This window comes from Triticum dicoccoides, chromosome 1A, assembly GCF_002162155.2.
Source record: "Triticum dicoccoides isolate Atlit2015 ecotype Zavitan chromosome 1A, WEW_v2.0, whole genome shotgun sequence".
NCBI classification, from domain to species: domain Eukaryota; kingdom Viridiplantae; phylum Streptophyta; class Magnoliopsida; order Poales; family Poaceae; genus Triticum; species Triticum dicoccoides.
In genome coordinates this window covers 342,044,599-342,116,687 of record NC_041380.1, presented here as the reverse complement: position 1 = coordinate 342,116,687, position 72,089 = coordinate 342,044,599, and the positions used below count along the sequence as shown (strand labels likewise).

At 47.6% G+C, this 72,089-nt stretch overlaps 1 pseudogene; it reads right to left on the bottom strand.

Annotated features, from left to right (window-relative positions):
* Window positions 1-21,550: 21,550 nt before the first annotated feature.
* Window positions 21,551-47,278, bottom strand: LOC119353080 (annotated as a pseudogene).
* Window positions 47,279-72,089: the final 24,811 nt, after the last annotated feature.

The window sequence follows — 72,089 nt, the reverse complement described above, 5'->3', positions numbered from 1 at the left end:
ACTCAACACAAGGCATTGCATGACAAACTAAGCATACTACCAGCAAGAAGGCATGATCAAGAAGCTAAAGATGGCAAGAACAATCTCATAGCATGCATAGATCAACTACAACAACCTTGGCAAAATTGATTAACATGTAAACAATCTGCCAGGAACATTTTATAGCAAAAGTAGAGCAAGAGCATCATGCTAGGGCACTCCACAAATGCAAACAAGGACATGGATGGATAGAGCATAACCATATGTCGAAATCATCCTTACTGAACATACTCAAAAGAAGCATGGATCACTCTGTAGCGACGTGAATACATGGCATAAAAATAACACTAGGGAAATGACTTGGTGAAAATCTAAGTCCCTGAAATCAGCAACATCATGAGAGCTACTTTGCATGCATGTGCTAGTCACCACATTGATCACAAAAATACATGGCATACACTCCTGTAAAGATGGCATGTCATAGCCCAAAACACATGTAGGGCTCATGCCCATATGCAGTACACAATAATCATGGCAAAAATGACATATGCTCAAGATCTGATAAGAAACATGAACTAACATTATGAAGCACTCTTGCAACAGTCATTTGGGAATCAAGATGGACTCAAACAAGCATGATGCAATGGAACAAAATGAAGAGGGCATCCTAACAAACATTTTGATATATGGCACGCTCAAAACGAAGCTACGGTGACAAAGATATGGCATGATGAATAGTGCTAGAAAAATAATGCAAAAATGACTTGGAGAGAAAATCGGGGTCAACCCTAGTGGATCTGGATCTGGGAGCTCGAAGCCCGAGGTTCGCCGGAGAAGAAGCCGCGGTGGCCGGAGTAGAAGGTCGCGGCGTATCCGAGGCAGGGACGTGGCGCGCGGCGTCGGGGAGCTCCGGCGGTGCGAGCGGCGGGCGCGGGCGGCGGCTGGCGGCGTCCTCGGGCGACGGGAGACGGCGGCTTCGACGGCGGCTGGCGAGGGCAGCTGCGGCGGCGCGGGGATGTCGCGGCGTCGCCGGGCGGCGAGGAGGAGGTGTGGGTCGTCGGGCGCAGTGACGACCTCCCGCGGGCGGCGGCGGCGAAGAGGCGGGCCGCGGGGGCCGGCCTCGGGCCCGGGCGGGCCGATGGCACGGGGGTGGCGTGGTGGCCACGTGGCACGAGCGTGTTGGCTGGGGCGTGGCGGCGGACGCGTCCGGCGCCATCCGGACGTGTCCGGCGCGGAGAGAGTGGTGCTAGGGTTTTGGACTGCGCGAAAATTTCGGGAGGGGCACAAATATATAGGTAGAGGGAGCTAGGAGAGTCCAAATGAGGTGCGGTTTTCGGCCACACGATCGTGATCGAACGACCGAGAGGATGGAGGGGTTTTGGATGGGTTTTGGGCCACTTTGGAGGGGTGTTGGGCTGCAACACACACGAGGCCTTTACGGTTCCTCGGTTAACCGTTGGAGTATCAAACAAACTCCAAATGGCACGAAACTTGACAGGCGGTCTACCGGTGGTGTGCGAAGGCCGCTTGGCAAATCTTGGTCCACTCCGAGAATGTTTAACACCCTCTCACGAAAAGAGGCAAAAGGGGGCGCCGAAGGACATAGGAGTGCCGGATCGCAAAACGGACAAAGGGGAAAAAGCTCGGATGCATGAGGCGAACACGTATGCAAATGCGATGTACATGATGACATGATATGAGATGCATGACATGAACAAAATGCAAAACAAAGAAAAACCCAACCACGAGGGAATATCATAACTTAGAGCCCAAAATGGCAAGAGTCGGAGTACAATTATGGTAAGTTACATCCGACGCGTTACAACACTCCACCACTACGAAAGGATCTCGTCCCGAGATCTAGGACTGAAAGAACTCTAGATATTCAGAACAGAGGTGGTCCTCGTGTTCCCAGGTGGCTTCTTGGTCGGAATGATGTGACCACTTCACTTTCAGGAATTTGATAAACTTGTTGCGAGTCTTGTGCTCAGTTTCTTCAAGGATAGCAACGGGATGCTCATGATAAGACAGGTCTTCTTGGAGATCAATCTCTTCAAAGTTGATGGTGCGGTCAGGAGTCTTGAAACACTTGCGAAGCTGAGACACGTGAAACACGTCATGCACGTTTGCAAAGTTAGATGGAAGCTCAAGTTGATAGGCGAGATCGCCTCTTTTGACAATGATCTTGAAAGGACCCACGTATCTAGGGGCAAACTTCCCTTTGATACCGAAGCGACGAGTAACTTTCATTGGAGAGACGCGGAGGTAGACATGGTCTCCGATCTCGAAAGCCAAGTCATGATGCTTGCTATCATAGTAACTCTTCTGGCACGATTGCGTGGCTTTGAGATTTTCACGGATGACTTTGCACATTTCTTCAGCCTCTGTGATCAAGTCATTGCCAAGAAGTTGGCGTTCACCAGTCTCTCACCAATTAAGAGGAGTACGACACTTTCTGCTATAGAGAATCTCGAATGGGGCCTTGCCCGAACTCGCTTGGAAGCTGTTGTTATAGGAGAACTCGGCATATGGAAGACAATCTTCCCACTTCATACCGAGAGAAATGACACAAGCCCTGAGCATATATTCAAGAATTTCATTTACTCGCTTGACTTGTCCACTAGTTTGAGGATGAAAGGCTGTGCTGAACCGAATGTTGGTGCCCATGGCCTTCTGAAAGGAATCCAAGAACTTAGAGGTAAAGATGCTTCCACGATCTGAAGATATAAACTATGGAATTCCATGCAAAAAGACAATCCTGGAGGTATATAGCTCTGCCAACTGAGCTGCTGTGATAGATTCTTTGATAGGAAGAAAATGAGCCACTTTAGTGAGCTTGTCGATGATAACAAAGATAACATTATTTCCACGTTTGGACTTGGGAAATCCAGTCATGAAGTCCATCTCAATATGGTCAAACTTCCATTCTGGAATGTGAAGAGGTTGGAGGAGACCAGCTGGCCGTTGGTGTTCTGCTTTCACTCTCCTGCAGACATCACATTCATTCACGAACTGAGCAATCTCCTCGCTTCATTCGAGTCCACCAATACGACTGCTTGAGGTCATGGTACATCTTTGTACTTCCAGGATGAATAGATAGGAGTGCATTGTGAGCCTCGTTCATAATGACTTTACGAAGGTCACTTTTAGGAACCACAATTCGATCCTCAAAGAATAGAGTATCTTTGTCATCAAGGCGATACACTTGTACTTGAGTTGGCTCTTGGCAATCCCATTCTTCACCTTCTTCACCACTGCATCAAGAAGTTGTGCCTCACGAATTTGATCTTCCAAAGTGGGAGAGACTTGGAGGTTGGCAAGAAATCCTTGAGGAACAACTTGGAGATTAAGTTTGTGGAAAGCTTCACAAAGTTTCAGTTGGAAGGGCTTGAGAATCAAACTGTTGCAGTAAGCCTTCCTGCTCAAAGCGTCTGCAATGACATTGGCCTTGCCTGGAGTATATTCAATACTCGGATTATACTCTTGAATCATTTCGACCCAACGAGTCTGCCTGAGATTGAGGTTGGGATGAGTGAAGATGTACTTGAGACTCTTATGATCAGTGAAGATGTCCACTTTCCTTCCCAACAAGAGATGTCTCCATGTTAAAAGAGCATGGACAACTGCCGCCAACTCGAGGTCATGAGTGGGGTAGTTCTTTTCACTGGGCTTCAACTGGCGAGAGGTATAGGCCACAACTTTCTTCTCTTGCATTAACACAGCACCAAGACCTTGTAGGGAAGCATCACAGAAAACCTCGAATGGTTTGGATTCATCAGGAGGAGTCAGAACTGGAGCTGCGACTAACTTCTCTTTGAGTGTGTTGAAAGCCACATCACATTCAGGCGTCCAGACATACTTCACATGCTTCTGGAGGAGGTTGGAAAGAGGCTTTGCAATCTTAGAGAAATTCTCAACGAATCTTCGACAATAGCTTGCAAGCCCAAAGAAACTGCGGAGCTGCTTCACATTCTGAGGCGGTTCCCAATTCACAATTGCAGACACCTTCTCAGGATTAACAACTATGCCCTTGATGGAGATGATATGCCCAAGGTAGAGAACCTCATCGAGCCAAAACTCGCACTTTGAAAACTTCGCATAGAACTGATGTTCTCTGAGTTTGTCCAGCACCAATCTCAAATGCTTGGCATGATCCTCTTTGTTCTTGGAAAAGACCAAAATATCATCAAGATACACCAAGACAAAGTCATTTGTGTAGGGGTTGAAGATGAAGTTCATCATGCGAGAGAATGTTGGAGGAACGTTTACAAGGCCGGAAGACATGACAGTGTATTCATAGGAACCATAGCTTGTTCTGAATGCTGTCTTGGGGATATCTTGTTCACAAATGCGAATCTGATGGTAGCCCATACGGAGGTCAAGCTTGGAAAATACTTGAGCACCCTTGAGTTGTTCGAAAATCTCATTGAAGTTGGGAAGTGGGTACTTGTTCTTTATGGTCTTCTTGTTCAATGGACGGTAGTCGACACAAAGTTGGTTCGTGCCATCCTTCTTCTTGACAAAAAGAACACCACAACCCCAAGGAGAAGAACTCGGTCGGATCAGACCCATAAGCTCTTGTATATCGAGTTGCTTCTTCAGCTCCTTCAACTCTGCTGGTCCAAGCTAGTAAGGACGTTTGCAAACAGGTTCCGTGCCAGGCTCAAGATCGATGACGAATTCAACTGGCCAGTGAGGAGGCATTCCTGGAAGCTCTTCTGGAAAGATGTCTTGATATTCACAAACGACTGGAATCTGAGAGATGGCATTCAACTCGCCCTTCTCGTTGAGAGAAAACAGTCGAATGGTATCGTCACGAGCTGCATAGATGATCACATCCTCAGACGAGTGTGTCAATTGAATCTGCCTGGCAGCACAATCAAGCTGAGCCTTGTGCTTAGAAAGCTAGTCCATGCCGAGAATTAGATCAATATCTGAGTCACCAAGGACCATTGGAGAAGACAGAAACTTATAGTCACCCATCTTGATAGAAACATTCGGGATCATCGTGGTAGCCCTCAAAGACTTGGCCGGAGAAACCACTCCCATGGGTTTACCCAACATTTCCGAAACAAAGTCATGCTTTGAAACAAATGATCTTGACATGAAACAATGCGATGCACCAGTATAAAAAAGGACTTTTGCAGGAGTAGAGTTAACTGGAAAGTTACCCATGATCACTTCTGAAGAGTCCTCTGCTTGAGCTGCGTTCATCAAGTTGACCTTTGCAAACTTGGGATTATGCTTGACCACTGCATTGCTATCAGATCACACAGGAGGAGGAGGCGGAAGGCGCCTATGGTTGAAGAATTTGTTCGCATAGTGCCCCTTCTACTGACACTTGTTGCACGTAACCTCTGAGAGCGGGCGGTGATACGGAGCACTAAACCTTGGAGCATGAGACAAAGTTTTGTTCTGATAGCCTGGGTTGGGTGGGTGGGAAGATCCATTGCCACCTTTACTCTTCTGCTAGTAAGGCTGACGAAACGGAGGAGGAGGAGGCAACCAGAACTTTTGCTGCTTAGCTGCCACTTGATTCGAAGAAGAAGAAGGAGTTGCATCCCTGACTCTCTTCTTAGATGCATCGCACTTGAGTTGAGCGGCCTCTTGCTTTAGTGCCATGTTGTAGAAATCATCATACTTGGTCAGCTCAAAAAGCACAAGAGCTAGTTGCAGATCTTCTCTGAGACCACCTCTGAACTGATAAATCATGCTCTTCTCGTCAGGGACGTCTTGTTTGGCGAAGCGAGCGAGCCTCTGGAATAGGATGTTGTATTGGTAAACAGACACACTGCCCTGCTTCAGATTGCGGAACTCCTCGCGCTTACTCTCAACAACACTTTGAGGAAAGTGGTGAGCTTTGAAGTCTCGGCGGAAATCATCCCAGGTAATCACACGACCTCCTCTGGAATCTTTGTATTGTTGATACCACTCAGCAACTTGGTCTTTGAGTTAGAACGAAGCAAACTTGACAAAGTCCTCAGGCCTGACGTTGCTACACTCAAAATGTTTGCAGATATCCACAAGCCAATCGTTAGTGTCTGTGGCCTCGACACAGTTACTGAAAGACTTCCGCTGGTTTGCGAGGAACTGGTTGAGGGTAGCAAACTGAACTTGATTGTTGCCATGGCCTTGATTTCCTTGGTTGCGCTCTTGCAACAGTTGCATAAGCATCTGCATGTTGGCGTTGGTAGCGGCCATGAAAGCTTGCCATGCCTCCGGAGGTGGAGGCGGTGGCGGAGGTTCCGGATTCTGACACGTTGGAGGAGCCATCCTGAAGAGGGTGACATCCGTTAGCATCTTGAAAGACATATATTCAAGCTGAATCAAAGGATCGAAATTGCAACATATAGCCTTAACATTCGAACAAGGATGAACGAATGAATTCCGAAGTAAATGATCACACTTCCATAAGTTGAGAAGCCACTTAGATAGAGGTAGATGAATAAAACAACAAGGTACGGATATGAACAAATAATTGGTAAGGATTACCCAATCACAAACCAAATATCTGCGGAAGATATACTAGAGCTACATGAATTCCCACCTATGAAACTCCCGAAACTTTCTGGTTATGCAATCAGGTGTTGGGGATACATGGGAAGCATAATATCTCACCCAAAACTAGCAAATCCTACATCCAAATGTATTCATCCTTCAGCACATAACCAAGAAACCTTTGGAAATCATTTACCTCAACCTTCGAAAAGCATCCGTTATACGAGTTATGGCAATACTCCCGAACTCCCGCCCTAGTACTGGGTGGCATCGAGGTTATCTCGTCAACAACTGCATAAAGGAGATTTTCGATGTCGGCGAACTTAGGTATTCCAGAACTGCAACGATAAAATTGTGATGACAACACCTCGGAGCTCAACTCCCCGGGACACTGCCACAACCCCTAAATGTCAGGAGGCACCAAGAACAATGTTCTTGTCACAATACCATCGGAACGATTCCAAGATACCCGCGTGATCCTAATTTTTTTCATGAAATTTGAGAAGAGAAGAGTCAAAACTCTACATCAGGAAGCCTCACCAGAGCGACGAAGGGACAGAGGAGTAAAAAGAATCCTACTCTCCGATATATATAATCCTATAAGACTCACAACATTTTTCTAGACTCAACAATGCCAGCGATTCGATCAAGCAGGGGGCTCCTAAGTCGGGGAAGGCTCTGATTACCAACTTGTAACACCCACGATGCGGCTATATCTCCCACGTGTCGGAGCACAACTTAGAGGCATAACCGCATTATAGGCATGTCGCAAGAGGGGTAATCTTTACACATCCCATGTACTAAATAAGATAGAGATAAAGAATTGTCTTACAATCGCCACTTCACACAATACATAAATATAGCATTACATCATCTAGAATACAATCAAGGTCTCACTACGGAACCAAAATAAAGACAACCCCAAATGCATAAGATCCCCGATCGCCCCAACTGGGCTCCACTACGGATCGTCTGGAAAGGAAACATAGTAACGTCCTGAATCCTCGTTGAACTCCCACTTGAGTTCGGTCGCATCCCTTGTACTGGCATCATCGGCAGCTGCATCTGGTTTTGGAAGTAATCTGTGAGTCACGGGGACTCAGCAATCTCACACCCTCGCGATCAAGAGTATTTAAGCTTATGGGTAGGAAAGGTAGTGAGGTGGAGCTGCAGCAAGCACTAGCATATATGGTGGCTACCTTACACAAATGAGAGCGAGAAGAGAAGCAAAGCACGGTCGAGAAGCTACAAAGATCAAGAAGTGATCCTGAAACTACTTACGTTCAAGCATAACACGAGACCGTGTTCACTTCCCGGACCCCGCCGAGAAGAGACCATCACGGCTACACACGCTGCTGATTCATTTTAATTAAGTTAAGTGTTAGGTTCTCTACAACCGGATATTAACAAATTCCCATCTGCCCATAACCGTGGACACGGCTTTCGAAACTTCAAAACCCTACAGGGGTGTCCCAACTTAGCCCATCACAAGCTCTCATGGTCAACGAAGGATATTCCTTCTCCCAGGACGACCCGATCAGACTCAGAATCCCGGTTACAAGACATCTCGACAATGGTAAAACAAGACCAGCAAGATCACCCGCTGTGCCGACAAATCCCGATAGGAGCTGCACATATCTCGTTCTCAGGGCACACCGGATAAGCTAAGCGTACGGGAACCAACGTAACCCATGTTGCCAAGGGACGGACCCGCACGGTGCTCTAGTTTGGACCAACACTCAGAGGAGCACTGGTCCGGGGGTTTAAAATAAAGATGACCCTTGAGTCTGCGGAACCCAAGGGAAAAAGTCTTAGGTGGCAAATGGTAAAACCAAGGTCGGCACTTGTTGGAGGAGTTTTATTCAAGGCGAACTATCAAGGGGTTCCCATTATAACCCAACCACGTAAGGAAAGCAAAATCAAGGAACATAACACCGGTATGATGGAAACTAGGGCGGCTAGAGTGGAACAAAACACCAGGCATAAGGACGAGCCTTCCACCCTTTACCAAGTACATAGGTGCATTAAAGTAAACAAGATATAACAATGATATCCTAACAATAATCATGTTTGAACAAGGAACAAACTCCATCTACACCTGCAACTAGCAACGCTATAAGAGGGGTTGAGCAAAGAGGTAACATAGCCAAACAATGGTTTGCTAGGACAAGGTGGGTTAGAGGTTTGACATGGCAATATGGGAGGCATGGTAAAGCATGTGGTAGGTATCGCAGCATAGCAATAGAGCGAGCAACTAGCAAGCAAAGATAGAAGTGATTTTGAGGGTATGGTCATCTTGCCTGCAAAGTTCTCCGAGTTGACGTAAGCTTGATCCTCGCAAGCGTACTCAACGGGTTCCTCGATCACGAACTCGTCTCTCAGCTCTACCCAAGGCAAGAGCACAAGAAAAGGAAACCACAATCAACCATGGTGCAGTGCGCAAGCAACATGATGCAAAACATGACATGACATGCGGGATGTGATATGCAATGCATATGTGTGCTTCGGAAGGGAAAGATTGAATCAGGCCTCAACTTGGCAAACCAAGTGTGCCGCTGGAAAGATGGAATGATTCCGGTCGAAATCGATATAAAGATCGCCGGAATCGGAGACACAGTTTGCAAATGGCAAGCAAAACAAGAATGGCACAATTCTGCGATTTACAGCACGATGCCATCTAAAATGCAACAAGAAACTAAGCTACTACACTACAACATAGCAACAAAGCACATGGAAGTGATCTACTCAAGATGCTTGACAAAAGATGAACACTGAGCTACAGCTAAATCACAAAATAGCAGGTTGAAACAAGCATGGCAAAAGTGCAAAAGATAACAGCACCACAGACTTAGTGAAAATACTAACATGTCAGGAATTAACATCTGGAAGCAATGTTTAGAGCAAGATAAAAACATGCTACGGGATCAGATCATAGAAATACAAGGAATGTAATGAATCTACGCAAAGCATATAACAAAAGTCCCTTACTGACCATAAGCCAGAAGGGCACAGAAAATAAGATGGCACCCATGTAAACATACTCCCTCCTTCCATCTATATAGGGCCTAATGCGTTTTTAAGACATCCTTTGACTATTGACAAGATTAATAATACATGACATGCATAATGTGAAAATTATATCATTGAAAACTCCTTTCACATACGAATTTGACAATGTGCTTTGTGTAAGTTGCATGTCATATATTATTGCTCTAACATTTGGTCAAAGTTAGCCTCGTAAAACGTATTAGGCCCTATATAGATGGAAGGAGGGAGTAGCAAGTTTCATTAATAGATTCAGACTTAGCAGAAAACTGGACATGGCAAAACAGAATTATGAAGGCATGTTTGCGAGCTCGATGCACTCAACACAAGGCATTGCATGACAACTAAGCATACTACCAGCAAGAAGGTATGATCAAGAAGCTAAACATAGCAAGAACAATCTCATAGAATGCATGGATCAACTACAACAACCTTGGCAAAATTGATTAACACGTAAACAATCTTCCAGGAACATTTTATAGCAAAAGTAGAGCAAGATTGAGTCATGCTAGGGAACTTCATAAATGCAAACAAAGACATGGATGGATAGAGCATAACCATATGTCCAAATCATCCTTACTGAACATACTCAAAAGAAGCATGGATCACTCAGTGGGAACATGAATACATGGCATAAAAATAACATCAGGGAAATGACTTAGTGAAAATCTAAGTCCCTGAAATCAGCAACATCACGAGAGCTACTTTGAATGCATGTGCTAGTCACCACATTGATCACAAAAAACATGGCATACACCCCTGTAAAGATGGCAAGGCATAGCCCAAAACACATGCATAGCTCATGCCCATATGCAGCACACAATAATCATGGCAAAAATGACAAATGCTCAAGATCTAATAGGAAACATGAACTAACATTATGAAGCACTCTTGTAACAGTCATTTGGGCATCAAGATGTACTCAAACAATCATGATGCAATGGAACAAAACGAAGAGGACATCCGAACGAACATTTTGTTATATGGCACGCTCAAAACGGAGCTACGGTGATAGAGATATAGCATGATGAATAGTGCTAGAAAAATTATGCAAAAATGACTTAGAGAGAAAATTGGGGTCAACCCTAGTGGATCTGGATCTGGGAGCTCGGAGCCCGAGGTTCGCCCGAGAGGAAGCCGCGGTGGCCGGAGTAGAAGGTCACGACGGATCCGAGGCAGGGAGGTGGCGCGCGGCGGCGGGGAGCTCCGGTGGCGCGAGCGGCGGGCGCAGACCGCGGTTGGCGGTGTCCTTGGGCGATGGGAGACGGCGGCTTCGGCGGCGGCCAGCGAGGGCGGCTGCGGCGCCGTGGGGATGCCGCGGCGTCGCCGGGCGGCGAGGAGGAGGTGCGGCTCGTCGGGCGTGGGGGCGACCTCCCGCGGGCGGCGGCAGCGAAGAGGCAGGCCGCGGATGCCGGCCTCGGGCCCGGGCGGGCCGGTGGCGCGGGGGTGACGCAGTGGCCACGTGGCACGTGCGGGTTGGCTGGGGCGCAGTGGTGGACGCGTCCGGCGCCGTCCGGACGTGTCCGGCATGGAGAGAGTGGTGCTAGGGATTTGGACTGCGCAAAAATTTCGGGAGGGGCACAAATATATAGGTAGAGGGAGCTAGGAGAGTCCAAATGAGGTGCGGTTTTTGGCCACGCGATTGTGATCGAATGACCGAGAGGATGGAGGGGGTTTGGATGGGTTTTGGGCCACTTTGGAGGGGTGTTGGGCTCCAACACACACGAGGCCTTTACGGTTCGTCGGCTAACCGTTAGAGTATCAAACGAACTCCAAATGGCACAAAACTTGACAGGCGGTCTACCGGTGGTGTACAAAGGCCGCTTGGCAAATCTCGGTACACTCCGAGAATGTTTAACACCCGCTCATCAAAAGAGGCAAAAGGGGGCGCCGGAGGACATAGGAGTGCCGAATCACAAAACGGACAACGGGGAAAAAGCTCGGACGCATGAGACAAACACGTATGAAAATGCGATGTACATGATGACATGATATGAGATGCATGACATGAACAAAATGCAAAACAAAGAAAAAACCCAACCACGAGGGAATATCATAACTTAGAGCCGAAAATGGCAAGAGTCGGAGTACAATTATGGTAAGTTACATCCGGGGCGTTACACCAGCTCATGTCATAGGTCTCCGAAGGTGCGTGAAGCCACCATGTGGATGCATAGTTGTGGAAGTTCCTTGTGGCGTACTTCACTTGATCTTCGGGAGGAACTTGATGTAGCTTGAGGTAGTCGTCCATCAAATGCTCCGACTCGAGATACTCCTCGTGTTCTTGAGTCCCATAGAAAGGAATCACATCGTCGAGGTTGAGGTCATGGTAGCTCACGGAAGTCGCGGACTTGAGCTTGGGAAGCTTCTCTTGAGGTGCTTGTGGGCGAAGATGTCGTATGTCTGTAGGCGAAGATGCCTTGAAGTCGCTTGGCGAAGATGCCATGGGAGATGGTGAAGTCGTTGAGTGGTTGTTGGTGTTGATCTCTTGACCTTCACGTCCTTGTTGGTGATGGTGTCGATGCTGATGTGACCTTGCCGGAGATGGTAGCTTGGAAGCATGTGTACTTGAGCGTCTTCTCGAAGATGAGGAAGATCGCTTGATGAGGGCTTTGATCTCCTCCATTTGAGCTTGCGTCTTGGCGTCGGTAGAGTTATTCATGGCATCGAACTCGTCATTGTTGTTGTAGAACGAAGGTGAAATTCCTTGCCTATCCATCACAAGACTCGAGTAGAGGTGAGTAGGAAATGAGATAAACAATACCAAGTAACCTTTTCCCAAAGTTGAGGATGTATCCCGTTTTTCACTCAATGTGAGATGAAAGAATAGTGAAATTGGTACCGGACTTGTTCACTCACACCTACAAACTAAAGCTTATGGAGTAGCTCGGTGAGGATAGTGGCGCAAAAATTTAATGTAAAATGTTAGCAAGAGTCAATAAAGTTTAAAAAGATTCACAAATTCGCAAGTGAAACAAGTAGACCAATAGAAATATGTGGCACACGGAAACACACACACACGGATAGATAAAATGGGGTCGTGCAAACAAGGAATGAGCTCAAAATGTGGAATCCACGGGAAATGTTCTTGTTGCACAACTCTAGAGAGACGCTAGCATGATTGCTCCATAGGCGGATACGACACTTGTGCACAACATATAGGAGACAAAAATGCAACGACTTCTATCCCAAGTATGTTATATATGTATGATGTTCTGGTGGTATGATCCAAGATGATCGGATATGAAAATCTTATATGCAATGTGGTATGATGCTATGGCACTTGATTACAAGCTCTTTGTTCACTCTTTTTCTTTTGCTTAAAAGCTTTATTCTTTTTTTTGTATGGCCACAATGAAAAATGCACAAACTAAGATAGCAATTGGGTATATACGGGAACAAACTTGAGGCACACGAGATGACATGATACCGATATGGTATGGTATGTATGCAATGTATGGTGTATATCACTAATGTGCACAAGTAACATTGCCGGCAATACTCAAATGGCTAGTCTCGATAGGCAAGTAATGCAAAATGGGCTAGGGGTTATCAATGCAATGGCAAGGGAATATACATGAACAGATACCACGATACCAAGATGATATGGAGGTTACTGTCCTTGGCGATGATGAGTGGCGGTGATCTTGATGGAGATACCAAGATGATGGAGACTCCTCCCTAAGTAGCCAAAACACCTTAGGAAACAGAAAAACCGCGAACTCAAAATCTCAAGTGTCAAATGTCAAATGGTGGTAGCGGGAATGCGGCGGTGGTTGCAGAAGCTCAAGGGAATTGCGGAAATGCAATGGCCCTATTTGGATCCTAGAGTTAGTGTTAGTTTGAGTTGTTTTGAGCTCAAATAGCCCAAAAGGATCCAAACAGGTGGGTTAGATTCAGTTAGTTGGCTCTAACCCATGTAGAAAAACTATCCCTGCGTGGAGGTGCTATTTGGGCTAGTTTTGCCAGGGCCCACAAAAGAATAACTAAAAAAATTGCCCTCCCACACCAGATCCCACACCACCTCGCGCGACCCATCTCGTTCCCCACCGCGCCTCCCACCCAAGCGCCGCGCCGCCGGCCCGGGCGCCGCGCTGCCCGCCCAAGCAGCGACCTCCTTCGGCCGTCGCTCGTCCTCCTCCGGCCGCGACCTCCTCCGGACGCCGCGCTTCTCGTCCTCCTCCGGCCGCTGCTCGTCCTCCTCCGGCCGCGACCTCCTCCGGACGCCACGCTTCTCGTCCTCCTCCGGCCGTCGCTCGTCCTCCGGTCGCCGTCAAGGTACATACCACACGCATGCCCGGCCGCCCTCCCTTTATTTGGCTCGATCTGTCGAGTAGGAGTTATAGGAGCCGAATGGAGTGAGCTAGTGACCAACAAGTCGGCAAGAGTAGTTCCGTCCATAGCTAGATTTGTTGGCGGAACATTAGTTCATAGCTAGATTTTGTACTATTTTATGTTAACAGAACTGGCAGTGGTGGTTAAAAGAAAACCACTGATTCATTTTACATAAGAAAGAGAGTCGAATGTGAAGAACATTAACTGAATCAGAGTGTGAAGCTAATGAACTGGATCAGAACACCCTGTTCAGCCTCCTCTCTTGTTGCAGATGTTCTTGTGCAAATTTAGAGCATTAAGAAACGAAGAGCTGATCTATATAGTGTGATCAACTCAATACTTCATCATTAAATAATATTTTGGTACAATTTCATTTTTGTTATGCACTAGCTGTTATAAATAATCAAAGTTAAAAATGTATCTCATAAGTTAACATGGAGAAGATTACTTATTCTGGAGAAGAGCACGACCGCGTGTGCGGTGTTGAGTTCGGCTTGCTTGTAGTACTTCCTGGATGCGCTACTGATTCTTCTCTTCTGGTGTAGGTAGTACAGCTTGGAGCAGAGCACCCGCGATGGACGGAGACGGCTTCGACGTGTGGGGTTCGCAGCCGTCGGCAAGCGGCCCCGCTACCCATGTCGGTCTTGACCTCAACTCGCAAGCGCCAGCGGCGGAGGGGTTCCCGGGGCTTGGGCTCTACGGAGCCTTCCTCCAGAGCGACGATGATGAGCTCCTCCCTGGGCGCGTCAAGGGCTCCGGGCTCCCTCCCTATCGCCCACCCTACGCCCGGCGACTGAACTTCGGCGGCTCCTCGTCGGCAGCAACCGGTCGCGGAGGAGGAAACGGTGGTGTGTTCCTCAATGGGTCATCGTCGGGGGTAAGCGGCGGTGTTCGGCAGCGCGCCAACTCGGCCGCCGTGCCACCCAGCCGCCGTAACCAGCGCACCAGGATGGCATTCAGTGGCGGTGACGTTCGGCAGCGTGCCAACTCGGCCGCCGCGGCACCCAACCGCCGGGCACCGAGGAGTGCCATCCGTGGGCAAGCATCCGGCTCCGGCGGTCCCTTCGCCAATGGTGATGAAGAATTGGAGGATGATGTGGAGGAGTTAGCGAGCTCCGGAGGTCCCCTGGTGAGCCAAACAAATCGAGCCCAATGGAATGATGCTAATAGTGCTTGCTTGTTAGAATTGTGCCTTGAGCAACGTGCAGCAGGAACATATAATGGTGCACAAATGACTGCTGAAGGGTACCAAGCTGTTATCGACGGCTTGTTTGCTAGAAGGGGGTTGGTGTATTCCCGTGTGCAGGTGAAGAACTAGATAGTCGTACTCAAAAACACCCACTCTTTTTGGCGATACATGCAAGTGCACACAGGGTTGGGGAGGAAACCAGATGGAACCATTGATGCCGACTCTGAGTTCTGGATAACACACACAGAGGTACACTTTTACTGTCTATATCAATGTAATATATCTTTAAATATGTTCCACTGCATGTAGAATGTCTTGGGTATGTTAGAGTTTGAGGGGAGTAATATATAGATCCAGGGTATACTCCCTTCATCCATCCAAATTGTATCCTGGGAGTAATATATGTTTAATTGTAACTAATCCTGGGAGTAATATATAGACGTAAGTACTCTATTTCTTGCAACGGAAAGCAATCTGCTACTCTTCCTTTTATGTTGCAATGGAAAGTTCTCACGCTGTAAGCGTTGTCTGTACAGCAACACTGCTGTACAGTATGAGCCAAAGTGATTTTTCTCTTGTTCCGTTCTGTGATTTGATCCAGTTGAGAGTTTTTTTCGTGATAGCACTACTGTAATTTTCTCTCTCTCAGTTGGTTATTGGTTGGTTGAATTGGACTATACACATTATAAATTTCTTCTCTCAATAGCAGTTGCTCACTATAGATTTTTTTTCTTTGGCCCCCCAAACATTTTGGTCTAGCTCCGCCATTGAGCCAGTCTCATATCTTAACTAGTTTTACTTTTTCACTATCCTGCAGAAGAAACCATACCTAAGGAAGTTGCAGTGGGGTCCTCCAGCAAACGAGGAGTTGCTTGATCGACTCTTCAGAGGTTGCACTGTGGATGGGAGCACAGCCTTTGTGCCTGGAGATGATTATGGTCAGAATCAAGTGCAAGACGATGCAGGGGCAGAAGAGGAAGAGGAGGGGTTTCAAGGAACACCTACAAGTACAAGCAACCAAAGGAGCCAGAGGGGCAAGAGGTCATTAAGCACTTCAAGCACTTTGACGAGTCCATTGAAGAAGAGCAAGAGCCCAATGGTGAAGATTGTCAAGGACATAGCCAATACCTACAGGGAGTCTGTCGCAGCCAACACTAAGCAAATGCAGAAACGTGCAAATGAGAAGGCTGCATTTTCTGTGAAGAGGTGTCAGGAGCTGGCATTTGAGTGTGGCGTTGAGCAAACAGTTGAATCTGTCTACGCTATGTCTAAGATGTTCGAAATAGAGTACCAAAGGGAGTTCTTTTGTGGCCTATTAACTCCTGAGCTTAGGTTGGGTTACTTCAAGAAATGGTGCAGGGACAACAATTTGGAGTAGTTCTGAAGTGTGTGTTAAGATGTTGAACCTATTTAAATTGTTGTATGTCGAACCTATCATGTGTTTGTGAGGTGTTGAACTATTATCTGTGTTGAACCTATTTTGTTTTATCTACGGGCTGAATTAATTACATTTGCTTACATTCCTTCAAGTTTTATGATATGTGTTGACAATTTGATACATGTGTTGAAGGAGGAAGAAGATGATGTCCCCATGACCGAGGAAGAAGAATATGATGGAGGTAGCACAAGTGAAGATGAGATCATATCCATGTGCCGCAACAATTTGGTGCAGTCTGAGAATTTAATCTTGCAGTTGGTTCCTATCTTGGGTATGTACTCTGATAACTACTTTGTGAAACTACCTAGGAGGGTCAGTGGATATTCTGGTTTGGATTGGGTGCAGGAGACACTAGCCCGAGATACCCAATGCTATAACATGTTTAGGGTTGAGAGACCTTTGTTTAACCGGCTACATAATACTTTGGTGCAATCATATGGCTTGAAGTCCACTTCAAAAATGACATCTGTAGAGGCTCTAGCTATGTTTTTATGGATTGTTGGATCACCACAGTCAGTTAGACAGGCTGAGAACCGTTTTAGGAGGTCTATGGAGACAGTAAGTAGGACATTTAACAGAGTTTTGACATGCCTCCTCAAGTTAGCACATGACATAATTGTACCCAAGGACCCAACATTTTCAGAGGTGCACCCAAACTTAGAAAATCCAGCATTCTGGCCACACTTCAATGACTGCATAGGAGCTATAGATGGGACACATGTGAATGTTGTGGTGGATAAGAGTAAGAGGGTTCCATACTTGAACAGACACAATGAAACCAGTCAGAATGTGCTTGCTGTTTGTGATTTCGACATGAGATTTACATTTGTGATGTCGGGATGGCCTGGTTCAGCACACGACATGAGAGTTTTCAAAGATGCCATAACTACTCATCGTCACAAATTTCCACATCCACCACCAGGTTTGCTACTTGAACCGTCTTGCACTAATTTTTATCCAATTACACTTGTTCATCTTAGTCTCATTGTGTGCCTTTGACAATATGTAGGAAAATATTATGTGGTTGATGCGGGGTACCCAAACCGTTCGGGCTATCTTTCACCATACAGATGTACAAGGTACCATGTGGAGCAATGGCAAAACGGCCCGCCGCCACAAGGTATGAAAGAAACCTTCAACCATGCACATGCCAAAGTTAGGAATGTCATTGAGCGATCCTTTGGGGTGTTGAAGATGAAATTTAGGATTTTGTTGAACATGCCAAAATTTCCAGAGGACAAGCAAACTAGAATTATTGTTGCTTGTATGGCTCTTCATAATTTCATTCGAGAGAGCAGAATTCCGGATAGGGAATTTGATGCATGTGATGCGGATGAAAACTATAATCCAATGCCTAGTTCTGCTGCATCTGCATGGCCAGAAGACGAACCTCTTGTTGAAGATACCAACATGAATGACTTCCGTGAAGAGTTAGCTCGTGCTCTGTTTCATGGAATGTGATTTTTCTTAAGCTTGATTGAGGACTTGTACGACGTCTCATTTGTATGGAGAAAATAAAATCTTGGGTACTATCTCTCTGGTGCAAATAAGTTACTGCTATATAGTTTTGGTATTCTATTTTGAACACATCTTAGTTTTTACTGTGAGCAATCTCTGTTTATTTGCATGTGTGTTGCTCCTCCGTCCGCTGATTTTTTTGCACAAGATAGTCGTCTCTCATGCAATGTGAATTATTCAGTACAGGCTATTTACATGATTTTTGGATTGAATCCGTCTGTAGTCTATGTTAATAACTGATTATATACTAACTTTGTGCCGTGCTACGATGATTTTTTTAGTGGAAGGATCAGATACTCAAATTTGAGATACATCGTTGCAAACTGACCATAATGTTTTGTATGGACAAAATAAAATTTATCATGTGTTTGATGCTTGATTTGTAAAGATAATTTGTTTATGTCATTTCTGAGCGGGAGGAGGCCACACAAGAGCCGACCACAATAAATCCGGCTGAAAAGAGGGCCAAATGATTGAGAAAGTGCATTTATTGTCAATCTAACCCTCTCATCCAAACACCATCAAAGTTAGAGTTAGTTTAGGGTTAGACACAAGTTACAAACTAACTCTAACCTCTAACTAAGTTAGAGTATCCAAACAGGGCTAATGATGGGTTGTGGAGTACGCAATGCGGAAATGGAGGGTAAGGTGGTGGACTATACATGGTGTCAGAGTTGGAAGCACGGTCCCTAAGTAGCCGAAACACCTTAGGAGACACAACTCACAACACAAACAAAATTGGGTTAAATCGAGGTGGCGAAAGTGTGAGGTGGACAAAACTATGCGGAAGTTATGGTGGTGATGGTGGTTGATGAAGAAGCAACCGTCCCTATGTAGCCTAGACACCTTAGAAGACTCGAATCACTCCTCAAGCAACCACTAATGTGATGGGGAACAAAAATGGTTAGGTTGCGGAAGTCGGTGGTGGTGTAGCGGATGATGTGGTGGAAGCCCTAGCCAAAGATGCCAAAGTTTCAAAAAATTTATGAAGTCAAATAATGTTGGTGGTATTTTTGTGGGAAGGGGGATGTCAAGAGCTTCAAAACGAGCTAAAGAATGTCAAAATCGGAGTTCGAATGAATTAGTTACGGCCGAAACAAGAATCAGCCGAAATCTGAAACTACAAGTTACGGACGTCCGTAAAAGGACGGATGTCCGGGGACCGGACGTCCGGGCGGGCTCAGAAATCCGTAAATTTGGCTCGGATTAGGGGTTCCGGATGTCCGGAAAAGGTCGGATGTCCGGTCGTTCCAGGGGCTCCGGACGTCCGTAAAATGTCGGTCGTCCGGTGGGTCGGGGTCAACGCGAGATGCGAGATCCGGGGCGCGATTTTGGGCGGAATTTGGAGATTTTGGGGTCAAAATTGATGAGATTTCGTGGGTGAAAGATGGGGAAACTTGGGGAGATGCTAGATCCACTTGAAACCAAGCAAATCCATGGATAAAAATCAACAAAACATCATCAAACCAACAAATCACAAAAAAAATTGGGGCTATTTTTGTGGGGAATTTTCGAATTAGGGATAAAAACAACAAAAACTAGGCTAGAAACTATCGTGATCAACGTGGCTCTAGATACCAAGATGATATAGGGTGGAACCCTATTCGGCCGATCTTTCACGAAAGGAGCGGGATCCCTCGAAGAACACTAAGAACACGGGGAAGAACGGAGAGAAAACACAAGGGGAAACACTCAAGAACAAGTCCAATCACACATGCACTAGACAATCAAACACACAAGATCCACAAGGGACATGAACAACAAAGGGAAAGATACAAGGTAAAGTTCATCTCCGTGAGGAGGTCTTGAATCCACGAGGGGATCTTCCCATGAAGGGGTCTTGAATCGAAGGTGGATCTTCTCCGAAGAGGGGCAGCGGTCTCTCTCTTGGAGTAGATCCGTAATGGATGAGCAAAGCTCTATCTCTAAATGAGCTACTACTTTGCTAACCCTAGAAAGCAGGTGGGGGTGGTCTATTTATAGTCTAAGCCATGAAGGGGTAAGTGGGAGAGAGATACAAGGCCAAAGGCCCGGCTGCGCACAGGCAGGTACCGGACGACCGGTGGGGGTCGGACGTCCGGTGGCTCAGGGCGGTCCGGACGTCTGGCGCGCGTTGGACGTCCGCTGATTCTTCTCGGGACAGGTGGTGCCGGACGTCCGGTTGGCGTCGGTTGTCCCGCGTTTTGCTTCATGGTCGGTGGCACCGGATTTCCGGTAAGCGTCGGATGTCCGATGCCTGGGACTTGTCGGACATCCGGTGTTCGTCGGTCGTCTTGCAGCTGTAGAGGGTCGGACGTCCGGTGGCTTCCAGTCGCCCGGTCGCTGTAGACTCTGCAACTCCTTCTTCTTCCATCTTCTCTTCCATGCTTCCCTCGCGGATGGTGTAGATGTTCCTTGGCGCTTGCACTCCTCCTCGTCATCCGTGAAGTTCCGACAATACCTATGCATGCACACGAGAGGGGTGTCAAGTACTATACCATCCTCGAAGGGGTCAAGTGAGCACGTGTAAAGGAGATGATTCACCTTTGCGTATGTGAAGTAGATGTCACACGTGTCACTTACCAAACAGACTCTTGACATGGTGATGCCCGTAGGATGCTCCGCATCACAAGACTTCTCCCATGTCCTCAGGAACAAACGTAACTACACACAAAGCATATTCATGTTCATAATCACAGGGGTATTAATATGCATAATGGATCTGAACATATAATCTTCCACCAAGTAAACCAATTAGCATCAACTACAAGGAGTAATCAACACTACTAGCAACCCACAGGTACCAATCTGAGGTTTGGATACAAAGATTGGATACAAGAGATGAACTAGGGTTTGAGATGAGATGGTGCTGGTGAAGATGTTGATGGAGATTGACCCCCTCCCGATGAGAGAATCGTTGGTAATGACGATGGTGATGATTTCCCCCTCCCGGAGGGAAGTTTCCCTGGCAGAACAGTTCCGCCGGAGCCCTAGATTGGTTCCGCCAAGGTTCCGCCTCGTGGTGGCGGAGTTTCGTCCCGTAAGCTTGCTTATGATTTTTTCTCGGACGGATGTCCTCATATAGCAGAAGATGGGCATCGGAGGGCCACCAGGGGGCCCACGAGGCAGGGGGCGCGCCCCCACCCTCGTGGCTGGTAGGTGGCCCCATTCTGGTACTTCTTGCGCTCAGTCTTTTATATATATTCTGGAAATAACTTCCGTGAAGTTTCAGGACTTTTGGAGCTCTGCAGAATAGGTCTCTAATATTTGCTCTTTTTCCAGCCCAGAATCCCAGCTGCCCGCATTCTCCCTCTTCATGTAAACCTTGTAAAATAAGAGATAATAGGCATAACTATTGTGACATAATGTGTAATAACAACCCATAATGCAATAAATATCGATATAGAAGCATGATGCAAAATGGACGTATCACCGCATGAATTTCGACCACTACACAATATACGTCATGGGAATATTAAAATTAAAACATGCGAAACATAACTGTCATAAGATACAATTTCATCATCACGAATTTGAAATAAAAACATGCAAAGTTCACCCAAAAGGCATCACTTCAAACAGAATGTTGGATCCAAAATCACCACAAACATAGCATGTATATGTTGTGAATCAAGCCAACCCATGGCATGGACCACGACCCCGTTGAGCACTACCACTCAAACGAGGTCCTCGATGAAGAATCAACTCGATCATCCACTCGGTCACCATCACCACCGCCATCCTCTCAGCCACCACCATCAACACCACCACCCCCTAGGCCACCACCATCAACACCATCACCGCCACAGCCCCTAGGCCACCACCATCAACACCATCACCGCCACCACCCCTTTGGCCACCGCCATCACCACCACCATCCTCTCGGCCACCACCATCAACACCACCACCCCCTAGGCCACCACCAACATTCCAAAAAGAGGCTTCCAAGATATCTCCACGAGTGAGCTCCCAATACTTTCTTGCGGTTTCATCCATTGTATTTGGATTCATGAACATGATAGCATGTTCCTCGGTCTTCTTGGCATCATGAATCCTATCCTCATCAAGTGCAAGCCTACGCTCCTCCGCCTTCAACTTTCTCTCTTCAAACACCAACTTGGTCTTCCATTTCTCATCCTCCCACACCTTGAGCTCATTCCACCTCGCCGTCTTATCTTCTTGACGCTCGTCTGACAACACCTTCTTGGTCTCAATCATTGCCACAAGTTCTTCTTTGTAAGTATCACTGAATGCATTTCTCTTTGTTTCTTTTGCAATCTTGTTTCCTTCCTGTCGTGGAATTGTCACGGCAGATGTCCTAGAGCAAGGACTTAGTCGTAGGGCCATCGCACTAGGAAGCTTAAAGGGGTTAATAGGGACAAAGGACACGAGAGGGTTTTATACTAGTTCGGGCCCTTACGATGAAGGTAAAAGCCTACGTCTAGTTGAGATTGGTATTGCTGGGGTTTCGAGCACCAAGAGGCTCAACTCGCCGGCTTGGTTATCGATTTGTTGTTTCTTGCCCTAAGCCGCCACCGGGTCGTCCCCTTATATACATGGGTTGACACCTAGTGGCCTATAGAGTCCCGGCCGGCTCATAGTCGTGTCCGGCTCGGTGACTTCCTTTACATGCCTTTCTTTACTAGTCTTTCCTTACATACGGCGGTTCACAATATCAGGCCTTAAACCGCCTTCAGGCCTTTGGGCCTTCTATAAGATTTAATAAACTATAATGGTGAATGTTTACTGGGCTTCTTGTGTAACCCGCCATTGGGGCTGACCCGGCCCCTCCTGGGCGGGTCATAACTGATAGTAATATCCCCAACATTAGGCCCCAGGTTGACTTTGAACTTCGTTCTTTATCAATCTTCAATACTTAGACAAAAATCCATCTTCTTATCTTCGCTGAAATTTTCTTGTAACCCACCGTGACATCATCTCTTGAAAATGCAAAAAACTTTCATGACGTTTTCTTCCAACGGATCTTTTATCTTTAATGTTTCCTGAGAATCGAGGCGCCTGTATAACTGGATAACCATTATTCGGTTCTCCCTTGATTTTCGTGCCTGTCTATTCGCATCTTTTCCTTATAAATAGGCACGCCTCGGCCTTCTCATTCTCCTCTCTCGCTCCGTCTTCTTCCTCTCGCAAACCCCCTGCTGCTTGAGTTCTACCGCCGCCGCGCCTCATCTCCGTCTCCGTCGACTTTGGCCGCTGCATCAACCTGAACCGATCTAGAGAAACCGCGGCGACCTCCGCAGTAGACCTACAACCGTAAGTTTTCTTTCCTTCGTTTCTCATATCTGCATTAGGGTTTCCAAGCTCCTGCATGTTCTTCATAGTTCATCATAGTTCATCGTAGTTCTTCCACCGCCAGCCTTTTCGGATCAAAAAGTTATATATGTGCTCACGCGGTAGTGTGTTTGTACCTCTTCTTGATCCCCAGATCCCTTTCTCTGATTAAAAAGGCTGCTTCAGAACTTACCGACTCCTCTGTACTGAACTTTTTAGGTCTAGAATTGTTTTCATTTTGAACAACCATTTGATCTGGAATAATACCAAGCAATGTAGGAAACTTGTTTGTCTCAATACTTAGCTGAATTTGCCTTCTTCAAATATCTGTAGTCATGGCGGCTTATCATGCCGGCTTAATTTTCCTTATATGTCATTAGCCCTTAACTAAGCCACCATTAGTTGTTTTGCATCTTCATCACTTAACTGTCAGTCTCACCATTAAACTGAACCAGCATGTTGCTTTTCTTTTCAGTTCCTTGCACATCATGCCATCAAAAACACCAACCATATGTAACTGGGTTCCCTCAACCATAACTGAGGAACGTTTGAAAGTGTTCTTCACCATAGGATTTCTACCAGCAAAAACCATCATGTCTTACCGTGCCCCTGACCTGGAAGAAGAACGGCCCAATCTGAGAGACAGTGAGGTGATCGTTTTTACTGACCACATGAACCGTGGCTTCTCACCGCCCGGCTCAAAGTTCTTCAGAGAGGTCCTCCACTTTTTCAAGCTCCACCCTCAAGATATCGGACCCAACTCCATATCTAACATTTGTAACTTCCAAGTGCTCTATGAGGTATATCTTCAACAAGAGCCGACCGTGGAGTTGTTTAGAGAATACTTTTATCTAAACCGGCAGAACGAGTGCACCAACGGCCTTAGCTTAGAACTTGGAGGCATATCAATTCAGCGCCAGCAGGGTGCCATCTTCCCCCTCATTGTCTTACCAAGTCACCCAAAGGACTGGAACCAAACTTGGTTCTACTGCCGGGACACTTCACCAGCAAACGAGAAGCCACTGTCGGGTTATCGCCCCGATCGTCTTGATTCCAAGTTCGCGCTTCCTGATAAGCTTAGTGTCGCTGAACGCAAGAGGCTGATACCATCCATCAAAAGGATCAATGCTCTGTTGGGGAACGGGTTAACTGGAGTTGATCTGACCCGCTGCTGGATCTCATGGCGGGTCATCCCTTTGAGCCGCCGGTCAAAGCTGATGTATAAGTATGGTGGAGGCCCGGATGACTCTCTTCATCACAGCCCCGTTCAATTGATAGAAGAAGATATTGTCTCAATGTCAACTCTTCTGGTGAACGGGAAATACGAAAATTGTAGTGTCGTCGGGTTAAACCCCTTCTGCCAGCTTAACCCGGTGCCAGAAGTAAGGATGTCGTTATTTCTCTCTTTTGTATTTTCCCAGCCGTATTGTTTTAATACTTTCCTGACTCTTTATCTTGTTTTTACCTGTCTACAGGCCAACTCTGACTTCTACAAAGTTATGTATGACCAGGAGGCTGCCAAGAAAGCGAAACTCGCCCCCATAAACGCCAAGAAAACGACCCGGAGGTGAAAAAAGAAGAAAAAGAGCATTGCTGAAGATTTGATGAAGCTTGATGATACATCTGACTCGGAGGTAGCCCTTGATTCCCTTGGCCATTTTTTTAACAATCTTATTGACACTGATCATTACCTGGATGACACTGGGGCCAGTCAGGCTGTGGAAGCAGAGGTAACTATCATTTCCTCCGACTCAGAGCCCTTGCCAAGACAAAAGTTCAACGAATGATCCGCAAAGTAAGGTTTTCTAACCCTTTAGTCACTTGGATCCCAACTTTCGTTTGAAAAAGCAGCAACATGAAAGCCGCCGTCAAGCTTGGACTGAAGATGAGCCGGCTGTCGTTCTTCAACAAACTCCTCAGAAGCGTTCGAATGAGGTTTACTTCTTTCTGTCTTTAACTCTTTTTAATGGATCCTTCCCCTTGTACTACTTTTAACTCTATTTTACCCTTTCAGGAGGTGTCTCGCTCTTCTGGCGACTCATTATAGATGCAATTTCCGGCCTTCAAGACTGCCCCTGGGTAATGAAAAATCATCATATTTTCCGGTTTGTTCAAATTGTATCTTTATACTGATGATCTTGCAACATTTTTCTTAGTGGCCAAGCTAAACCGGTGGAAGACCCGCCAGTGCTTGCATCTGGCCCGGCCAGGCCACTTCTCCATTAACCGACGCTCCAGCAGACCCGCCTGTTGATATAGAAGCAAATCCTCCTGAGCCGTCGTTTGATGAGACCACTGTGAACCCTTTTGCTATTGGACCATCAAGCTCAGCCAACCTGCCATCACTGTCTGCGCAAGACGTTCAGATCACCGGGAGCCGCTTTATTGAACCAGGGAACCCAACCGTGCTGGCTCGGTGTACTGCAAAACAAGAGGCATTGGAGAGGCAGAAAGTTCATTTTGACGTTGCCAACTATGACCATCTAAATGCCAATGATATTCTATCCGACTATCTCAGCCATGTACACTCCAGTCGTGACACTCAGATTGAAAAGGTCAAACAGCTGCAGTTAAAATACGAGGTACATTCTTCCGGCTTATCTATATTCCTTCAGCCCCCAAGTCTTCAGATTATGAAAGAACCAGAATGACCTGTAGACTTTAAAATATAGGCCGAGACCTTTATCTTTGAAACTTTTCTTGAATTTAATAGAACAAAGCTTCACATGTAGTCCCCAAGGGCCGGTTCATTTTGATCATAAATGAGCCGATACTTTAAATTGTTTGGTATCGTATTCAATGTTGGAAATATGCCCTAGAGGCAATAATAAAATGATTATTATATTTCCTTGTTCATGATAATTGTCTATTATTCATGCTATAATTGTATTATCTGGAAATCGTAATACATGTGTGAATACGTAGACCACAATGTGTCCCTAGTGAGCCTCTAGTTGACTAGCTCGTTGATCAACAGATAGTCATGGTTTCCTGGCTATGGACATGGGGATGTCATTGATAACGAGATCACATCATTAGGAGAATGATGTGATGGACAAGACCCAAACCTAAGCATAGCACAAAGATCGTGTAGTTCGTTTGCTGTAGCTTTTCTGGATGTCAAGTATCATTTCCTTAGACCATGAGATTGTGCAACTCCCGGATACCGTAGGAGTGCCTTGGGTGTGCCAAATGTCACAACGTAACTGGGTGACTATAAAGGTACATTACAGGTATCTTCGAAAGTGTCTGTTGGGTTGGCACGAATCGAGACTGGGATTTGTCACTCCGTATGACGGAGAGGTATCTCTGGGCCCACTTGGTAATGAATCATCATAATGAGCTCAATGTGATCAAGTGGTTGATCACGGGATCATGCATTACGGTACGAGTAAAGTGACTTGCCGGTAACGAGACTGAACAAGGTATTGGGATACCGACGATCGAGTCTCGGGCAAGTAACATACCGATTGACAAAGGGAATTGAGTACGGGATTGATTAGGTCCTCGACATCGTGGTTCATCCGATGAGATCATTGAGGAGCATGTGGGAGCCAACATGGGTATCCAGATCCCGCTGTTGGTTATTGACCAGAGAGTCGTCTCGGTCATGTCTGCTTGTCTCCCGAACCCGTAGGGTCTATACACTTAAGGTTCGGTGACGCTAGGGTTGTATAGATATGAGTATGCAGTAATCGGAAAGTTACTCGGAGTGCCGGATGAGATCCTGGATGTCACGAGGAGTTTCGGAATTGTCCGGAGGTGAAGAATTATATATAGGAAGTGTAGTTTCGGCCATCGGGAAAGTTTCGGGGTCACCGGTATTGTACCGGGACCACCGGATGGGTCCCGGGGGTCCACCGGGTGGGGCCACCCATCCCGGAGGGCCCCATGGGCTGAAGTGGGGAGGGGAACCAGCCCATAGTGGGATGGTGCGCCCCCCCTTGGGCCCCCATGCGCCTAGGGTTGGGAACCCTAGGGGAGGGGGCGCCTCCACTTGCCTTGGGGGGTACTCCACCCCCTTGGCCGCCGCCCCCCTAGGAGATCCCATCTCCTAGGGCCGGCGCACCCCCTAGGGGGCCTATATAAAGGAGGGGGGAGGGAGGGCAGCAACACCTCAAGCCTTGGCGCCTCCCTCTCCCCTGCTACACCTCTCCCTCTCGCAGAACCTCGGCGAAGCCCTGTTGCGATCACTGCTGCATCCACCACCACGCCGTCGTGCTGCTGGATCTTCATCAAACTCTCCTTCCCCCTTGCTGGATCAAGAAGGAGGAGACGTCATCCGCTCCGTACGTGTGTTGAACACGGAGGTGCCGTCTGTTCGGCACTTGGTCATCGGTGATTTGGATCACGGCGAGTACGACTCCATCATCCCCGTTCTCTTGAACGCTTCCGCGCACGATCTACAAGGGTATGTAGATGCACTCTTCTCTCGTTGCTAGTTGACTCCATAGATTGATCTTGGTGAAACATAGGAATTTTTTTTGTTTTCTGCTACGATCCCCAACAGTGGCATCATGAGCTAGGTCTATGCGTAGTTACTATGCACGAGTAGAACACAAAGTAGTTGTGGGCGTCGATATTGTCAATTTGGTAGCCGTTACTAGTCTTATCTTGATTCGGCGGCATCGTGGGATGGAGCGGCCCGGACCAACCTTACACGTACGCTTACGTGAGAACGGTTCCACCGACTGACATGCACTAGTTGCATAAGGTGGATGGCGGGTGTCTGTCTCTCCCACTTTAGTCGGATCAGATTTGATGAACAGGGTCCTTATGAAGGGTAAATAGAAATTTGCAATTCACGTTGTGGTTTTGGCGTAGGTAACAAACGTTCTTGCTAGAAACCTATAGCAGCCACGTAAAAACTTGCAACAACAATTAGAGGACATCTAACTTGTTTTTGCAGCAAGTGTTTTGTGATGTGATATGGCCAAAGGTTGTGATGAATGATGAATGATATATGTGATGTATGAGATTGATCATGTTCTTGTAATAGGAATCACGACTTGCATGTCGATGAGTATGACAACCGGCAGGAGCCATAGGAGTTGTCTTTATTTATTTATGACCTGCGTGTCAACATAAACGTCATGTAATTACTTTACTTTATTGCTAAAGCGTTAGCCATAGTAGTAGAAGTAATAGATGACGAGACAACTTCAAGAAGACACGATGATGGAGATCATGATGATGGAGATCATGGTGTCATGCCGGTGACAAGATGATCATGGAGCCCCAAGATGGAGATCAAAGGAGCTATATGATATTGGCCATATCATGTCACTATTATTTGATTGCATGTGATGTTTATCATGTTTTTGCATCTTGTTTACTTAGAACGACGGTAGTAAATAAGATGATCCCTCATAATAATTTCAAGAAAGGGTTCCCCCTAACTGTGCGCTGTTGCAATAGTTCGTTGTTTCAAAGCACCACGTGATGATCGGGTGTGATAGATTCCAACGTTCACATACAATGGGTGTAAGACAGATTTACACACGCAGTACACTTAGGTTGACTTGACGAGCCTAGCATGTACAGACATGGCCTCGGAACACAGAAGACCGAAAGGTCGAGCATGAGTCGTATAGAAGATACGATCAACATGAAGATGTTCACCGATGTTGACTAGTCCGTCTCACGTGATGATCAGACACGGCCTAGTCAACTCGGATCATGTTATACTTAGATGACTGGAGGGATGTCTATCTAAGTGGGAGTTCATTGAATAATTTGATTAGATGAACTTAATTATCATGAAGTTAGTCTAAAATGTTTACAATATGTCTTGTAGATCAAATGGCCAACGTTGTCCTCAACTTCAACGCGTTCCTAGAGAAAACCAAGCTGAAAGACAATGGCAGCAACTATACGGACTGGGTCCGGAACCTGAGGATCATCCTCATAGCTGCCAAGAAAGATTATGTCCTAGAAGCACTGCTAGGTGACGCACCCGTCCCACAGAACCAAGACGTTATGAACGCTTGGTAGACACGTGCTGATGATTACTCCCTCGTTCAGTGGGGCATGCTTTACAGCTTAGAACCGGGGCTCCAAAAGCGTTTTGAGCGACACGGAGCATATGAGATATTCGAAGAGCTGAAAATGGTTTTCCAAGCTCATGCCCGGGTCGAGAGATATGAAGTCTCCGACAAGTTCTTCAGCTGTAAGATGGAGGAAAATAGTTTTGTCAGTGAGCACATACTCAAAATGTCTGGGTTGCATAACCGCTTGACTCAGCTGGGAGTTAATCTCCCGGATGACACGGTCATTGACAGAATCCTTCAGTCGCCTCCACCAAGCTACAAGAGCTTTGTGATGAACTTCAATATGCAGGGGATTGAAAAGACCATTCCTGAAGTATTTGCAATGCTGAAATCAGCAGATGTAGAAGTCAAAAAGGAACATCAAGTGTTGATGGTGAATAAAACCACTAAGTTCAAGAAAGGCAAGGGTAAGAAGAACTTCAAGAAGGACAGCAAGGGAGTTGCCACGCCCGGTAAGCAAGCTGCCGGGAAGAAGCCAAAGAATGGGCCCAAGTCTGAGACTGAGTGCTTTTATTGCAAGGGAAGTGGTCACTGGAAGCGGAACTGCCCCAAATACTTTGCGGACAAGAAGGCCGGCATCACAAAAGGTATATGTGATATACATGTAATTGATGTGTACCTTACCAGTACTCGTAGTAGCTCCTGGGTATTTGATACTGGTGCGGTTGCTCACATTTGTAACTCAAAGCAGGAGCTGCGGAGTAAGCGGAGACTAGCGAAGGACGAGGTGACGATGCGTGTCGGGAATGGTTCCAAGTTCGATGTGATCGCCGTCGGCACGCTACCTCTACATTTACCTACGGGATTAGTTTTAAACCTCAATAATTGTTATTTAGTGCCAGCTTTGAGAATGAACATTGTGTCAGGATCTCGTTTAATACAAGATGGCTACTCATTTAAATCCGAGAATAATGGTTGTTCTATTTATATGAGAGATATGTTTTATGGTCATGCTCCGATGGTGAATGGTTTATTCTTAATGAATCTCGAGCGTAATGCTACACATATTCATAGTGTGAATACCAAAAGATGTAAGGTTGATAATGATAGTCCCACATACTTGTGGCACTGCCGCCTTGGTCACATAGGTGTCAAATGCATGAAGAAGCTCCATGCAGATGGACTTTTAGAGTCTCTTGATTACGAATCATTTGACACGTGCGAACCAAGCCTCATGGGTAAAATGACCAAGACTCTATTCTCAGGAACAATGGAGCGAGCAACCAACTTACTAGAAATCATACATACTGATGTGTGCGGTCCAATGAGTGTTGAGGATCGCGGTGGCTATCGTTATGTTCTCACCCTCACTGATGACTTGAGTAGATATGGGTATGTCTACTTAATGAAACACAATTCTAAGACCTTTGAAAAGTTCAAGGAATTTCAGAGTGAGGTTGAGAATCAACGTGACAGGAAAATCAAGTTCTTGCGATCAGATCGTGGGGGAGAATACTTGAGTCAAGAATTTGGCACACACTTAAGAAAATGTGGAATAGTTTCACAACTCACGCCGCCTGGAACACCTTAGCGTAATGGTGTGTCCGAACGTCGTAATCGCACTCTATTAGATATGGTGCGATCTATGATGTCTCTTACCGATTTACCGCTATCATTTTGTGGCTATGCTTTAGAGACTGCCACATTCACTTTAAATAGGGCTCCGTCGAAATCCGTTGAGACAACACCGTATGAATTATGGTTTGGGAAGAAACCTAACCTGTCGTTTCTAAAAGTTTGGGGATGCAATGCTTATGTCAAGAAACTTCAACCTGCAAAGCTCGAACCCAAGTCGGAAAAATGCGTCTTCATAGGATACCCTAAAGAAACTGTTGGGTATACCTTCTACCTTAGATCCGAAGGCAAGATCTTTGTTGCCAAGAATGGGTCCTTTCTAGAGAAAGAGTTTCTCTCGAAAGAAATAAGTGGAAGGAAGGTAGAACTTGATGAAGTATTACCTCTTGAACCGGTAAGTGGCGCAGCTCAAGAAAATGTTCCTGAGGTGCCTGCACCGACTAGAGAGGAAGTTGTTGATGATGATCATGAAACTTCAGATCAAGTTGCTACTGAACTTCATAGGTCCACAAGGACATGTTCCGCACCAGAGTGGTACGGCAATCCTGTCTTGGAAATCATGTTGTTAGACAACGGTGAACCTTCGAACTATGAAGAAGCGATGGCGGGCCCGGATTCCGACAAATGGCTGGAAGCCATGAAATCCGAGATAGGATCCATGTATGAAAACAAAGTATGGACTTTAACTGACTTGCCCGTTGATCGGCGAGCCATAGAAAATAAATGGATCTTTAAGAAGAAGACATACGCGGATGGTAATGTGACCATCTATAAAGCTCGGCTTGTCGCTAAGGGTTATCGACAAGTTCAAGGGGTTGACTACGATGAGACTTTCTCACCCGTAGCGAAGCTGAAGTCTGTCCGAATCATGTTAGCAATTGCCGCATTCTATGATTATGAGATATGGCAAATGGAAGTCAAAACGACATTCCTTAATGGTTTCCTTAAGGAAGAATTGTATATGATGCAGCCGGAAGGTTTTGTCAATCCTAAGAATGCTGACAAGGTGTGCAAGCTCCAACGCTCGATTTATGGGCTGGTGCAAGCATCTCGGAGTTGGAACATTCGCTTTGATGAGATGATCAAAGCGTTTGGGTTTATGCAGACTTATGGAGAAGCCTGCATTTACAAGAAAGTGAGTGGTGGCTCTGTAGCATTTCTCATATTGTATGTGGATGACATATTGTTGATGGGAAATGATATAGAATTCTTGGAAAGCATAAAGGCCTATTTGAACAAGTGTTTTTCAATGAAGGACCTTGGAGAAGCTGCTTATATATTAGGCATCAAGATCTATAGAGATAGATCGAGACGCCTCATTGGTCTTTCACAGAGTACGTACCTTGACAAGATATCGAAGAAGTTCAAAATGGATCAGTCAAAGAAGGGGTTCTTGCCTGTATTGCAAGGTACGAGATTGAGCTTGGCTCAATGCCCGGCCACGACAGAAGATAGAGAAAAGATGAGTGTCGTCCCCTATGCCTCGGCCATAGGGTCTATCATGTATGCTATGCTGTGTACCAGACCTGATGTAAACCTTGCCGTGAGTTTGGTAGGAAGGTACCAAAGTAATCCCGGCATGGAACACTGGACAGTGGTCAAAAATATCCTGAAGTACCTGAAAATGACTAAGGAAATGTTTCTCATTTATGGAGGTGACGAAGAGCTCGTCGTAAAGGGTTACGTCGATGCTAGCTTCAACACAGATCTGGATGAGTCTAAGTCACAAACCGGATACGTGTATATTTTGAATGGTGGGGCAGTAAGCTGGTGCAGTTGCAAGCAAAGCGTTGTGGCGGGATCTACATGTGAAGCGGAGTACATGGCAGCCTCGGAGGCAGCACACGAAGCAGTCTACGTGAAGGAGTTCATTACCGACCTAGGAGTCATACCCAATGCGTTGGGCCCGATGACTCTCTTCTGTGACAACACTGGAGCTATTGCCCTTGCCAAGGAGCCCAGGTTTCACAGGAAGACCAGGCATATCAAGCGTAGCTTCAACTCCATTCGTGAAAGTGTTCAAAATGGAGACATAGAGATTTGTAAAGTACATACGGACCTGAATGTAGCAGATCCGTTGATTAACCTCTCCCTAGAGCAAAACATGATCAACACCAGAATTCCATGGGTGTTCGATTCATCACAATGTAACTAGATGATTGGCTCTAGTGCAAGTGGGAGACTGTTGGAAATATGCCCTACAGGCAATAATAAAATGATTATTATATTTCCTTGTTCATGATAATTGTCTATTATTCATGCTATAATTGTATTATCCGGAAATCGTAATACATGTGTGAATACATAGACCACAATGTGGCCCTAGTGAGCCTCTAGTTGACTAGCTCGTTGATCAACAGATAGTCATGGTTTCCTAGCTATGGACATGGGGATGTCATTGATAACAGGATCACATCATTAGGAGAATGATGTGATGGACAAGACCCAAACCTAAGCATAGCACAAAGATCGTGTAGTTCGTTTGCTGTAGCTTTTCTGGATGTCAAGTATCATTTCCTTAGACCATGAGATTGTGCAACTCCCGGATACCGTAGGAGTGCCTTGGGTGTGCCAAACGTCACAACGTAACTGGGTGACTATAAAGGTACATTACAGGTATCTCCGAAAGTGTCTGTTGGGTTGGCACGAATCGAGACTGGGATTTGTCACTCCGTATGAAGGAGAGGTATCTCTGGGCCCACTCGGTAATGCATCATCATAATGAGCTCAATGTGATCAAGTGGTTGATCACGGGATCATGCATTATGGTACGAGTGAAGTGACTTGCCGGTAACGAGACTGAACAAGGTATTGGGATACCGACGATCGAGTCTCGGGCAAGTAACATACCGATTGACATAGGGAATTGAGTACGGGATTGATTAGGTCCTCGACATCGTGGTTCATCCGATGAGATCCTCGAGGAGCATGTGGGAGCCAACATGGGTATCCAGATCCCGCTGTTGGTTATTCACCGGAGAGTCGTCTCGGTCATGTCTGCTTGTCTCCCGAACCCGTAGGGTCTACACACTTAAGGTTCGGTGACACTAGGGTTGTATAGATATGAGTATGCAGTAATCCAAAAGTTGTTCGGAGTCCCGAATGAGATCCTGGACGTCACGAGGAGTTCCGGAATTGTCCGGAGGTGAAGAATTATATATAGGAAGTGTAGTTTCGGGGTCACCGGTATTGTACCGGGACCACCGGATGGGTCCCGGGGGTCCACCGGGTGGGGCCACCCATCCCGGAGGGCCCCATGGGCTGAAGTGGGGAGGGGAACCAGCCCATAGTGGGATGGTGCGCCCCCCCCCCTTGGGCCCCCCATGCGCCTAGGGTTGGGAACCCTAGGGGAGGGGGCGCCTCCACTTGCCTTGGGGGGTACTCCACCCCCTTGGCCGCCGCCCCCCTAGGAGATCCCATCTCCTAGGGCCGGCGCACCCCCCTAGGGGGCCTATATAATGGAGGGGGAAGGGAGGGAAGCAAGACCTCAAGCCTTGGCGCGTCCCTCTCCCCTGCTACACCTCTCCCTCTCGCAGAAGCTCGGCGAAGCCCTGCTGCGATCACTGCTGCATCCACCACCACGCCGTCGTGCTGCTGGATCTTCATCAACTTCTCCTTCCCCCTTGCTGGATCAAGAAGGAGGAGATGTCATCCGCTCCGTACGTGTGTTGAACGCGGAGGTGCCGTCTGTTCGACACTTGGTCATCGGTGATTTGGATCACGACGAGTACGACTCCATCATCCCCGTTCTCTTGAACGCTTCCGCGCGTGATCTACAAGGGTATGTAGATGCACTCTCCTCTCGTTGCTAGTTGACTCCATAGATTGATCTTGGTGAAACGTAGGAATTTTTTTTGTTTTCTGCTACGATCCCCAACATTCAAAGGACTTAATACTTCGGCTTAACCATGAGAAACTTGTTGAACTGCATACATTAGCCCCCAAGTGCCAAGTGATGTTACTTTGTAAGGTACTTGGGACTTAAAGTATGTCTTTAGAGTCACAAAAATTTGATTTGGCATACATTATCCCCCAAGTGTCAAGTGGTTTTTTGTAAAGTACTTGAGACTTGAATATTGACTTTTGAACTTGAAACAAAATCTTGACGGATCTGAATGTTTTGCAGAATGCCTTATCTGAATAGAACTCGCAATTGACTGATGCGAAGACCCGGCTAGCGAGTCAAGAGGCAGAAATCAAATCCGCTAACTCCAAACCGCAAATAAGTCTCTCTGAGATAGAAAATTTAAAGACCAGCTATGCTGCCAAGAAGAAAACTTGGGAAGAGGAAAAAAAACACTTCTGACCCAACGTGCTGAGAAGGCCGAATCAGCCCTTGAAAAGATTTCAACAGAGCTGAATGGGTTAAAGGGCCGGGTGTCTCAAATGGTGGCTGCCATCTTCGATAAGCCGTTCGACTTGAATTTTGTGTGCTTTTTGCTGATCTAGAGTATAAGCCGCCAGCTGACTTTGTGTATAAAATATGTGCAGGCCCATGAAGTAAAAATCTGAGCCAAGATCCCTTGATTAAACTGAAGGCAGTGTATACTTTGGTAGAACAACTGTATATTGGCGCATAGCGGGCACTTGCCGCCATCTCTCCTGCCAATCAAGGACCCAACCGGCTCAGCGATGTCCTGAAGAAACTGTCAATCCCGCCTGCCAGATTTCAAGAAGTGAAACGCTCCTGTGCGCGAGCCGGGGCTTTGACTGCCCTGAGCCGCTCCAAGGCTTGGGTGCCAGACCTAGACCCGGCGGACGTGGCCAGGGGCTATCCCACCGTGAAGGAAGACGGATCTCCCTTTGAGCAGGATGACTTCATGGCTTGCGTGTGCGGAGTCCAGCCTCAGGCAACTACCCTTGGAGATGATACCAATATTGACAAATATCAGCCGGGTTTTGATAGTGAGAATAAGAAGATGGCCACTCCCTCGTACAAGGTAACAGATTTGATCCCACCGGTAAGAGAAGACACATTTGCCCCGGAAGTTGACCCGGTCGGCCTGATCGACGATGAAGCCGAATTTGTCACCGTGAACGGTTTTGATTGGTCAAAACCCAACTTCCAGCCAACAGAAGGTGGTGAACCGGTGAGGGAGGAGCAATGATCATCTTCGTGGGCTTATAAAGGCGTGTAATAGCTTAGCTGTGAAAACACTGTATGCTTTGCTTATGCCATCGCACATAAAACACTTCTATGTGATTCTGTGTTTCCTGATGCCAATGTATGCATCGTATTTAATGTTTGTTTCTGCAACATTTGAACTCTGTTCCTGTAGATACAAAGAAAAGACTGGCTTGGCGGCTTAGAACCAAACGGGTTAAAACACCCGGTTTATAGCCAATATGTTTACCACAATAGGAACCAGAAACAGATATAAACAAAGGACAAGGGCTGAGACCGACTCTTTTAGTTAATGAAGCAGGTAATTGTGTATAAGTAATAAACATACCTTGTACATTTTGATCCTTAGACCGCCGGCTTGAATAACCCGGGTGATGGGATTGATAATTCAAATTTTATGAGAGGTCAATGCTTTTGAATACTCAATGATCATTATACCTTGGTAGCCGTGTTGTCAAATAGTCGAGCCGGTGAAGAAGACCAGGCTAATTATTTGTATTATTGACACAACAAAAAACTAAAAGGCAAACAACAGATAATAAGCATAATTTAACCTTGTATTCAAAAGGTTGGGGGCTTCTATTTCGAATACGACCAGTAAACCGGACCAAAGGGGTTAAGCTAAGGTTCGAATACGACCATATAGCCCCCAGTGGTTTTGGCGTTGCGCCGATCAAGAGGGTACCGACAGCTATGTTCTCTTTGGTTCGAATACGACCTATGTTTGAACAGGAAGCCCCCAAATGACCTTGAGAGGTTTTTAACGACCCTGATTCGAATACGATCCAAATCGGGACCAAAAGGGGTTAAGCTATGATTCGGATACGATCAAGAAGCCCCCAAGTGAGTTTGGCCTTGAGCCGATCAAGAGGTTTACAACAGCTATGTTCTCTTTGGTTCGAATACGACCTATGTTTGAACAGGAAGCCCCCAAGTGACCATGATAATTGCAGCTAGATTCGAATACGATCATAAGCCGGACCAAAAAAGGTTAGACTTGATTCAAATATGATCAGCTCCTTAATAGTCATTTGAGAATAAGAAATAACAAAGATGCATAATCTTTGAAAAGAAAAGAGACCGATGGTCTTACTTTATTACTTATCATGGTATATACAATGGTAAAGTGTGTACATGATGAGAGCCGGTAGCTCAGGTGTAGTATGGCCGAAGTTGAGCAATGTTCCACGGACGGCGGGTCTCCTCCTCCGAATTACGTGAATCTTTGTGTTCTCGAACATCAATGAGGTAATACGGCCCATTGTTTAAGTTCTTGCTGACCACAAAGGGTCCTTCCCAAGGTGGGGATAGCTTGTGTGCATCTGACAAATCCTGGATGAGCCGGAGCACCAGGTCGCCTTCCTGAAAAGTCCTGGATTTGACCCAGCGGCTGTGATAATAGTGCAGGTCCTGTTGATAAATTGCTGATCGAGCCGCTGCTAAATCTCTTTCTTCATCCAACAAGTCAAGTGCATCCTGTCTGGCTTGTTCATTATTAGCTTCAACATAAGCCGCCACACGGGGTGAGTCATGGCGGATGTCACTAGGCAACACTGCTTCTGCTCCATAAACCATGAAGAAAGGTGTGTAACCCGTAGACCTGTTAGGCATGGTGTTGATACTCCACAACACCGAGGGTAATTTCTCTACCCAAGAACCCGGCGTTCGCTGTAAGGGAACCATAAGCCGGGGTTTGAGACCTTTTAAAATTTCCTGATTGGCTCTCTCAGCTTGAAAATTGGATTGAGGATGAGCTATAGAAGAAACATCAAGTCGGATGTGCTCACGTTGACAAAACTCCTCCATAGCCCCTTGGGACAGATTAGTGCCATTGTCAGTGATAATGCTGTGTCGAAAACCAAAACGGAAGATCACCTTTTTCATGAACTGAACCACCGTGGCCGCGTCACAGTTACTCACAGGCTCCGCCTCAACCCAGGTAGTGAATTTATCAACTGCCACCAAGAGATGTGTCTTTTTATCCTTAGACCTTTTGAAAGGTCCCACCATGTCAAGCCCCCAGACTGCAAACGGCCAAGTGATTGGAATCATCCGGAGCTCTTGAGCCGGCACATGTGCCCGTCGTGCAAACTTTTGACATCCATCACATCTCCTGACCAGATCCTCTGCATCAGCGTGAGCCGTCAACCAGTAAAAACCGTGACGAAAAGCCTTGGCCTCCAAAGAATTTGACCCGGCGTGATGACCACAATCGCCTTCATGGATCTGACGAAGTATTTCTTGACCTTCTTCGAGGGAAACACACCGCTGAAATGCTCCGGAGACACAGTGATGGTATAATTCTCCATCCGAAATCGTCATTGACTTAGACCACCGGGTTATCTGTCGAGCCAGGGTCTCATCCGCTGGCAACTCTCTCCGGGTCATGTAAGCCAAGAACGGTACTGTCCAATCTGGGATGACATGAAGAGCCGCCACCAACTGTGCCTCTGGGTCAGGAACAACCAAATCTTCTTCTATGGGTAACTTGACAGACGGGTTATGTAAAACATCCAAAAAGGTGGTAGGTGGTACCGGCTTACGCTGAGACCCCAACTGGCTTAAAGCATCAGCCGCTTCGTTCTTTCGATGGTCAATGTGCTCCACCTGATACCCTTTGAAATGCCTTGCAACAGCATCAACCTCCCGCGATAAGCCGCCATGAGAGGGTCCTTGGAATCCCACTTGCCTGATACCTGTTGAGCCACTAGATCTGAGTCGCCAAGACATCTGACCCGGCTCAAACTCATCTCTTTTGCTACTCGAAGACCATGGAGCAAGGCTTCATACTCTGCTGCGTTGTTAGTGCAAGGAAACATCAACCGTAACACATAACAAAATTTGTCACCTCGCGGAGAGGTTAACACAACTCCAGCCCCCAAGCCTTCCAACTGTCTAGACCCATCATAATGAATAGTCCAATACGTGTTGTTTGGTTTCTCTTCTGGCATCTGCATTTCTGTCCAGTCATTAATGAAGTCAACCAATGATTGAGATTTGATCGCGATACGTGACACATACTTCAACCCATGAGACCCAAGCTCAATTGCCCACTTGGCGACTCACCCAGTGGCTTCTCTGTTTTGAATGATGTCTCCCAAAGGAGCAGAGCTAACCACGGTGATTGGATGTCCCTGAAAGTAATGCTTAAGCTTCCGGCTTGCCATGAACACCCCATATACGAGCTTCTGCCAATGTGGATATCGTTGCTTGGATTCAATTAGCACCTCAGTGACGTAGTAAACCGGCCATTGAACCGGATGCTCCTTGCCAGCCTCCTTGCGCTCCACCATAATAGACACACTAACGGCTCATGAGTTGGCGGCCACGTATAACAACAGCGACTCTTTCTCAACTGGAGCAACCAGGACCGGCGGCTCAGCAAGCTGTGTTTTCAGATCTTCAAAAGCAGAGTTTGCAGCATCGCTCCGAACAAAATCATATGTTTTCTTCTTCATCTGATACAGAGGCATTGCCTTCTCCCCTAACCGGCTTATGAAACGGCTCAAAGCAGCAACACGGCCCGCCAGTCGTTGAACGTCATTGATGCATGTTGGTTTGGCCAGGGATGTAATTTCCTTGATTTTCTCCGGGTTAGCCTCAATACCTCGGTTAGACACCAAAAAACATAAGATCTTGCCAGCTGGGACTCCGAAAAAACACTTGGCCAGGTTAAGCATCATTTTATAGACCCGGAGATTATCGAAAGTCTCTTTCAAATCTGTGACCAAGGTTTCCTCTTTCCTGGATTTTACCACTATATCATCCACATAAGCATGAAGATTACGCCCAATTTGATCATGAAGACAATTCTGCACACACCGCTGGTAAGTCGCCTGGGCACTCTTAAGCCCAAAAGGCATAGACACATAGCAGAAAGCCCCAAAAGGAGTGATAAAAGCCGTCTTCTCCTGATCCTCAACTGCCATCTTGATCTGATGATAACCTGAATAAGCATCCAAGAAACTCAAACGTGCGCAACCCGTCGTAGCATCAATGATCTGATCGATACGGGGGAGTGCAAAAGGATCAGCCGGACAAGCCTTGTTCAGATCGGTGTAATCCACACACATACGCCAGGTGCCATTCTTTTTGAGTACAAGCACCGGGTTGGCTAACCACTCTGGGTGAAAGACTTCTACAATGAACCCAATTGCCAAAAGTCGGGCCACCTCTTCTCCAATGGCCTTGCGCCATTCTTCATTGAACCGTCGGAGAAATTGTCTGACAGGTTTAAACTTTGGATCAATATAGAGAGTGTGCTCAGCGAGTTCCCTCGGGACACCCGGCATGTCTGAAGGTTTCCATGCGAAGATGTCCCGGTTCTCATGGATGAACACGATGAGTGTGCTTTCCTATTTTGGATCCAAGTTAGTACTGATGATGAACTGCTCGGATGAGTCGCCAAGCACAAAGTCAACCATCTTGGAGTCATCAGCTAATTTGAACTTCAACACTGGCTCATGCTTTGTTGTTAGTTTCTTTAATGACGTTATGTCTGCCGGGTCAACATGATCTTTGTAAAAAATTAACTGTGATGGTGCCCTTATAACCCGGCATCTTAAGCTATAAATACACATAACACGGCCGAGCCATGAATTTGGCATAAGCCGGCCGTCCAAACAGAGCATGATACGGGCTTTTGATCTTAACCACCTCAAAGGTTAATTTTCTGCTCTGGAGTCATACTCATCCCCAAAGGCTACTTCCAGTTCAATCTTACCCACTGGGTATGCCGACTTGCCAGGAACCTCACCGTGAAAAACAGTGTTGGATTATTTAAGACTCTTATTAGTCAATCCCATCTAGCGGAACGTCTCATAGTAGAGGATGTTGATGCTGCTGCCTCCATCCATGAGTACCTTAGTGAATTTGTACCCACCAACCTGAGGCGTCACCACCAAAGCCAAGTGACTCGGGTTATCGACCTGGGGTGGGTGATCCTCTATGATCCACACAATAGGCTGCTCTGACCAACGTAAGTAACGTGGAACCACCGGCTCAATGGCATTGACGGCCCTCTTGTGAAGTTTCTGGTCTCTCTAACATAAGCTAGTGGTAAATACATGGTATTGCCCACTATTCAGCTGCTTCGGGTTGCTCTAATATCCGGACTGCTGCTGCTGATTACCTTGGCCAAGTTGCGGATTATACCATCCTTGGTTACCAGGATGGCCCTGACCGTGGAATCCTCCTCCACCTAAGCCGGCGCCCGGGCCTTGGAAACCGCCTCCACCTGAGCCGCCACCTGGGCCGTGACCTCCATCAAACGCGTTTGAACTTTTAAATGCCTTCATGATCGTACAATCTTTCCATAGGTGGGTGGCTGGCTTCTCCCGGGTGCCGTGTTTTGGACAAGGCTCATTCAATAATTGCTCAAGGGTGGGACCTGAACCGCCCGACCGAGGGGGCTGTCTGCCCTTGCGCCATTGATTTCCGCCCTGTGTATTGGTGTTAACAACAAACTCATTAGCCTTACGTTTATTACCTTCTTCATTTGCCGGGTTATGCTGGTGACCCTTGCCATTGCCATTCTTCTTTCCCTTCGTTGCCTTTTCTTTGTCAGACACCGGGTCCTTGGTAGTATCAGAATCAGCATACTTGACGAGAGCCGCCATTAATGTTCCCATGTCATTACAGTCACGCTTGAGCCGCCCCAACTTCTGCTTCAGAGGGTCAAAACGGCAATTTTTCTCCAACATCAAGACCGCTGAGCCGGCATCCATCTTATCAGATGAATATATTACCTCCTTGACCCGGCGCACCCAATGGGTTGTGGATTCACCATCCTTTTGCTTGCAATTGGTCAGGTCCACAATCGACATAGGCTGCTTTACACGTGTCTTTAAAGTTCTGGATGAACCGGGCCTTCAACTCCGCCCATGAGCCGATAGAATTGGGTGGCAATCCCTTCAACCAAGTACGAGCTGTTCCATCTAACATCATAGTGAAATACTTGGACATTGCTGCATCGCTGACCTCCAATAACTCCATAGCCATCTCGTAACTCTCAATCCAAGCCCCGGGCTGTAAGTCAGCCGTGTAATTAGGTACCTTACGAGGCCCCTTAAAGTCCTTTGGCAAATGCTCATTACGTATGGCCGGCACCAAGCAAGGAACGCCTCCGGTTCTTGTGGCCACTCCTGCCTCGACCGAGGTTGCTGGATAAGCCGAAAAAGTTTGATGAGCCGCCTGGTTTGCTGCCATTTGAACTGCTCGTTGCGCCTCTTGACGAATCCTCTCCTGATCCGCCAAGATAAGGGCTCCGGCCCGCACCGGCTCATGCCTATATGGCCGGTTGTGGCATTGAGCATTGCTTGACATCTCTGCGGATTCCATATGCCTACTGTAACTCAGGCTCCGGCTTGGGCGAGGAGTTGAATGGATCATGTCTCGACTGTAGGAGTATGCATCCGGCTGTGCTAGAGCTGTTTGAAGAAGTTCTCTTACCCTCCGTGTTTCAGTTGCTGCCGGTGAGTCACCTTCCATCGAAAGAGCCGCCAAACAAGCCGATGCTGCAATGAGGTTTTCCAAAGGGTTGGAGAAGTGACCCAGCGGCATTGGGACGTAATGAGGCGGAGCGGTAATTATACGAGCCGGATCCATGGGGTGCAGCTGGACCGGTGCGCCAGGTGTTGTAATCCGAGGTGCCTCTGGTGGGTTACTTCCCCCGGCTCTGGGTGTGTGAAAACGATTCCTAGGATCGAGAATTAGAGGCAGACGTGATTGGATTTTCTGATGCCTCCTCCTCATGACCTCGTTTGACGCGTTCAGATCCACCGAGAGCCGGAAGGTCTCCGCTTGAAGCTGTTGAGCACGAACGTCCAAAGCCGCCCGCTCTGCTGCCATCCTCACTTCCTCTGCGGCTAGATTTTCTTTAGCTTGCACCATCTCTTCACGTACGCGTGCCACCTCTGCGTCATGCTGGGCTTTATCCGCCGGCTCTACCACGGCAGTCAATAGAGTCGTCAGTTTATCCATGAGGTCCATCAAGATCTGAGCTAGGGGGCGCGCGGGGTCTCCTGACCCGGCTGCGGCCGACCTGGTAGCTGTTGCCGCCACTGCTATAGAGTTCTGCCCGGGCTGTGTCCCTACCATGAAGACTCTGACACAATTCGGCGGCTCAAGAGGGTCCGGAATACTGCTACCATCGGAACAGCCCCCGAGCATGCCGTCGTGCAGCTGGTACAAAGAGTCCGTCCCACCCGTTCATGAAGCAGTATCAGAACAGACGGCCGTCTCACCGCCCTCCACCAATCCTTCAGAGTATTCACCGCCGTGGACGCAGCCTACAAAGGCATGCTTCACGGCAGATTGAACACGGGCGGTCCTCGTGTGCCGAGCCGTTTCAATGAGGTTGGTGTGGACGTACAGCTCAGGACCTGACTCGCCGATCCGGCCTATGAAGACGTGAATTCCGCCGAAGGGGAGCCGGTATCCGTACTCAATTGATCCGGCCTACGGGCCCCAGCCTTCATCATCGATGTAGAGCTTGCCGCAACGACTCTTGGTCATCCGGCCCACAGCGTATCCCTTGAGCCCTTCGAAGTTGCCCTTCAAGAACACAAATCCACCGTGCGCTGGCCCCACGGTGGGCGCCAACTGTCGTGGAATTGTCACGGCAGATGTCCTAGAGCAAGGACTTAGTCGTAGGGCCATCGCACTAGGAAACTTAAAGGGGTTAATCGGGACAAAGGACATGAGAGGGTTTTATACTAGTTCGGCCCCTTACGATGAAGGTAAAAGCCTACGTCTAGTTGAGATTGGTATTGTTGGGGTTTCGATCACCAACAGGCTCAACTCACTAGCTTGGTTATCGGTTTGTTGTTTCTTGCCCTAAGCCGCCACCGGGTCGTCCCCTTATATACATGGGTTGACACTTGGTGGCCTACAGAGTCCCGGACGGCTCATAGTCGTGTCCGGCTCGGTGACTTCCTTTACATGCCTTTCTTTACAAGTCTTTCCTTACATACGACGGTTCACAATATCAGTCCTTAAACCGCCTTCAGGCCTTTGGGCCTTCTATAAGATTAAATAAACTATAATCTTGAATGTTTACTGGGCTTCTTGTGTAACCCGCCATTGGGGCTGACCCGGCCCCTCCTGGGCGGGTCATAACTGATAGTAATATCCCCAACATTTCTCTTTGTTTCTTTTGCAATCTTGTTTCCTTCCGGTCTATTGTTGGAATCTTCATCAACCTCACCGTCCTCCTCAACGGATATCCTCAACCTTGCTCTATTTGAAGTGGTCTCCATGATTCTTTGGATCAACTTCTCGTCCTTGCATAACTCTTTGTAGATGATGCAACATGAAGGGCTTGTGGCCAAACTTAGTGTTCCGATGCTTGAATTGCTCTTGGATGTAGGGGTCGTACTTGCTACCTCTTGAGCACTGCATTGGATTTCCCCGAAGAGGAGAGGATGATGCAGCAAAGTAGCGTAAGTATTTCCCTCAGTTTTTGAGAACCAAGGTATCAATCGAGTAGGAGGCTACGCGCGAGTCCCTCGTACCTACACAAAAACAATAGCTCAACGCAATTAACGCACTTAGGGGTTATCAATCCCTTCACGGTCACTTACGAAAGTGAGATCTGATAGAGATGATAAATAATATTTTTGGTATTTTTGGTGTAGAGATACAAAGTAAAAAGTAAAAGCAAAGCAATAATAAAGTGATGGAGATTGATATGATGAGAAAGAGACCCGGGGGCCATAGGTATCACTAGTGGCTTCTCTCAAGAGCATAAGTATTCTACGGTGGTTGAACAAATTACTGTTGAGCAATTCACAGAATTGAGCATAGTTATGAGAATATCTAGGTATGATCATGTATATAGGCATCACGTCCGAGACAAGTAGACCGACTCCTGCCTGCATCTACTACTATTACTCCACTCATCGACCGCTATCCAGCATGCATCTAGAGTATTAAGTTAAAAACTGAGTAACACCTTAAGCAAGATGACATGATGTAGAGGGATAGTTTCACGCAATATGATAAAAAAACATCTTGTTATCCTCGATGACAACGATACAATATGTGCCTTGCTGCCCCTTCTGTCACTGGGAAAGGACACCGCAAGATCGAACCCAAAGCTAAGCACTTCTCCCATGGCAAGAACAACCAATCTAGTAGGCCAAACCAAACTGATAATCGAAGAGACTTGCAAAGATAACCAATCATATATAAAAGAATTCAGAGAAGATTCAAATATTATTCATAGATAGACTTGATCATAAACCCACAATTCATCGGTCTCAACAAACACACCCCAAAAAGAAGATTACATCGAATAGATCTCCATGAGAGAGGGGGAGAACATTGTATTGAGATCCAAAAAGAAAGAAGAACCCATCTAGCTACTAACTATGTACACGTAGGTCTGAAGTAAACTACTCACACTTCATCGGAGAGGCTTGGATGATGATGTAGAAGCGCTCCATGATCGATGCCCCCTCCGGCGGAGCTCTGGAACAGGCCCCAAGATGGGATCTCGCGGATACAGAAAGTTGCGGCGGTGGAATCAGTTTTTTGGCTCTGTCCCCGATCGTTTGGTGGTACGTGGATATATATAGGAGGAAGAAGTACGTCGGTGGAGCTTCTAGGGGCCCACGAGGCAGGGGGTGCGCCGTCCACCCTCGTGACCGCCTCGTGGCTTTCTTGGCGGAGGGTCCAAGTCTTCTGGATCTTATCTGATGAGAAAATCACGTTTCTGAAGGTTTCATTCCGTTTGGACTCCTTTGATATTCGTTTTCTTCGAAACCCTAAAACAGGCAAAAAACAGCAATTCTGAGCTGGGCCTCCGGTTAATAGGTTAGTCCCAAAAATAATACAAAAGTGGATAATAAAGCCCAATAATGTCTAAAACAGTAGATAATATAGCATGGAGCAATAAAAATTATAGATACGTTGGAGACGTATCAGTACTCCACCACTTGCACACCACTCGGTGGTGCATGATTCACTTGGTTGATGCAACTGGAACATCGGTTGCATTGGTCATGAATGGTGCTCCAACGATGCCCAAGAGAACCTCGCGTATGTCTTGATCGCACGTCCACGGAGTTGTTGTAGTGGTCGGTAATTATCTCCCAAAACATGGTCTTGGTTTGATCCGTTCCAATCGTTGCATCCATGGAAATCATGCACCAAGCATTGCAAAGAGCAATATCCACTATGTTCACCATCAACCCTTCTTCACTGCAAATTCCATGATGCTCACCACCGGGAGTGAATAATCCCTTCGTAGGCTTGCTGGACGGTGTTGGAGATGTATGAGATTTCTCATGTAGTCCAATCAGTTTGTTACGAGTTGATCCCTAGTATCCACTCTGTTCTGAGATTGATGTTGCTATGACTTTGCTATGCTTAATGCTTGTCATTTGGTCCCGAGTGCCATGATTTCATATCTGAACTCTTTATGTTTTCATCAATATATTTGAGTTCTTGATCGTATATGCCCATTGTATGCACTAGTTATTGTTTTGAACTGTAGGCTCCAAGGTGATAATAACCGGGATACTCTTCGGGATGAGCATAATTTGAGGAGTTGATGTATTCACCATATGTTGTTGCTTTGATCCGGTTCTCTATCAAAAGGAGGCTTTAATTACCCTTATATTTCCTTATGGACCCCGCTACCACGGGAGGGTAGGACAAAAGATGTCATACGAGTTCTTATTATAAGCATGTATCAATATATACGGAATACATGCCTACATTGAATTGATCAATAGGAGCTATCATGTGTCGCTCTAGGTTGTGATTGTTGCATGATGAATGTCATCCATACAAATATCCATCTCTGATCCAATGCCTAGGCTTTGCTCATATTGTCTTTGCTAAGTTACTACTGTTGCTGCTATTGTTACAATCACTACAAAACTGCTACTGTCACTGCTACTATTACTATTGCTAATGTTACCGCTACTATCAAACTATCACACTATTGTGCTACTATACACTTTTCTGCAGAGAAATAACTTTCCAGGTGTGGTTGAATTGACAACTCAACCGCTAAGGCTCATAAATATTCTTTGGCCCCCTTGTGTCTAATCAATAAATTTGGGTGAAATACTAACCTCGAAGACTGTTGCAATCCCCTATACTTGTGGGTCATAAAGATCTAATCTAGGTTAGATGTCCGATCAGTGCAACCCGTGCCTGGCGTGCCAACATGACGACCCTGAAAACCATCAGTAGTCTTGATCGATAGGTGCACAAGACTTGAACTACCAGAAGGTATCATACATGGGGGGTTTACCTAGGTTCGTGTCATATTTATTGAGAAACACCCTACTCCTACTTTGGATTTGATTAATGGGGGAGAAACACCTCACATGAGGGGGGTTACAATGTATGTGGAGATGATACTATCAACACTATGACTATGATGTCAAATGCCTCAAACTACCCATGGCCTTGCCTTAGAAAGGATAACGAGGCCTAGGGTTACATGGTTTGCTAACTGACCTATGGTCCAGATCAGAGGAGGAGTTCGTGACTTGCAGTCCAATACGAGAACCTTCTAGTGAAGGCAATATGCCCTAGAGGCAATAATAAATTTGTTATTTTATATTTCCTTATATCGTGATAAATGTTTATTATTCATGCTAGAATTGTATTAACCGGAAACTTGATACATGTGTGGATACATAGACAAAACACTGTGTCCCTAGTAAGCATCTACTAGACTAGCTCGTTAATCAAAGATGGTTAAGTTTCCTAACCATAGACATGTGTTGTCATTTGATGAACGGGATTACATAATTAGCAAAATGATGTGATGGACAAGACCCATCAGTTAGCATAGCATATTGATCGTTCAGTTTTATTGCTATTGCTTTCTTCATGTCAAATACATATTCCTTCGACTATGAGATTATGTAACTCCCGGATACCGAAGGAATACCTGGTGTGCTATCAAACGTCACAATGTAACTAGGTGATTATAAAGATGCTCTACAGGTATCTTCGAAGGTGTTTGTTGGGTTGGCATAGATCGAGATTAGGATTTGTCACTCCGAGTATCGGAGAGGTATCTCTGGGCCCTCTCGGTAATGCACATCATGATAAGCCTTGCAAGCAATGTTACTAATGAGTTAGTTGCGGGATGATGCATTACGGAACGAGTAAAGAGACTAGCGGGTAACGAGATTGAACTAGGTATGAAGATATCGACGATCGAATCTCGGGCAAGTAACATACCAATGACAAAGGGAATGACGTATGTTGTCATTACGGTTTGACCAATAAAGATCTTCGTAGAATATGTAGGAACTAATATGAGCATCCAGGTTCCGCTATTGGTTATTGGCCAGAGAGGTGTCTCGGTCATGTCTACATAGTTCTCAAACCAGTAGGGTCCGCATGCTTAACGTTCGACAACGATTTTATATTATATGAGTTATGTGATTTGGTGACCGAATGTTGTTCGGAGGCCTGGATGAGATCACAGACATGACGAGGAGTCTCAAAATAGTCGAGAGGTAAAGATTCATATATTGGACGATGGTATTCGGACACCGGAAGTGTTCCGGGGTACCGGGTGCATATCGGGTCACCGGAAGGGGTTCCGGGCATCCCACCGGCAACTACATGGGCCTTAATGGGCCAAGGTGGGGACAGACCAGCCCCTAAGGGGCTGGTGTGCCACTACCATATGGGCTAGCCAAATTGGAGAAGGAAAGGGGGAAAAGGGAATAGGATTCCCCCTTCCCCCTCTTCCCTTCCTACTCCGAATAGGAATAGGAAAGGGGGGAGACCGAATTGGGAGGACCCCAAGTAGGATTCCTCCTACTTGGGGAGAAACCTTGGCTGCCTCTCCTCCCCTCCAACCTATATATATATATATATATATACATATATATATATATATATGTGGGGGGGCACCGCTAGAACACATGACAAACATTGTTCCCGTGTGCGGCGCCCCCCTCCACATTTTACGCCTCTGGTCATATTCACGTAGTGCTTAGGCGAAGCCCTGTGCGGATCACTTCACCATCACCGTCACCACATCGTCGTGCTGACGGAACTCTCCCTCGACACTTTGCTGGATCAAGAGTTCGAGGGACGTCATCGAGTTGAACGTATGCAGAACTCGGAGGTGTCGTACGTTCGGTGCTTGATCTATTGGAACGAGAAGAAGTTCAACTACGTCAACCGCGTTGTCAAATGCTTCCGCTTTGGGTCTATGAGGGTATGTGGACACACTCTCCCCTCTCGTTGCTATGCATCTCCTAGTTAGATCTTGCGTGATCGTAGGAATTTTTTGAATTACTACGTTCCCCAACAGTGGCATCCGAGCCAGGTCTATGCATAGATGATATATGCACGAGTAGAACACGAAGAGTTGTGGGCGATAATAGTCATACCGCTTACCACCAATGTCTTACTTTGATTCGACAGTATTGTTGGATGAAGCGGCCCAGACCAACATTACATGACCGCGTTCATGAGACTGGTTCTACCGACGTTCTTCACACACAGGTGGCTGGCGGGCGTCTGTTTTTCCAAATTATGTTGAATCAAGTTTGACTACGGCCGGTCCTTGTTGAATGTTAAAACAGCACGCTTGACGAAAAATCATTGTGGTTTTGATGCGTAGGTAAGAATGGTTCTTGCTAGAAGCCCGTAGCAGACACGTAAAACTTGCAACAACAAAGTAGAGGACGTCTAACTTGTTTTTGCAGCGCATGTTTTGATGTGCTATGGTCAAGACATGATGTGATAAACGTTATTGTATGAGATGATCATGTTTTGTAAAAGTTACTGGCAACCGACAGGGCCCTTATGGTTGTCTCTTTATTGTATGAAATGCAAATGCCATGTAATTGCTTTACTTTATCACTATGCATTAGCGATAGTTGTAGTAGCAATAGTTGGCGAGACAACCATGACGCTACGATGGAGATCAAGGTGTCAAGCCAGTGAAGATGGCGATCATGATGATGCTTTGAGATGGAGATCAAAAGCACAAGATGATGATGGCCATATCATGTCACATATTTTTGATTGCATGTGATGTTTATCTTTTATGCATCTTATTTTGCTTAGTACGGCGGTAGCATTATAAGATGATCCCTTACTAAAATTTCAAGGTATAAGTGTTCTCCCTGAGTATGCACCATTGTGACAGTTCATTGTGCCGAGACACCACGTGATGATCGGGTGTGATAATCTCTACGTTCACATACAACGGGTGCAAGACAGTTTTGCACATGCATAATACCCGGGTTAAACTTGACGAGCCTAGCATGTACAGACATGGCCTTAGAACACTGGAGACTGAAAGGTCGAACGTGAATCATATAGTAGTTATGATCAACATAGAGATGTTCACCATTGAAGACTACTCCATCTCACGTGATGATCGGACATGGTTTAGTTGATTTGGATCACGTAATCATTAATTTATCATGAACTTAGTCCTGGTAGTATTTGCATATCTATGTTGTAGATCAATAGCTCACGATATAGCTCCCTTATTTTTGATATGTTCCTAGAGAAAAATAAGTTGAAAGACGATAGTAGCAATAATGCGGACTGGATCCGTGATCTGAGGATTATCCTCATTGTTACACAGAAGAATTATGTCCTTGATGCACCGCTAGGTGACAGACCTATTGCAGGAGCAGATGCAGATGTTATGAACGCTTGGCAAGCTCGATATGATGACTACTTAATAGTTTAGTGCGCCGTGCTTTACGGCTTAGAACCAGGACTTCAAAAAGTTTTGAACACCACGGAGCATATGAGATGTTCGAAGAGATGAAATTGCTATTTCAGACTCATGCCCGTGTCGAGAGGTATGAGACCTCTGACAAATATTGTGCCTACAAGATGGAGGAGAACAACTCAACTAGTGAGCATATGCTCAGAATGTATCGGTGTTGGTGTCAAAACCGGCGGATCTCGGGTAGGTCGTCCCGAACAGTGCGTCTAAGGATCGATGGTAACAGGAGACATGGGACACGATGTTTACCCAAGTCCGGGCCCTCTTGATGGAGGTAATACCCTACTTCCTGCTTGATTGACTTTGATGAGTATAGGGGTTACAAGAGTTGATCTACCACGAGATCAGAATGGTAAACCCTAGATGTCTAGACTATATGATTATAATTTTCATTGCCTCTACGGACTAAACCCTCCGGTTTATATAGACATGGGAGGGGGCTAGGGTTGTACCGAGTCGGTTTACAGAGAAAGGAATCTTCATATCTGCATGCTAAGCTTGCCTTCCACGCCAAGGAGAGTCCCATCCGGACACGAGGGAAGGCCTTCTATCTTGTATCTTCATGGCCCATCTGTCCAGCCCACGTCACATAGCCCGGACGCCCGAGGACCCCATAATCCTGGACTCCCTCAGTAGCCCCTCAGTCTTCAATGACGATGTGTCCGACATGCAGATTGTCTTCGACATTGCAAGGCGGGTTCCTCCTCCGAACACTTCAAAGCAGTTGATCGTCAGTACTATAACCGGCTCTGTACAATAGTCATACCTCTGAATTACAAGGGCAGAATAGAGATAAGTTCTGTCTTCTGAAGATTTCACTGGTGAGACATTATGTCCGGCCATTTTATCTTTTCAAACCGTTTTTTGGCTCCCGTTTCGCATTTCGAGACGCAACCACCCTCGACACATCTTGTCAAAGCAGATATCGTGCCCCCTTATTATGGGATTCTCATCAATACGGGTTTGGCAAATGCAACCGTGCCGTTTCGCACAACCCCTTGGAAAGAGGCAAGCTTTAAGGCTCGTGGGGGACGCATGATATTCACTGCCTTTATAAGGAGATAAGATTCCCCCTTTTTAACGCACGCCGTCCCCTTCCTTAGCCCATTCGCCCTCAAGCTCCAGCGCCCAAGCTTCAATCCTCTCCATTCCCAGAAAGTACTCCAGCCATGTCCGGATTCGGAGCATAGGTCAAGTGGATGGCTTCCTCCATCACGGAGAGAAACATCAAGGAACTCCGGGAAGCGGGGTACCTGGCCAAGGAGATCGCCCACCGGCTTCCAGCCAAAAGGCAGATCATCCCCACTCCAAAGCCCAGTGAGAGGGTAGTGTTTATCCCTCATATTCTTTTTGCAAACTTGGGTTTCCCCTTCATCCTTTCGTCCGCGGCCTCATGTTTTACTACGGGCTAGATTTCTATGATCTAGCCCCAAATTATTTCCTCAACATTTCAGCGTTTATTGTCGTATGCGAGGCATTCCTCTGCATTTCCCCCCACTTCGGCCTATGGCTCAAGGTCTTCAATGTGAAGCCGAAAGTGGTGGATGGCCGGCACATGGATTGCGGTGGCGCTATGGTGAGCAAACTGCCCAACGTCACTTGGCCCCAGGGCACCTTCGTGGAGACTATGAAGGGATGACAGCAGGGGTGGTTCTATGTCACAAAGCCCCGTGACTCCACATGGGTTGCTCCTGCGGAGTTTAAGTCCGGACCCCCAACGCAGCTGGCATCCTGGCTCAACAAGGGCCTGGACTGGGCATCGTCTGACGAGGTAACGGTGCTGCAGAAGCGAATCAAGATCATGGTAGATTAAAATTCCAACCTCGCCAGTGTGATCCAGGTGATTCTCTTCCGTCGGATTCTCCCCTGTCAGGCGCGTCAAGAGCCCATGTGGAAGTTCAACCCGGCCGGTCCCCGGACCCTGCATCGGTTCTTTGGCACGAAGCACAAAGACATGTGGAAGCTGTTCTTCAAGACCCATAAGTCATGTCGGAGACAACCGAAGACCTCGGCGATGATAGCACCCACGCTGCGACCCCCGCAAGTTCTTTGATAACCTTACTTTACGAATCCAAGGAGCACACTAAACCCTCCATTTACTTTTGCAGGGCTAGACAAAGAAAGCGGACCGGATTCACTATTCGGCTCCGCTGCCCGAAGACCCAGCTATTCCTGTATTGACGAGGATGCTGGTCCCGGCGCCATACCAGGCGTCGGAAAAGAAAGCCAAGGAGAAGGGCAAGGAGGCCAAGAGTGGCCTCCGCCGTCAGGGTGTTTCAGACGTAGTGTCCGAGGACATTGGAACCCTCTCCTCCCCTGACGAAGAGGAAGAGGAGGAGGAAGAGAGCAACTCCCCCCCCTAAGGGGGAGAATAAGAAAAGGCAGCCTCCGCCGATCTAGAGGCGTAGGCGTCCAAGAAAGGGAGGACGGCCCTTACGGATGACTCCAAATCGGACACTGACGACTGGCGCCCCTGGCCGGATCGTAAGAACTCAAAGGTATATATATGTCCGGCTTTTCTGGCTTATAGTTGTAATGCATTTAAATTGTATGCTGCGGTCCGGTTAAGGTCCTCCCCCAACGATCCTCCTCTTCCGGGAATTCGTTGGGTCCGAACATGATGGAGAGTAAATCGCCTCCACTAGCTTCCTCCCCAACTATCGCGGATAACACCGAGGTGTCATCCCAAAGGACCCTTCCGGAACAGGGAGAGGTTCCGGAGGCTGCCAAGACGGTGCCGAAGGGTGACACTTTGGCTGTCGAGAACATGGGGGAACCGACCCCCATGGAGACTGGAGACGGGGGCCATGTCCAGTTTGGCCCCCAACCAAATGTCATTCCGGGAACCCACACGGTTCCGCAAATAGATGAGAAACCCTCTTCTCGAGAATGGGGCGCGCCTACTAAACCGTCGACCTCTGTCACTGCGGAGGCGCCAGACACTTTGGTGAGAGCGCTTTAGAGTGCCACCATTGTGGAAGAACATCGTACCCTTATGGGTACGGTGATTGAAAAGGTTCAGTCCGCAAAAAGCGGACTGAGCGAGGCCTACACTAGCCTTATGTGCTTTACAGTGTTTTTTAGCTGTATAAAAAGGATGTCTGTGTATAGATAGTAGCCCCTGACACTCTGGTCGGTGTTCGGACAGAAAAACCTAACATAGGATCTAATAACTCACGCAGGGGGTTAACATACATATCCGTTTGAACAAACAGGCTGCAAAACAGGCGTCAGCTGCCAATGCCACCGAAGCATCCGAGCTAAGGCAGAAGTTAGAAGGAAAACAAGGTATGTGATACCGAAAACACGTCTAAAATGGTGTCAACTCTTATTTGTTATCTGAATGAGTTTTATGATTATGTTTACAGCTGACACGTCTAAGGTCGAGGCCCTCAAGAGTGTGCTGGCCGAGGCCAGGAAGGAGGCGGAGGTGGAGTGAGCCTCCCACCTTAAACATGAATCGCGAGTGGAGCAAGTCCAGCAGGAGCTCAAGGATGCCATAAGCAAATGCGAGTCCTTGGAGCGCAAGAGTTCGGACCAAAATTCTGAACTTGCCAAGGCACTTCAAAGTGCACAAGAAGCCCGGGCCGAAGCCCAAAGCGTTTTCCGGGAGATCCAAGAGGCAAGGCAAATTGCGGCGGGTAAGGCCTTTAACATGCAGAGTAAATTTGTGAATACAAGGTATATCTTTCTAACCCGGATTTGGAGTTCTCCAGGAGTGTTTGCGGATCTGCCCCGGAGTGTTGTTGATGCCGTGGAGTTCTTCCGGGCCGAAGAGGGGAGCTCAACGGAGAAACTGTTCTGGTCGCAGTACCTTGTGCCAGAGCATCCTGTGCCCCTCAGCGATCAGCTGAAGCAATGGACCGAACTGCATAGGGTGGCTGAATTAGCCATGAGGGATTTGATAGTTCGTCTTTGGCCCGCTGAACCCATGCCCAGTATCTACTTCGGTCTCGTGAAGTGGCTGGTTAGTGCCTGCCTTCGGCTTGATTCCGTGAAGCGGTCGGTCTGCATCGAAGGTGCGCGGATGGCCTTCGCCCGTGTCAAGGTGCAGTGGGCAAAGATGGACGCCGTCAAGCTTGCAACCGAGGGACCGCCCATAGGCAAAGAGCACCGCACGCCGGAGCGGTACTTTGATGATGTCTTGAAAGGATGCCGCATTGTAGAGGGCCAATGTTCAAAGGACATCATTTTTGAATGAATGTATCTATGTCGTTCAATCATGTATCATGAAACGAGGCTTATGTATGATATGTTGTTTGTTTTATAAAAATATCTCCTCCTGTGCGGCTGTTTACGACATCTGAGAGTTGGCCAGTCATCGTCTTCAGCCCCCTCATAGGTTGTAAGGGGGTGTTCGATATGACACTTAAACATGCTTGACCCAATGTATTGGTCCGCGAAGGAGGTGTTAGTGCGGAAAACTAGGCAATCAAACTATGTGGATTTATCGCCCTCACTTAGCCATGGGAGTTTTATAATGGGAATACGGTCGCAACCCCTAGTGTTGTTCGATTATCCGAACTTGGGTGGTGTAAATGCCCGGCTGGGTGAAGGCTGGCCTATCGCATAATGCGGATAAATCACGAGAGATTTATACTTAGTCACCGAATAGCTGACCAGCTCTCGCCGCATCATGACAGCCAGTTTTTGGTTTTCTCTACTAGGGTGTTTGTTTGGGTAAACCAGAAACTAAATCATAGTAGTTCTCCCTTTACTACCCTAGCCGATCAGACGGAACATAAGGTAGCAAGCACAGGAGCCGGGTAACCCAACTATTGACCAAAGACATGATTCGGAGCCAATGCATATAATGCTATATTCGGGATGCCGAATTGCACTGTTAAAGTGTTTAGACTTTGTTTTAGTATTTAAAAGGTGTACGCGGCTTAATAAAGCCCCTGGCAATTTATGTCATACCAACGTGTACATGATAATCAGACAAAAACATGGAAACATATGTTAAGAGATAAGACAACGCCAGGTAGGTTTGGGCTAAAAACTGTTTCCATTGTAGTCTGATTGATACGTCAAAACGTATTGATACAAATAGTGCAATAAGCGACAAGGCTATTTTACATGCCGAATGCAAGGGGAAGCTATGCATGCATCCTGAAAGCGGACCAGGTGATCTTTAAGGATCCTTTAGGTACTCTGGCACGCGTCTATGCTTCTTTTCTCCTTGGTATATTGTCCTTCGAGAGGATCATTGACCGGTGTAATAGGCCACGGAAAGAGGCCTTGGTACCGTCGAAAGGGTGGTGTGGGTTGTAGGGAACCTGGAAAATAAAAAGGAAGGAAAAGGGATATGTCAGTGTCCTGATACGGTCTAGCAGTATTGCAGACATTGTCCTTATTATGCCTCCATCCTTTCCCATGGTATTTTTAGTGTATAATTACGTACGCGTGGTACATATGCCACAATTTGGTAGGGGATGAGATGGAAGCCGAATTGCTAATCGAGCTCCTGACGAGCTGGACTGTCGTACAATGGGTTAGTCCAGCCTCATTTGACAGTGTCCGAGGACTTGGCCGCCGACGTAATAGTTGGCTTGATGATGCCACCCTGTACTTCCGCTGCCATGTCAGGACCCCGATTCTAAGTCACACCGATCTAGCCTGTAACACCTCATATCACTTTGCGGCCTCACACACGGTATTCCCACGGGTGTCGCCTTACCATGGCCTGAGACCGTTTGCGCCTTTTGTCTCACATATATGATAGTGGCGCTAGCGTCCATAAGATAGAGAACCCGGGCCGACATGACTAGTCGTGAACCCAAAGTGGCACTAACTTACGGGGACAGGCATACATGAATCAACATCGAGCATGTCGGTCAGCAGCGTGCGAATCCGGGTTGTAGCACTTGGCTAACAGGACTCCGAGAACCCGGGCTGTAGCAGGCTAGGCAGGACTCCGGATGTCACCGCGTGACATTTCCCCGAAGGGACAGACACAAGAACGAAGTGAATCACATGCCGGCCAGTCAAGTGTTCCGGAGCAGTAGTGCTGGGCTAGCAAGACTCCAGTGAACCGGGTTGTAGCGGACTACTATGGCTCATGGAAGCACAAGACTACATTTCCCCATAAGAGAGGCTACCAAGGATAAACAACTAGGTTGTCGGATCCCGCACATACCAAGCATTTCAATCATACACACAATATGCTCGATATGTGTAAATACAACATGGCATCACAACATAACGCTACGACTCAAGTATTTATTCATTAGGCTCCGAGGAGCCAAGCATTACAAACATGGGTCTCATGACCCCAACATACAGAGCATACAAGCAACAAGCACATGCGAAAGCTTAACTTGTCTGAGTACAGACAACTACAAATGAAGAAGGCTGAGAAGCCTGACTATCTACAAGACCCTGCCGAGGGCACAAGATCGTAGCTGTGGTATCAAGCTAAACGTCGAAGTCCACAGGAACTACTAGTGAGATTGACGTCTCACTGCAAAACATAAAATCGGCAAACGTGAGTACAAAAGTACCCAGCAAGACTTACATCAGAACTGACTACATATGCATCGGTATCAACAAAGGGGGTGGTGGAGTTTAACAGCAGCAAGCCAACTTTGAGTCGATGGCTATCTTAAACTACGACTGCAAGTAACTCTTTTGAGGTGGCGCACACGAGTCCACATATTCACCATATCAATACACCACTATGGATCCACTCCCGTCTCCCTACGAGAACGCCGTCCATAGCACTCACGCTTATCTTGCGCATTTTAGAGTATCCACTTTCACTTGTTTATGAATTGTATAGGCAACCAAGTAGTCCTTTACCGTGGACGCGGCTATTCGAATAGATGATGTTAACCCTGCAGGGGTGTACTTCTTCATACACGCTCTCACCACTTACCGTCGTTTACACGACATGTACTCGGCAACCTTCAAGCGAAAGCCCAACGAGGTTGTCGGCCATGGCCTACCTAAACACTCAAGTCTCTAGTCCAGGTTTATCGCTTATCCAAGTTCCATCCGCAGGGAGTCCGGCCGAGGTTTCCACATACAGCCCCGAACGATGTTTACAGGGTTCCCGAGACACCAAACGGGCGACTCGGTACACCATGCCACGGTGTATCTACTGCATCATAGCCCACCCCTACGGTCAGCGCTACGCACGGCTGCCAACACATATCCTATAAACACCAAAAACTAATTGCAACTCCTGGATAGAGGACTAAGGTGGTTAAGAAGCCGAGAGGGTCCATTGGTTTCGGGCCCAATGCATGGTAGTAGCTGGTTCATAAATCACACATACAAATCTCAGTGCTTAAGGACGGTTCCAATGAAACAACCCACCAAGTACTCCTACATGGCCTCTCATCGATACCTTTAACAAATCGTGTTCAACACACTTAGCTCACACACAGTAGGACATGTTCACAACTTTCCAATTCATCCCCGATGAATCAGACCTTACACAACTCTAAGCAATAGCAGGCATGACAAACCATCATGAATGAGTAGGCACATCAGGGCTCAAACAACTCCTACTCATGCTAGTGGGTTTCATCTATTTACTGTGGCAATGACAAGTCATGGAGAGGAAAGGGGTTCAACTACCGCAGCATGTAACAGTTGAATCGTTGTTGTCCTAATGCAATAAAAGAGAGCAGGAGGGAGAGAGTGTGATTGTATCGGAATGAACAAGGGGGTTTTGCTTGCCTGGCACTTCTAAAGATGATATAGCTCTTCATCGGTGTCATCGAATTCATCGTCGGAACATACGTCTACCGAGGGGGAACAATCACCAGCAAACATAGAAAGACACAATCAATGCAATGCACAATATGATGCATGATGATGACATGTCAATATGATGTGTTTGAGCTAATGCAACTAAAACCAGGGTGGTTTGAGCTTATTTGAATCAAAGATTCAAATACAAGCCTAAACTATGAACTCATATAAGTGCATTATCATGTTTCATCTAAACATCAAGGTTAGGTTGCTCTAACATGCATGAAACCAGTACAGATGGATAGATTGGATTTTTCTAATCATTTTTCATATATACATTATTTGATTTGGAGCTATGGTTGATTTTCTATGAATTTTAGAAGTTTTGGATATTTTTTGAAATAAATAAATCATTTCTGATTTATTTAAAATCCCAGAAAACATTTACTACGTAAGAATGGCGTCGGTGTGACATCAACAAGTCAACAGAGGTGGTCCAAGTCAAACCTGACCAGTGGGACCCGCACATTAGTGTAACAGGGCAGGGACAGAGGCTGACTGGTGGGTCCGGGTCAATGATGACGTGGCATGGTCAAACTGACACGAGGGGCCGACTATATTAATCTAAACTAAACAGGGAATAATCCCAGTGTTAATTAAGGCATGGGGGACCCCTACTGTGGCGCTCCCACCCCCCACCATGGTGATGTCCCCATCTCCGGCGATCTCCCTACTCCTCCACTAATTTGTGGACTCTCTCCGATCATCTACTCCGGCGTCTTCTCTGGATCAGGGAGACACCCATCTCTTATGGGTTCTTCTGGTGGATCTACCCTTGGCTTGGACTTCTCCAAGGGTAGGGTTTTAGCGGATGAGATCTTCAGATCTACTGGGCACACAGTTCATCCGTCGGGACACAGGAGGTCTTTCATCTTAGTGGTTTCATTCAGCCGTCATGCCTTCCGTCTCTCGGAGGATTCTGTGGCAGCGGCTCTGGAAGCAGCAACTGGAGGTTCGGCAATTGATCTTAATGTTCATCACATCAAAGACAAGGTTTATTCTTTCCATGTTTCTTGCAAGCAAGTTGGCTTTATTATTATGGATCTTCATTCCTTTGCCTGTGATCTGTTCAAGTGCTATTTTCATTTATGGGGTAATGGGGGCCCTAATTGGATTAGAGAGCTCCGAATATGGAGGAAGGAATGTGATGCTGAATGGATTCTAGTTAGTCCTACTAAGAGTCGATCATCGTTAGGTCTCTTGGCCATGCATAAACCTCCACTTAAATCAGCTATCAAGTCTGCAGCATCTGCTCAGAAAAAGCTCTCTGTTGCCACGTTTGAGCGATATTCTGCTTGCAAGGGATATAGATATCCGGCTACACAAGAGTGTATTGACACCATTAGGGATGCGGGGTATGATCTTCCTGTTCATGAGCATGTAGTCATACATCAATCCCCTCTCGCATACCTGCTTTGGACGGTGGCTCGTCCACCCATTGTTTTTGGTAGAGTCACTCCTTTGCGGGAGTTGAGCCGGCCGGCATCATCTGCGCCGGTGAATGATCCGATTTCTGAGGAACTTTCCTCCGTGCATGATGGGATCTCGCCCGCACGTTTCATTGAGGCGGGATTACCACCCATTCAAATCAATTCTCAGGTTTCTGACTCAGTTGCTTTGGAGGCCCGACAAGTCTCGAGCCCATCTTTGCAGCTTAGCCCAACTGCTTCGGGGCCTTCCAGGCCTCAGGGTCTGAACCCTATGGGCCATTGTTAGGATATCCCCTCATCTCAAGAGGTTGCGAGGCAGTTTGAAGCTATGGTCGATGACATGGTGGACCGTGTGGTTACATGCACTATTTGTTCTCAAAGGGGCCACTTGTCAGCGGCATGTGTAATGCGAGCGGTCTGTTTGGCTTGCTCTCGCCCAGGTCACTCTAGCCGCGACTATAATGATTTCGCGCGCTCCAATGGATTGGTTTGGAGGCCAATTTCGGTGCAACAAAAAACGATTTTATCGGAATCTGCTGCTTCTCATGGGAACAGAGCCAGAGTTATTGGGATAGACTGTCCAGTCCCATCAACGCCGCCCCCATTGCATCTTCCCTCTCCTCAATCCAAAGAAAACCCCCGACAAGCTTCTGGCTCTTCCATGGCGAACTATGAGCTCGATCCTCAGCGCTTTGTGCCTCCTGGCCATCACATCATCGACGGTGGCGATCGTCGGCTCCCACGCACCTTCTTCACGCCTGCTGCTCGTCCGCCCCGTCGTCATGAGGACTTCATGGTTGCTGAGGTGATGCCGGCGCCGGAGGGGCCTCTCAGCACGGTGTGGGAACAGGTGGTACAGTTTCTGCAAAACAGAGGTATTATGGTCCGATCTACTCAGCCATGGTTCCATGGGGTGTGTTTGTTTCAAGTCAGAGATCCATCGGTTAGATACAACTTGATTCAGCATGCACCTTTTCCGTTGGGCAGCAATCATTTTGTTAGATTTGTGAGGGAGTCCTGGATTAGGGGGTCTCCGGATAGCCGGACTATCTCCATTGGCCGGACTTTTAGACTATGAAGATACCAGATTGAAGACTTCATCTCGTGTCCGAATGGGACTCTACTTGGCGTGTTAGGCAAGCTAGGCAATAGGGATATGGATATCTCCTCCTTTGTAACCGACCTTGTGTAACCCTAACCCTCTTCGGTGTCTATATAAACCGAAGGGTTTTAGTCCGTAGGACAACAATCACAACATACAATCATACCATAGGCTAGCTTCTAGGGTTTAGCCTCTCTGATCTCATGGTAGATCTACTCTTGTACTACCCATATCATCAATATTAATCAAGCAGGACGTAGGGTTTTACCTCCATCAAGAGGGCCTGAACCTGGGTAAAACATCGTGTCCCCTGCCTCCTGTTACCATCCAGCCTATACGCACAGTTCAGGACCCCCTACCCGAGATCCGCCGGTTTTGACACCGACATTGGTGCTTTCATTCAGAGCTCCTCTGTGTCGTCGCTGTTAGGCTTGATGGCTCCTACTATCATCGATAGCAATGCGGTCCAGGGTGAGACTTTTCTCCCCGGATAGATCTTCGTATTCGGCGGCTTTGCACTGCGGGCTAATTCGCTTGGCCTTCTGGAGCAGATTGAAAGCTACGCCCCTGGCCGTCAGGTCAGATTTGGAAGTTTGAACTACATGGCCGACATCCACGGATACTTGATCTTCGACGGATTCGAGCCACAGCCGGGCGCGCCGCACTGTCGCGATGGGTATGACCTAGCTCTGCCACCAAACAGTACCCCAGAGGCCGCGCCCTCATCAGCTCCGACCCTTAGCTCGGAGCCAACTGCGCCAATCGAGGACGGGTGGTTAGACACGGCCTTAGGGGCTGCAGTCTCAACGGCGATTGAGCCGAACACCTGCCTAACCCTCTGCGCAGCCCGTGACTCCAAGGTGCCGGACTCTTTTCCGGACTCCGAACCATCCACGCCCCTGCCAATCGAATCCGATTGGGCGCCGATCATGGAATTCACCGCCGCAGATATCTTTCAGCACTCGCCCTTCGGCGACATTCTGAATTCACTAAGGTCTCTCTCTTTGTCAGGAGAGCCCTGGCCGGACTAGGGCTAACAGGATTGGGATGCGGACGACGAAGAAATTCGACGCCGACCCACCACCCACTTTGTAGCCACTGTCGATGATTTAACCGACATGCTCGACTTCGACTCCGAAGACATCGACGGTATGGACGACGATGTAGGAGACGAACATGAACCAGCGCCTATAGGGCACTGGAAAGCCACCTCGTCATATGACATATACATGGTGGATACACCCAACAAAGGCAATGGCGATGAGATAGCGGAGGATGACCCCTCCAAGAAGCAACACAAGTGCCGACGTCAGCGGCGCCGCTCTAAGTCCCGCCAAAGAAAAAGTGGTGATACCGGCACAGAGATAATAACACTCCGGATGGTGCCGAAGACAACAACAATCCCCTCCAGCAAGATTTAGAGCAGGAGGATGAAGGAGCCAGCTCTCCTGAGAGAGCGGCACACGGAGAGGAGGAGGATGACAATTACATCCCCCCTCGGAAGACGAGGCAAGCCTCAGCGACGATGAATTCGCCGTCCCAGAGGATCCCATCGAACAAGAGCACTTCAAGCGCCGGCTTATGGCCACGGGAAATAGCCTAAAGAAAAAGCAGTAGCAGCTTCAAACCGATCAAGATCTGCTAGCTGACAGATGGGTTGAAGTCCTCGCGGCCGAGGAATATAAACTCGAGCGCCCCTCCAAGAATTACCCAAAGTGTAGGTTACTACCCGGACTGGAGGAAGAAGCGTATGGTACGGCTGATAGGCCACCTCGCGACCGTGATAGAGAGGCATTCCAGCCAAAAGCTTAGCCTCCACCCCGACGCCATTCAAATGAATGCCAGACCTGCGAGACATATTGGAGGACAAAGAAAAGCATGCAAGATCGATCTATGGATCATGACGGCGCACCACTCTGCGAGACGATAAACATCACGGCGGATACAGTAAAAGAAAATCCGGCCGGGCCGAACACAGCGGGCAAGACCCATCCGAGCTGCGTCGCGATATAGCCCAATACAGAGGCACCGCAGACCCCTTATGCTCACAGACGAAGTAATGGAACATCAATTCCCAGAAGGTTTCAAACCTATAAATATTGTATCATACGACGGCACAACAGATCCCGCAGTATGGATTGAGGTTTTCCTCCTCCACATCCACATGGCCCGCGGTGATGACTTGCACGCTATCAAATACCTCCCACTAAAGCTCAAAGGACCAGCGCGGCATTGCCTTAACAGCTTGCCAGTGGACTCCATTAGCTATTGGGAAGATCTGGAAGTCGCATTCCTCGACAACTTTCAGGGCACTTATGTGCGACCACCAGACGCCGATGACTTGAGCCACATAATTCAGCAGCCAGAAGAGTCGGCTAGGCAATTCTGGACTCAGTTTCTTACAAAGAAAAATCAAATTGTCGACTGTCCGGATGCGGAGGCCTTAGCGGCTTTCAAGCACAACATCCGAGATGAGTGGCTAGCCCAGCACCTTGGTCAGGAAAAGCCAAAATCTATGGCAGCTACGACGCTCATGACCCACTTTTGTGCGGGAGAAGACAGCTGGCTGGCTCGCAGTAATAACATATCAAAGAACCGTGGTACCTCAGATACCAAGGACGGCAATAGCAGGTCACGTCGCAACAAACATAAGCGCCGCATTAACAGCCAAAATACTGAGGATACGACAGTCAATGCCGGATTCAAAGGCTCTAAACCCGGTTAGCGGAAAAAGCCATTCAAACAAAGTACGCCGGATCCGTCCAGCTTGGACAGTATACTCGATCGCTCGTGTCAAATACACGACACCCCAGACAAGCCAGCCAATCACACCAACAAGGATTGTTGGGTGTTCAAGCAGGCCAGCAAGTTAATTGCCGAAAACAAGGACAAGGGGCCGCATAGCGATGACGAGGAGGAGCCCCGGCAGTCGCACAACGGAGGGTAGAAGAGGTTTCCCCCGCAAGTGCGGACGGTGAACATGATATACGCAACCCACATCCCCAAGAGGGAGCGGAAGCGTGCGCTCAGGGATGTATATGTGTTGGAGCCAGTCGCCCCAAAGTTCAACCCTTGGTCCTCCTGCCCGATCACCTTCGATCGTAGGGACCACCCCACTAGTATCTGTCATGTCGGATTCGCCGCACTGGTCCTAGACCCAATCATTGACGGATTTCACCTCACTCAAATCCTTATGGATGGCGGCAGCAGCCTGAACCTGCTTTATCAGGACACAGTGTGTAAAATGGGTATAGACCCCTCAAGGATCAAACCCACAAAAACAACCTTTAAGGGCGTCATTCCAGGTGTAGAGGCCCATTGCACAGGCTCAGTTACACTGGAAGTGGTCTTCGGAACCCCGGATAATTTCCGAAGTGAAGAGTTAATCTTCGATATAGTCCCGTTCCGCAGTGGTTATCATGCCCTGCTCGGGCGAACCGCAATCGCTAGATTCAATGCGGTACCGCATTATGCATACATCAAGCTCAAGATGCCAGGACCTCACAGTGTTATTACAGTCAATGGAAACACAGAGCGCTCTCTTCGAACAGAGGAGCACATCGCGGCCCTCGCAGCAGAAGCGCAAAGCAGCCTCTCAAGGCAATCAACCAGTTCGGCGCTTCAAAGCCCGGACACCTTCAGGCGCGCTCGGGGCAATCGGCAAATATACCGCCTGGCGCGATCTGAGCTCGCATAGCAATGCAGCGGCTACCCCAATCCCAGCCCAACGGTGAAATTCGTGCCACGCATACATAATTACGCATTAAAAATACCATGGGCACAGGTGGGGAGGGGGGCACAACTGCGGCACGCCCCAAAACGCGGCCTAAACCGCACTAGGGGCTTCCCGTTTGGTTATTTTTCTTTTTTCTTTCAGGACCTTAATCTTTGGAAACACGGTCCGGCAGCACTATTGCCAAACACATGATGGAGCAACCAAGGAGGCAGACAGCTACGTCATACCACGGAATTCCCAGGTTGATTACAGTAACGAGTGAAATATTCAATTTAATATCATTCCTCAGCTTGCCCTTGGAAGGGACATAGTCCTACTCTTTGCTTATCACACTATCTATATCACTCTGCTTTAACGCAATTTTTAATACACAATGCATGACATTACGACTATTATTGCATTCTATGTGTTCATTAATGACGCCTTGCAACCGTACACTCTGGTACGACCAATACACCAGGGGCTTACGTACCCCACAATACGGTGTGAAAAGTCCGAACACTTTCACAAGTGCGGCACCCCGAACTTATAGCATTATATGCATCAGCTCCGAATCATGTCTTTGGTCAAATGTTGGGTTTGCCCGGCTCCTATGTTTTGGTACCTTATGTTACGCTCTATCGGCTAAGGTAGCGCTAAGAGAACTATTGCGATTGTGCCCCGGTTCTGTCAGGCTTAGCACCTCAGTAGAGAAAGCTATAACTGACTGTCATGATAAGGCGAGAGACTGGTCGTTGTTCGGCGAGGTTTTTCGAGTCCCTAAAGACTTATGCCGCTTAGGGCGAGGGGCCGGCCATGTCCGGCTTACATGCGTGTATCGCGCCCCGAATTCGGCCTTTCGAATACCAGGGGCTTCACCGAAATTTGAAATTATAGAATTCTATGGCTAAGTGAGAGTGATAAAGAATTATTAGTCTGGTTGCCTTATTCGTTGTGCTGAGCACCTCCCTCGAAGGACCCAAATATGGGAACAAGAGTGCTCAGGTTTATCCCGAACACCCCAGCACTCGTGGCATGGGGGCCGAAGCCGAGGACTAGCTATCTCTCAGATTGGATAAACGGCCAAACAAAAGGTAATATTTTAAATTCAAACAAGTGTTGCATAGCGCATATGAAACAAGTTTTCGTCATACAGGATCACATGGGCAAGTCTCATTCAAATATTACATCTTTTGAACACTCATCCGCGATGAGACGGGCACCCGACAGAAGACCCTCATAGTACATCTTGGGGTGGCGGTGCTCCTTGCCCTCCGGCGGCCCCTCCTTGATTAGCTTCACGGCGTCTAGCTTGACTCACAGCAATTTCACATGAGCGAAAGCTCGGCGTGCACCTTCAATGCAGACATATCGCTTGACGACCTCCAGCCGCGGGCAGGCATCCACAAGCCACCTCACCAGGCCGAAGAAGCTATTCGGAAGGGCGTCGCTAGGCCATAGCCGGATAATAAAGCTCTTCATGGCCCGATCGGCCGCCTTATGTAGCTCGACCATCTGCTTCAACTGGTCGCTCATTGGCACCGGGTGTTCGGCCTCAGCATACTGAGACCAGAACAGCTTCTCCGTTGAGCTTCCATCCTTGGCCTGGTAAAGTTGTGCGGCATCGGACACACTGCAGGGCAGATCTGTGAATGCTCCTAGAGAGCTCCGGATTCGGGTAAGTAATCGGTAATTTACTTTTACATGCTTCCTTTGCATATAGAAAGCCTACCCGCCGCTATCTTCTTCATCGTGTTGATCTCTTGGAGGACCTTTTGGGCTTCGGCCTTGGCACTTTTTACACTCTCGAGGGCAGCGGCAAGCTCAGACTCCCGCGTCTTTGAGTCAAGCTCCAATGCCTCATGATTCGCCACGAGAGCCTGGAGCTCTTGCTGCACCTCGCCCACCCGAGCCTCGTGCTTCTCTCGCTCGGTGCGCTCCTTGACTGCTTTATCTTCGGCCTTGGTTAGCGCCTGCTTCAGGGTCGCCACCTCGGTCGTGGCCCCTGGCAAACATACAATGATCCTGTCATTTTGTAATCGCGTCCTTTTTTATATACATATCTATAGACGGGGTATTACTTACCGTTGTTCTCCTCGAGCTGCCTCTTGGCAAGGCCGAGCTCTTTCCTGGACCCCTCGAGGTCCTGCTTCAGTACGGCGACCTCCGCAGTCAGTGCGGCAGACGCCAGCAGCAAAGCCTGCATATGCGTATTGGCACCCTTATATTAGAGTCCTACGATATTATTTGATCCTCTGTTCGGCTTTTCTTTGTGAACACCGAACAAAGCATCAGGGGCTACTGTCTATGCGGTAATATTTCTACTACATTTTAAAACACTTACCTCAAAGCCTGTTAGAAGGCTGGCACAGGCTTCAGTCAATCCGCTTTTCGCGGACTGAACCTTCTGGATCACCGCACTCATGATAGTGTGGTGCTCCTCGTCGATGGAAGCCCTGTGAAACGCTTCCAGCAAATTGTCCGGTGCCTCTGGATGGACAGAGGTCACTGGCATAGGTGTCTTGCCCCTCTTAGAAGGAGGCCGCCTGCCTGAGCCCAGAACTGCTGGAGGGTCCGGTGTGGTGTTCGGCTGAGGTCCGAACTCGGAGCTCTCGGGGGCCCCGTCCCCGTGGCTCCCAGAGTCCGGAAGGTCGCCTTGAGGCGCCTCCAGGACTGTCTGCCTAGACCCGGTGCCTCTTGAGACAACACCTCGGTGTCGTCAGCAGGATGAGGGGAGGTGGCGGTCGGGACTGGATCGCTATCCATGTCCGACGAGCCCAGTGAGCCGTCCGATGATACATCGATGCTGGTTCGCGGCGGCCTACATAATCATGTTCGGTGTTAGGGAAAGCAATGCGACAAATGAATGTTATGGGTTACTCTGGTATCCGAATACTTACGATCTCCCCGGGGGCTTGGCCCGGGGCAACCACTCGTCTTCGCCCTCGTCGGCGGCGGTGGAACTGTCCGGAAGGAGAGTCCTCCCCTTCTTGGACCCTTCGGCCTCCCCAGTTGGGGCGGCCTTCCTTTTCTTGTCTCCCCCGACTGGAGGGGGAGCATCTTCTTCTTCCTCCTCGTCTTCGGGGGAAGAGTGTGCCGCAGAGTTATCGAACGATGAGTCCGATAACACCTGGCGTCGGGAACTCTTTCGGGTTCCCTTGGCCTTCTTGGTCTTCTCCGGCACCTTGTAAGGAGCCGGAGCCAGCTTCTCCATCAGGAGAGCGCTCACAGTGTCTTCAGGCAAAGGGGCCGGATAGTTAATCTGCCCCGACATCTCCACCCAGTCCTATCAAAGGCATGGAGATTAGACCTTGCGCATAATTAAGCTAGGGAAAATAAATGTCCTACGGGACGTATTGAACTCACCGAACGCGCTGGACGCTTTGCGCTTAGTCCGCGGTCCTCGGCGAGAGAAGAGGGGACCTCGACGCCCTTGAACAGCACCTTCCAGACGTCCTTGTGCGTCGTATCGAAGAGCTCGCTCAAAGTCTAGTGTTGGGCCGGGTCGAACTCCCACAAGGTAAAATCCCGTTTATGACACGGGAGGATCCGGCGGATGAGCATAACTTGGACTATGTTGACAAGCTTGAGCTTCTTGCTCACCGTACTCCGGATACATTTCTGGAGTCCATCCAGCTCCACCGATGAACCCCATGACAAGCCCTTCTCTTTCCAGGAAGTGAGCCGTGTTGGGAATCCGGATCGAAACTCAGGGGCTGCCTCCCATTTGGCGTCGCGCGGCTCGGTGATGTAGAACCACGCCGATTGCCATCCCTTTATTGTCTCCACGAAGGAGCCTTCGAGCCATATGACGTTGGGCATCTTGCCCACCATGGCTCCGCCGCATTCTACTTGTTGGCCTCGTACTACCTTCGGCTTGATATTGAAGGTGTTTAACCACAGGCCGAAGTCGGGCCGGATGCAGAGGAAAGCCTCACACACGACGATGAACGCCGAAATGTTGAGGATGAACTTCGGGGCTAGATCATGAAAGTCCAGCCCGTAGTAGAACATGAGACCACGGACGAATGGATGGAGGGGAAACCCTAGTCCGCGGAGGAAGTGGTGAGGGAAAACTACCCTCTCGTGAGGTTCCGGGGTAGGGACGATCTGCCCCACAGCGGGCAGTTGATGCGCGATGTTCGCGGCTAAGTATCCGGCTCCGCACAGCTTTTTGATGTCTCCCTCCGTGACGGAGGAGATCATCCACCTGCCTCCCGCTCCGGACATGGTTGGAGAAGGTTGAGGTGGAAGTGTGGACTTGGGCGCTAGAGCTCGAGTGTGCGAAAACGATGAGCAAAGGAGGAAGAAGGCGTGGATAGAAAGGTGAATCCTTATCCCTTTATATGGGCGGACGAAACTAAGCGTCCCCACTTGCCTGGTAAAACTCGCTTATCCCCCAAGCGCCGCAATTGATGGCGCGGTTGGGTTACCCACGCCCGTATTGATGAGAATCCCGTAATAAGGGGACACGATCTCTGCTTTGACAAGACGTGTCGAAAAACTGCCTCGCGTTATGTGCGGGGCTGGTTAAAAGAAACGGTTGGAATAATCACCGGGCCATGACGTAACATCATGCTGCCAAAACAAGCTAGCAAATTAGGTCTGCGAAAATATTATTCTCTCTACGATGGAATGTGGAACTTATTTTGCAGGGTCGGACACTATCCTCGTTTTCAAGTTCTTCTGTGATGTATTCGGAGAAGGAACCTGCCTTGCAATGCTGAAGACAATACTGCGCGCCGGACTCATCGTCATTGAAGCCTGGTTTAGGGGCTACTGAGGGAGTCCTGGATTAGGGGGTCTCCGGATATCCGGACTATCTCCATTGGCTGGACTGTTAGACTATGAAGATACAAGATTGAAGACTTCGTCTCGTGTCCGGATGGGACTCTACTTGGCGTGGAAGGCAGGCTAGGCAATACGGATATGGATATCTCCTCCTTTGTAATCGACCTTGTGTAACCCTAACCCTCTCCGGTGTCTATATAAACCGAAGGGTTTTAGTCCGTAGGATAACAATCACAACATACAATCATACCATAGGCTAGCTTCTAGGGTTTAGCCTCTCTGATCTCGTGGTAGATCTACTCTTGTACTACCCATATCATCAATATTAATCAAGCAGGACGTAGGGTTTTACCTCCATCAAGAGGGCCCGAACCTGGGTAAAACATCGTGTCCCCTGCCTCCTGTTACCATCCGGCCTAGACGCACAGTTCGGGACCCCCTACCCGAGATCCGCCGGTTTTGACACCGACAATTTGTGAAGCATGATGAGGGAGAAAATTTCAAGGGAGCACATGGTTTTCGCAAGGGCTGGTTAATGTTCATTGGGATTCCCCTGGATTACCGCACTACAGAGTACATCTCACAGGCTGTAGGCACTTTTGGAAAGTTTATTTCTTGGGATAGTGAGGATCCTTACCTCGTCCAGACTTTGGTTGAGGCTAGCTTTCCAGATACGCCGCTGGTCCCAAGGGGTGTTGGTTTTGGTGACTCTGCGGAATATGGAGTTGCTCAAGTGTCTTGGACTGCTGCATGTTATGTTCTTGGTGCAGACTTTGCAGATCAGATGCCGAACGATGAGGACCCAATGCCTCTGGATGGAAACCCTCACCCTTTGCCCAGTAATCTGGTTCAGGATAATTTGATGTTTGTCTTGCCACCATACCCAATGTTGGGATGGAATGATGCACCTGTTGTTGCTCCTCCTCCTCCGCATGTCAATGAGGAAGCGCCTAGTTGGGGTAATGGTGTGTGGGGCGAGGAAGCAGCGAACGAGCAAGCCCTCCAGCCTGCTGCTCCCGAACAGGATCAAGTTTCAATTGTGATTGATCAACCAGAGGGATCAGTTTCTGTGGACCAACCAGAGCAAGGCTTTGATGATTTGCCTCTCCCAGATCCTCCTCAGCAGCCTCTCCTAGATCTTCAGCAGCATGTCCATGAGGAGAATCAGCTTGCAATTGTGCCATACCAACCACCTGTGATTCAGCAGCATCAGATCTTTATTGGAATGGCACGCATTGTGGCTGGACCTCCTCTCCCTCCTGAGATGATTTGGAAGAGGTCTTTCCAAAATCTCATGTTCGATTTTTTAGTTAAGGAAGTGCCAAGGTCACTCTTCTTCCAACCGATGGGCACAGTCATATATTCCAAGAGGTCCTGGTCCATTGCTTTTGATGAATCAAGAAAGATGTCTTGTTTGACGGCCTCTTTGCCCATGGTAACTGCTGTCAGAAAGCCTGACATGGTAAAGCGTCTGGTGGCCAGAGCTTTATTTGAGGAACTGCCAGCTGATACAGTTTCTGTTTCTCAAGAGGTTGCATCTGCTAATTCTTCTTTTTCTGTCTCTGCTCAGTCGCCACCTCTGGTTTTCTTTGTGGAACAATCTACTGCGATAAAGAGGAGAGAGAAGAAGAAGGCTCCTGTTGTTGATACGTCATTAAGACGTTGCACTCGGAGCGTGGCAAAACTGGATGGATTCAAAAATGTGGTTTTCGAGCAGCTGTCACTTCAGCCATCAAAGAAGCGCCCCCGCGCAAAGCCCATGGAGGACAAGTCCCAGCCCACTTCTACGGCTAACTCTGAAGATGCACAGACTACTGCACCACCACATACTCCGATTCGAGTTCTTCAGGCCGTGGGCGCGGAGCTGGAGATTGATCCTTCTCTTCTATTAGTGGACAAGCTTATGGCTATTCCACAGGAGGATTCTTTTGCATCTTCAGCTTAATGTTTATGATATCTTTTATGTCGAGGCTGGGAGTGCCTGTTATGTTTGTTTTCTTTATGGTTGAACTGATACAGATCTGGGATGTGGCACTTTGTGGTTCTGAACTTTGTTATCTTTTGGATGGCATGGCATTGTGTGTCACGCTCTATTTGCTGTTCTATGCATCGGTCATTAATGAATCGTGTTACAACGCGTAGTTGGAAATTTTTATGTTGGAATGTTCGAGGTCTGAATTCTGAGGCTAGGCAGCGTTCTGTCAGGGAGAAAGTGATGGATAGTCAGTGTTCGGTGGTTTGTCTGCAAGAAACTAAATTATCCTCATGCTCGCGAACAACTATGAAAAGCATATGTCCCTATGGTTTTGATCAATTTATTGAGTCTCCATCTAGGGGAGCCTCTGGGGGTCTTTTAGTTGTCTGGCGATCCGATGTGTTACATGGCACTCTGCTAGAAGTTAAACCCTACGCCATTGTTATGCAATTTACCTCTGTCCATAATAACGAACAGTGGTTTCTGGTTAATGTGTATGGCCCCTATCAGGGTGAATTGCGTGATGAGTTTGTTTCCTGGATCTATAATTTA